This window comes from Mytilus edulis, chromosome 3, assembly GCF_963676685.1.
Source record: "Mytilus edulis chromosome 3, xbMytEdul2.2, whole genome shotgun sequence".
Classification (NCBI taxonomy): Eukaryota; Metazoa; Mollusca; class Bivalvia; order Mytilida; family Mytilidae; genus Mytilus; species Mytilus edulis.
The window spans coordinates 85,121,531-85,193,619 of NC_092346.1; the positions used below are offsets into that span (position 1 = coordinate 85,121,531).

At 32.7% G+C, this 72,089-nt stretch overlaps 1 protein-coding gene and 1 long non-coding RNA gene across 4 annotated transcripts; one reads left to right on the forward strand and one right to left on the reverse strand.

Annotated features, from left to right (window-relative positions):
• Nucleotides 1-13,092: 13,092 nt before the first annotated feature.
• LOC139514593 (carbohydrate sulfotransferase 11-like) lies at nucleotides 13,093-58,405 on the forward strand. Of its 2 annotated transcripts, XM_071303998.1 has the most exons (4): nucleotides 43,044-43,123; nucleotides 44,079-44,547; nucleotides 55,401-55,462; nucleotides 56,429-58,405. In XM_071303998.1, the coding sequence occupies exons 2-4, from the start codon at nucleotides 44,445-44,447 to the stop codon at nucleotides 57,557-57,559; spliced, it is 1,296 nt and encodes a 431-aa protein (XP_071160099.1). In that variant the 5' UTR covers nucleotides 43,044-43,123; nucleotides 44,079-44,444; the 3' UTR covers nucleotides 57,560-58,405. The 2 variants fall into 2 exon arrangements, with proteins under 2 accessions (XP_071160100.1, XP_071160099.1); XM_071303999.1 differs by lacking the exons at nucleotides 43,044-43,123; nucleotides 44,079-44,547 and adding an exon at nucleotides 13,093-13,169.
• Nucleotides 15,755-21,153, reverse strand: LOC139517655 (uncharacterized). 2 transcript variants are annotated; one of them, XR_011663178.1, is made up of 3 exons: nucleotides 21,056-21,153; nucleotides 16,811-17,210; nucleotides 15,755-16,144 (listed from the first exon to the last, which is right to left on the reverse strand). It is a non-coding gene; the product is annotated as an uncharacterized lncRNA (long non-coding RNA). The 2 variants fall into 2 exon arrangements; XR_011663177.1 differs by having other exon boundaries at nucleotides 21,018-21,100.
• Nucleotides 58,406-72,089: the final 13,684 nt, after the last annotated feature.

Here is a 72,089-nt window from a genome sequence, read left to right on the forward strand (position 1 = left end):
TTTTCTTTTAATTTTAAGTAGAAAATGACCTTCATTTTGTTTTAGAGTGCTCTATATATAGCTCATCAAAGTATATGAATCCATTCTACCACTTTAAGTCAGTAAGAAAAGTTGCGCCATGACGCAGACACACTTTCGTTTGTCAGAAATCAGGTGTAAAATCAATAGAGTTTTCCGTGTCGACAGAACACTTGAGTCCAGGTATATTTCATGGCTATGTACTGTAAAGGGTTGCAAAGACATGATTAAAACTGATTCGCAACAGTCGTTCCAACTTTTAATGGAGAATCGTGTCCTATTCCAGAAAACTTAAGAGGCAATTTATACTTGCGGTTGGAAAAGAAAAGCTTACGCCGAAATAAGTACTAGATCTATGAAATTATCATTTACCTATATAACTAGCTATATTTACCCATATATGAATGCCATAAACGAATATGATATCGTATTGTTTTCAATATACGGATTCCTAACAGTGTAAAGTCAGTAACAAATGAGGCACAAGCCCTTTACTCATAGTAAAGTGGTAAATATGAGTGAAGATGAACGATTATTTAATTATGTATTTTAAAACATGTAAATAAATAGTTACTTTGTTCTTCCTCTGGTTTAAAAGTTCCACCGGAACAAAGTGACTAGTTCAAAAGTTCCAGCGGAACATATCAACTAGTTAGAAAGTTCCTTTTTGCCAAATTAGTCAAAACCGGAACTTACAAACTAGCCCAAAAGTTCCAACGGAACTTATCAACCAGTCACAAAGTTCCATTTAGAGAATTGATGCAAAGTAAAAGTGTAACATATTATATTTGAACCTTTCAAAGGGGAACCAAGATACTGATTACAAAAGTCAAAAGGAACTTATCAACTAGTCACAAAGTTCCTTTGGCAAATTAGTCAAAACCGGAACTAACAAACTAGCCCAAAAGTTTCTCCTCATGTGGGTACTTTTAAAAATATCAATTTCAGATTAATGTATACCAATGAATTACAACTTATTCCGTTATGAAGGCAACATTCGGACCGAATTTACTAGTTGTTCTGTTCCGCCAGAACTATTCAACAAGATACATTGTTACGGGACTTTTCAACTACCTATTTTTATCCGGCACTTTTCGACTGCACTCGGAATAAAACAACTAGTTGGAAAGTTCCATGGGAACGAAATAACTAGTTGAAAAGTTCCGCCGGAACAAAGTAACTGACGGAACATACTGGCTGTTACATTAAACACCATGATTACTGCAAAACACGGCATACTTTACAGAATTGTAACCGAAAAAAGTTCAGTGACAAATGAAGGTTGTCTAATGCATCTTTACCGTTAACGTTGTCAAGAAACATGCATGACAGAGTAATCTCAGATTTGTACTTATTGTCTTTATGTTGTTGGGATGTACAAGTACCCTGCCACGTCCACTTGTATTTGTATTTTTATCCATCTGATGACTTAAGCCTTTTTAAACTGTATTTTATAGTTCGTTCTTATGTTGTACTGTTACACTACTGTCCCGGGTTAAGGGGAGGGTTGGGATCCCTCTAATGTGTTTAACAGAAGAAGAAGTATAATTGAAAGCAAAATTATTTTCCTTTACTTTTACTTTAACAATTTATGCCTTATTTTTTTTTTTATTAATTCTGTATTTACATTGTATCACAGATCAAATATATTCGTTCATTGTGTGTTTATTTGTGTCACTTCGTTTTTTGATTGAGTTAAGTCATTTTAAATTGATATCTTATAGTGTGTCTTTTTATGTTGTGATGTTATACTACTGTTTCAGAAAAAGGAGAAGGTTTGGTACCATTAAAACGTTTAATCCTGCTGCAATTGTTTGCGCATGTCCTAAGTCAGGATTCTGAGGTTCAGTGGTTGTTGTCTGTTTCTGTGGTTCATAAGTGTTTCTCGTTTCTCGTTTTGCATATAGATTCGATCGTTGGTTTTCCCTTTTGAATAGTTTTACACTAGTAATTTGTGGGGCCCATTATAGCTTGCTGTTCGGTGTTAGCCTAGGCTCCGTATTGAAGACAATACCTTAACCTATAAAGGTTTACTTTTATAAATTGCGACTTGGATGGAGAGTTGTCTCATTGGCACTCATACCACATCTTCTTATATCTATTAACCCCGCCACATTCTGTATGTAAGTGCCTGTCCCAAGTCAGGAGCCTTTAATTCGGTGTTTATCTTTGTTTTTGTGTTACATATTTGTTTTTCGATCATTTTTTGTACATAAATTAGTCCGTTAGTTTTCTCGTTTGAATTGTTTTACATTGTCATTTCGGGGCCTTTTAGTTTAAACATATTTATTTATAGTGGATAGGGAAACAAGTTATTGCGACTTATATTAATCCCTTTCCACTTTGCGGGTGCGAGTGCTGCCTTGTAGCGGAATTAGCCTGCTCTTTTTCGAAATCTACAAGGGTGCCTTTTACGTGCAAGAGATATGACTCTCTCTTTACACGGGTCAGCCATTTTTTGTCTCCTTCCGACGGACTATAATCGTTTCCTCAAGACCATACTCGCAAATGGGTGTCAAGGGAGAGACGAAAATTAAGTCCTTGAAATTTTCTCTACGGAACAGGGTCGAACCAGGAACTTTTGTGTATGTAGTCCGATGCATCAAAGATTGAAATAAATCTCCCTCCTGTGGTTATATCAGGACCGTTAATAGAGGCTTCATATTTCAATTTATCTTACCTCCTATACATTTCCAGGAATATGATTGGTTAAAAGCGTCCGCGTGGAAACCGTGTATATTTGATATTAGGTTAGTAGGGAGGCGGGGCTTATCTCATACACGGTTAGTAGTGGAGTTACGTCCCTTTATATTCCATATTAGGTAAAAAGGAGGCGGGGCTTATTTCATACACGGTTAGTAATGGTGTTATGTCCCTTTATGAAAACAAAACGGTACTGAGAAAAAATCTTAAAAGTTCCAACAGACGAAGAAATTGATGATTAAGATTGAAATAAATTCATAAAACACATTTAAACCTTACAAATCGTTATTGTTGGTATCTGTTTTTGTAGGATCAATGGAAGTATTTTCTTAATGCTAACAGTATTGAAGACTTGCTCATTTTGAGAATCACTAGTCTTAATTTCACACGTTCAGATAGTCGGTAAGATAAATTCGTAACATAGTGTGCTAGTGACGTAATACGGTATATATGGGGTCAGTAAATTCCATATGGGGATTCGAGCTTCGCTCTCACCCCATATGAAATTTACTGACCCCATATATACCGTATTAGGTCACTAGCACACTATGTAACTAATAATATCCACTCCATTATTCAAAATTGGCTATTTCCTATTTTTCACGCGTATTTTGGCATTTAGATCCTCCGTAACCCTTCTAATGGTCATTGCGGCACATATTATTTACAACCATTGTATTCCTCTTTCTATAAGCTTTCGAATGGTGTATAAAGTTTTCTGTAATTAGGGGCTGACGGGTTGCAGCAGTCCATTCCATTATTCAAAATATCCATTTCATTATTTAAAATTGACTATTTCTTAATTTTCACATGCATTTTGGCATTCAGGTCCTCTGTAACTCCTCGAATGGTCATTACGGCACATATTATTTATAACCATTTTATTCCGCTATCTATAATCTTTCAAATGGTGTAGAAAGTTTTCTGTAATTAAGGACTGACGGGTCGCAGCAGTCCATACCATAATTCAAAATATCCATTTCATTATTCAAAATTGACTATTTCTTAATTTTCACGCGTGTTTTGGCATTTAGGTCCTTCGTAACCACTCTAATGTCATTGCGGCACAAATTATGTATAACCATTTTGTTCCTCCATCTATAAGCTAACAAATGGTGTAGAAAGTTTTCTGTAATTAGGAGTTGACGGGTCGCAGCAGTCCATTCCATAATTTAAAATATCCATTTCATTATTCAAAATTGACTATTTCTTAATTTTAACGCGTATTTTGGCATTTAGGTCCTTCGTAACCACTCTAATGTCATCGCAGCACAAATTATGTATAACCATTTTATTCCTCTATCTATAAGCTAACAAATGGTGTAGAAAGTTTTCTGTAACTAGGAGTTGACGGGTCGCAGCAGTCCATTCCATTATTCAAAATATCCATTTCATTTTACAAAATTTATTATTTCTTAATTTTGGCAGTTATATAGGTCCTCCGTAACCCCTCTAATTGTCATTGCAGCACAAGGCTCCAGTAAAAATTATTATAAAAGACAACATTGCATGAGTATTTTAATTTTGATATAATTATATGCTTTGATATCCAGGTCGTCTACACATTGAACCAAGGAATTTCTGTTCCGAAACTAGATAAATAAATAAAGTTAAAAACTTGAAAGAGTGTTTTGACTTTTTTCTTATATTGATTTGAAAAATTGTTAGATAACACCAACATTTACGTCGACGAATTCAGAAATACGTGATATAGTTTCACTTTCAAATTTTTTTTTTTTATTTCATTATTCACTTTTCAACGTGAATACTGAAATATAATCTGTTTCATTATTCACTTTTCATCACTTAATGTTGAATAGTGATTACTGAACTATTTCATTATTCATTAATTGAACGGACAGACAGACGGGGAGACGGACGGGGTTAATACAATGTGCCCCCAAATTTCAGTAACGTCGAACAAATTCCTACATAGAAAACTAAAGCCATAAAACTGGATCTATTGAAGAAGCAATGTACACCGATGTAGACTTCATGTATAGTTCAAATTGAATGGATATAGTTTTTCCTAAACGTCACCAACTTAACCTTTTGACCTGAGTCGGGTACTACCTACCTCGATGGCGGGTTTAGTCGAGTCGAGTAAGAAAACAAGATGGAAGAACAAGTGAAGTAAGTAAAAACTGAAAACAAAAGATCTTCAAATTTAAGCTACTACTATCTTACATTGGGTAACAATTGGTTAAAAAAAGTTTATAAAAACAAAATATGAAAAAAGCAGCTCAGTAATTAATACAATGCAAAAAGGCATATGCTATAATAGCAATGTCCATTTTTCCGGCGCTGGAAATATCATAAACTGCTAGTATTACATTGCCGCTTTCTTTGTAAAGAGATAATTTTGATGTTTACTTTTGAAAAGTACTATGAAAATGTACATTTGATTTATGAACACCAACAAATCATATCATTACTCTTATGGCTTAATAAGATATAACACGTTTAAGTCAAAGTACTTAAGTACTGAACATCGAATGACCGAAAGTTCTTGTGGATGGTGAAAACCACTTGTCACAGAAAAAAATCACATCTCTATTCCTGAAACTGAGGTTAATGTACAAAGATACACTTTTTTCTGAGACGAGTTCTTGTGTGGACAGTGAATAAATGACATGAAATTCAACCTCACCGGCGTAATAACTATTATATTATAGTGATACAAATCATTATAAAATTGAGAATGGAAATGGGGAATGTGTCAAAGAGACAACAACCCGACCAAATAAAAAACAACAGCAGAGGGTCACCAACAGGTCTCCAATGTAGAGAGAAATTCCCGCACCCGGAGGCGTCCTTCAGCTGGCCCCTAAACAAATATATACTAGTCCAGTGATAATGAACGCCATACTAATTTCCAAATTGTACACAAGAAACTAAAATTAAAATAATACAAGACTAACAAAGGCCAGAGGCTCCTGACTTGGGACAGGCGCAAAAATGCGGCGGGGTTAAACATGTTTGTGAGATCTCAATCCTCCCCCTATACCTCTAACCAATGTAGAAAGTAAACGCATATATATAACAATACGCACATTAAAATTCAGTTCAAGAGAAGTCCGAGTCTGATGTCAGAAGATGTAACCAAAGAAAATAAACAAAATGACAATAATACATAAATAACAACAGACTACTAGCAGTTAACTGACATGCCAGCTCCAGACTTCAATTAAACTGACTGAAAGATTATGATTTCATCATATGAACATCAGGCACAATCCTTCCCGTTAGGGGTTTAGTATCATACCATCATAACATATATGAGAAGAACATAACCCGTGTCATGCCAACAACTGTTTTTAGAATAAATGTGTTTAGTTCCGATGCAAAGACCTTATCAGTGACTCAATATTAACGCCAACATATGCAATCTTTAATGACTTGACAACAGTATCGTAATTATATCCCTTCTTAATAAGTCTATTCAAAGGTTTTGTAAGTTTCTGAGGTGAATACTGACACCTTTGTGCTTTATAAAGAATATTTCCATAAAAAAATTGGATGTGAAATACCTGAACGTATTAGAAGTCTGCATGTTGAGCTATATTTACGAATGATGTCTTTATACCGATGATAAAATTTAGTAAATGTTTTGACTAGTTTGTGATATCGAAAACCCTGGTGTAATAATTTATCAGTAATACATAAATTTCTCTCGTTAAAATCGATAACATTGTTACATACACGAGCGAATCGTACAAGTTGAGATATATAAACACCGTAAGATGGTGACAAGGGAACGTCACCATCTAAAAACGGATAATTAACAATAGGAAATGAAAAATCATCCCTTTTATCATAAATTTTAGTATTCAGCTTCCCATTAGTGATATAGATATCAAGATCGAGAAAAGGGCAGTGGTCATTGTTAGTATTAGCTTTATTTAAAGTAAGTTCGACAGGATAAATTTCATTAATATACATACTGAAGTCGTCATTATTGAGAGCCAAAATATCATCCAAATATCTAAAAGTATTATTAAATTTGTTTATCAGATGTTGTTTCGATGGGTCTTTGCTTATTTTTGACATAAATTGTAACTCATAACAATACAAAAAAAGGTCCGCAATAAGTGGTGCACAGTTAGTCCCCATTGGAATTCCGATAATCTGACGATATACGGAATCCCCAAAGCGAACAAAAATGTTATCTAGTAAAAATTCAAGGGCATATATAGTATCAAAGCATGTCCAATTAACATAGTTTTTTTGTTTATTGCTACTAAAAAATGACCTAAAAGAGTTTGAACATATATATTCACATTCTGATTTTTTGAATGCCCATTTAATTAGGTGTGTGAATTTTTTCTTAATGAGAATGTGAGGCAATGTGGTATACAGGGTAGAAAAATCAAAACTTTGAACAGATTCAAAATCACCAATATAAGCATGCAATTGATCAAGTACTTCCAACGAGTTCTTGACACTCCAAAAGTAATTTATTCCACTATTTTCGAAGGCCTTATTTGAACAATTTATTATCAGGTTTTTCATTGTACCAAGTGTGCTGGTAAGAAGAATAGACAATTTAGTAGTTGAACAATGGCTTGAAGACGAAATAAATCTATATTTGTAAGGGGTTTTGCGTAGCTTCGGAAGCCAATACATAGTTGGGACTTTCATTGTATTTGGCTCTGCTTGTAAAGCGGTGGCTAAAAGTTTATGTTTGTTACAGATTTCGTTTTCTGAAAATGGAGTCAGTTGGAATGTTGGTGAATTGGTGATTTCCTTTTTCAGAACCTCAATGTAAAATTTACGTCAAACAATAATAATATTATTAGCAGCTTTATCGGCCGGGACAAAAACAAATTCCTTGGCTAGTTCTTTTAGTTTATGTTTGATACGAGAAAAAGGTTTATTGTGGTTATTGTTAATAGTAAAATGTTCTTTAAAATGTTGAAAACGTATATCAACTATCTTCATTACTGAATTAAAAAAAGAGTCCAAAGATTTTTTGTCAGCTTTTTCCCGTTTTATCCATTTCATACAGTAAGTATGGAGTGAGTCGTGGATGATATTACGACACTCATTCCAATTAATAATAGACGGGGGACGATATTTAGGTCCTTTACTGAGGAATGATTTTAACTCTCGGTCTTGAACGATGTTAAGATCTCCTGTTATAACATGGGAAATGGGTCCATAAATATATTCGGAATTACTGCAATTACACGAAGTAGGTGTATTTTCACTGATATTAACATCTTTACACAACTGACTATAATTAAACACAAATTTCCGGGTATATTTCTTGTAAATATAACAAATAAGAGGTAGCTCAGTATTGTCAAAATATTCAGGAATTTGTTCTTTAACAGAATGGTCGTTAAATATACCGGCAATATTTACAAAATCAAAGCCTTTATTGACATACTTAATTTTAATAAAATGTTTTTCATGATCTTCAAGGCGATCAATTTTGGGAAATAATTTAGAATAACAATATGCAATAATAATTTGAACAATTTCATACTTAGGACTGCTATATGAAATTGTGTTGCAATCCTCCAAAATTTTATTTAACTTATTAACCGGTAACGAACAGAGTTTTGTTAACAGATAATGTCTGCCGTTGTTTTTTGAAATAGAAATTAGGTCCGAAATATTGGTATGATTGGCCCGAAATTTTCTTTGATTGCGATTTTTTCTACGACCGTAAGAACGTTTTTTACGAACAGTTTTAGAAACTATATCCAAAATGTTAACGGAATTGGTTCTAGAGATATTACCAATTCCCATGATATTATCATTTAGACCGAGAGGGTAAACTGTCTGTAATTTTTTAATCCAATTTAATTCAATTATTTTCCGTGATCGTACAAACTTTGAATGTGATTCACCAGGCTGCTTATTTACTACTTCTAAAGGTTGAACTGCTAAATATTTAAAAGGATGGTTGTGCCTCTTAAGGTGTTGGTAAATGATACTTTTGAATTTATTGGGTCTTTTAAAACGATACAGATGTTCTTGAGTGCGTTTAGATAAATATCGTCCGGTTTCTCCTATGTACTGAATACCACACCCCGGTTTGTTTCATGTGAGTAAATAAATAATACTGTTTGTTTTTCAAGTTATATCAGTTTCAAAATTTAAAGAAAATGTGCGACCATTAAACGTGGACCTTACCGTATTGTTGGTGGAAAGACTGGGACATGTAAGTTACACTGGTTTGTTGTTATATTTTATATTAATATAACAATTACATTTATAAATAAAATTTCATCCATTTGTATATCATTCTATTCTACTATTCTAATAATAGTACAGTGCAAGTGCATGCATGGGGGACACTCTTCTGTAAAAATTCGTTTTTTCTTAAAGATTGGATATGAGTGGGCATTCATATTTTCCCGCAAAAAGCAATCTTCCATACAGAGATACCAGTCATTGCCGGATTTGTCGCAAAACGTTCTTCCACATGCTTTTAGGTGTCAGACCACCATTTACTCCCTCCAATTTAAAACGTAGTCCTACTCTGACACAAATTAGTGCTTTTGGTGTCCTTGTTTACTTACACTAACCAACAAATTTGCAGGAATGAAACTTTAGGTGAAAGAAAAATATATCTTGACTATTTTGAGCCAAAATTTACTTGTCTATGAGTTTGCATTAAAAATTGAGGATTAATGCGCTCCAAAGTATACTAATTTAAGATTTCCAGAAAACCAGGGGTTATTTTTGGAGTGCCTCTGTTCGAAGGTCAGTTATTTTGTTAGAAGGCTTTAAAGGTATGGTGAAAGTTGGCATGTAGAAAGCTGATGCATGTACACTTCAGGATATACCTGGTTTCTATGTAATATGGTAAAATATTTAGAAAGCTGTGAAAATTGCAAAATTTGGTTGAACAGATAGGGATTTTTAATCGGTGGCCTACACCTTAACACATTTTTTCAGCACGTGTGCATTAATATAAATATTTTTATCAGTATTCATTGAAGAGATGTATTTATGACAAACTATAAGGAATGTTATTTTGCACTTGTTAATGTCCGCGTATTTATCCCTTCCTATATCTATATAGATCGGTTACAAACCCAAAACGAAAGTTACATAATGGAAATATAGGCTAAAACAATACATCAGAATGCCCTCAAGGTTATAGCGCTGTAAAAATGAATATTTTAGATAACCGTTTAAAACATTTCTTTAATTTTTTTTGAAGGGTTTGAAGAGTTTACTCGACTTGTGAGTTATTTTTTGATCGTTTAAAACATTTCTTTAATTTTTTTTAAGGGTTTGAAGAGTTTACTCGGCTTGTAAGTTATTGTTTGATTTAACTGTTTAGCTTGCTTACCCAAGTAGCCCGAGTTAATAAAACGAAGTGTACCCGGAGGGTTCGACTCGTGTAACCCATGCATGTTTATCAATACCATAGCCTTAATGCCCGCGTCACACTGTCCCGATTTTTACGCCGATTGCAACACGATTATGGAAATTTTCAAAATCGGGACTGATCGTATCCAGATCGGGCTATTCGTAGTGCCATCTTTAACCATCTTTAACCATCGGCCACTTTTTCTAGCCTTCGGGGACAACTTCGGGAAGGGTTCTAAATTTTTTAACATGTTAAAAAATCCCCGAAGGTGCGTCCGATGTTGAGGGTTCGTATTGAGTTCGTATCACCATCCTCACCATCATAATGTCACCGGGAATGCATCTTTGAACATCGTATTGCATTCGTGTTTCCATCGTTTCCATCGGGCAGTTTTGACATGACGATGTCTACACGAATGAATCACGAAGCTACCCGAAGGTCTTACGATGGCAACAGGACTTCGTGAAGACCTCGTAATCCCGTCGTGTTGGCATCGAATAAAAGTACGAAGGCGACAAGGTGGAACTACGACGGCAATTAATCCAGCTAAATGTAATTAAGTTAATTTTCGCGCTAAAATACATTTAAAGTGCCATGCGCGATATGCACTGGTCTGTCTAATACGACAGTTAAGAAAGACGTTTACAAAACATGGAGCTCATATCACATGATTCTATGAGAACAAGAAAGGCGACAGCGTTGTTTCTATTAATTAAATGGAACAAGAAGAGCAGCTATTACAGGCTCAGGATTTACTTTTACAAGTAAAATATTATTTTTTTGTCAATTTTTCATATCAAGTAACATAATGAAAATCATAAACGCGCCTCGTACACCAACACTGCAGGTACACGTATAAAGGGAAACCAACTTTTTCTTCATTATTCTGATTTTTTATTTATCGTCTGAGTTGTTGTCACACGAATGTTTACTCCATAACCATTTTGTATTCTATATGTCATATTTTGCCGCATTTGTTGCTTTCCCCACATCTTTCCTTTTGTCTATATTATTATGATATTCTCCTGGAAAGTGCTCTTTTTGAATAAAAGGGACCAACGAACCCATTACCTTACCTTTAAGATAGATCAGTAAACATGGGCATAATTATGGGTGATTATTCAGACTAGTGCACACATTTTACAGTTCAAACATGGCAATGCCGAGCGTGGCATCCCCTCGTATGTAACATATTGGGGACAAATATGGACACTATATATGTATTTGACACATGCAGACAATGGTAAATTGAATATGCATATTTGATACATAAACTATTTTTTTAGAAATCAAACATAACATTCAGTAACTGGAAATACCTTTAATATTGTCTTTAGAACCAGCATATAAAAAAATGAGCAACCAATTTCCTGTGTATTATGCTATGTCAAGGAGAAAAAACAAGTCCATCTGCATGACCTTGACCTTTGGCCTTGGACGTAAAAAATGTCAGATCATTACAAGGAGGAACAATATACCAAATGTGGTTAAAATCTCTTGAAGCATATTGGTTTTAGAGTGTCCACAAGGGTGATATTGCCTTGTATTACAACTGCCACTGTGACCTTGACCTTTGAACTTTAATGTCAATAGCGCTTAAGATATTCTCCTTCTACCTGATTCTGCTGGCATTATATGCAGAGACTCAGAGTCAAGTTTTACCCTTCAAACCCACGGTCTTCCGTCTTATGATTAAACCAGAAAGTAAATGTACAATATAATATATATTCAATATCGATCAAACAATTTAAAACGCGTGATCCCTTCGGCATATAATTTTTGAAATACTAAGGCTTTTCTACCTCAGGCATAGATTACCTTAGCTGGATTTGTACAAACTTTTAGGAATTTTGGTCCTCAATGCTCTTCAACTTTATTTGGCCATTTATCTTTTTTGGATTCGAGCGTCACTGATGAGTCTTTTGTAGACGAAACGCGCGTCTGGCGTATATACAAAATTTAGTCCTGGTATCTATGATGAGTTTATTTAAATGCATCGTAAGCTGTACACGACGTCTTTTAGACATCGTATGGTCATCGCGCCATCATCGTAATCCATCGTGTAGCCTTCGTAATCCATCGTGTAGCCTTCGTGATCCATCGTGTAGGCTTCGGCTGAGATATGAAGCTTAAATACCCGTCTTCGGTTAACCTTCGTATGTCCATCTTTTGCTATCGTATATAATTTCGGCACCATCATATAGACTTCGTAATTCATCGTAATTGCTTCGGCCACTTTTTGGTATTTTAACGAGATCGGGACCAACTTCGTACGAACTTACAATTTTCGCATTCGGGTGTCCATCGTATATAAAAATCGGGACAGTGTGACGCGGGCATAAAGAAATAACTGCATATACTCAAACTTTTCTTTAACATACCTTAAATATTTATCCCTAATAATTTTATTAACTATGTATTTGCATGCAGGTATCGCATATCAAACATTAAAACGTTAAACCCCGCTGCAAATGTTTGCACCTGTCCTAAGTCAGGAATCTGATGTACAGTAGTTGTCGTTTGTTTATGTAATTTATACGTGTTTCTCGGTTCTCGTTTTTTATATAGATTAGACCGTTGGTTTTCCCGTTTAAATGGGTTTACACTAGTAATTTTGGGCCCCTTTATAGCTTGTTGTTCGGAATAAGCTAAGACTCCGTGCTGAAGGCCGTACCCTGACCTATAATGGTTTACTTTTATAAATTGTTATTTGGATGGAGAGTTGTCTCATTTGCACTCATACCACATCTTCCTATATCTATTTGTATACACCTCCCCTGTTTTACTTGAACTATTGTCAGCTTACTCTATATATGTGCATGTTTTCTGACACGTTTCCGACACGTTTGAATAAATGCAATTCATCATAATATTTGAATATATTTAGACATCAATGTAATATAAACATTTAGCATGTTTTAAAAACAAAAGTGCAACACACGGTATTTTCGGATAAAAAATAATTAATTCTCACACTTTTAAAATTCAAATGAGGTAAAAAAAATATATAAAAGTGAAATCAATGCTGTTGACACAGCAATGACAATCTGTTACACAGAATAATAGTGGTGGATTTCTTTCCAGTGGGTCTCAATCAACATATACAGAAATCTTGGTAAGAATCTTGGTCTAGGATGCATGATTTTTTTATTAGTTATTAGTGACTTTGAACTAGTTGTCAGTAACTTAAAGTATTCTAAGATCTGCACTTATTGCCTTATGTTGTTATGAAATACATGTATCCGGCCACGGCCACTCTGTGTTTTTGTTAAATGTGTTTCTATTTGTATTCATCTAGTGAGTTAAGCCTTTTTCGACTGATTTCTATAGCTCGTTCTTATGTTATGTTATACACCACTGTCACAGATAAGGGGGATGGGGATCCCGCTAACATGTTTAACCCCACCATATTCTTTATGTATGTGTCTGGCCCAAGTCAGGAGCCTGTAATTAAGTGGTTGTTGTCGTTTGTTGATGTGTTACATATGTTTTTCACCCGTATTACAGATTCTGTGCTGCCAGCCTGAACATCTTTCACATTTAATTGACTCTTGTCTTGGCCTAACTACAGTTGTACTTTGGTACACCTAATACAGCTGTCGTCTGACATTGTGATAGTAATGAGGGGAGCTCATAGTTTCCCTTTTTTATTGGTTATAATTTTCTCATGATTTAATAACAGCTTAGGTTATGGCTTCATTGTTTTTATATTTAAATGTTTGTAGGAAAACATCAATAACTACCTGTGTAGATTTAAAACAACAAACATATAAATTATTCAATTGGTAAAAGTTTTAATATTTAATTAATTCAAAAGAAAATAATCAAAACATCAGTCATAGATTGTTTGGAAAAAAAATTGCACCTATTTTGACAGTTTTTTTAACCTACGTTTATTTATGCTTCAGACAAAAGTTTTCATTATGTGTTTATTTTGTAGATGAATCATTATTTACTATATGGTTTCACCAATTTAATTTTGAATCCATATGGAATCAAAGAAAAATTGTTCTGAACTGACCTCTAAACCATCAATGATTTTGTAATGAGGAGTACCCAAATTGCATCGATGCTTAAATTCGGGTCGTCAAAAGTCGAATAACAGAGCTTGTGTTTAATTTCTTCAAATATTTTGAACAATTGGATATTAGTCCATGTTTACTCTTCATTTAAAAAAAAAATGGATACTTGTAACATATTGTATTTGCTAATTTTAAAAAATGACGTCTTGATGACGTCGCATGGCGACGTTTCCGTTCATTTTGCTGTATCAGTAAACACTTCATCTGTTGATAAATACTGTGAACGTTTTGTGTGTATTTAAATATTTTACCTGTGTTGAAATACGTGCATTATTTGTGTTGTAGTCCTGTAATATTATGTTGTCATTTTAATGTTATATTTAACATTGCCATTAAAGTGCGAGGTTTGGCATGCCACAAAACCAGGTTCAACCCACCATTTTTTTTCTTTAAAAATGTCCTGTACCAAGTCAGGAAAATGGCCATTGTTATATCATAATTTGTTTCTGTGTGTGTAACATTTTTACGTTGTGTTTCCGTTGTGTCGCTTGTTTTCTCTTATATTTTAGTGTGAATTCACATTACTATAAGACGTGTCACGGTACTTTTCTATCCCAAATTCATGTATTTGGTTTTGATGTTATATTTGTTATTCTCATTGGATTTTGTCTAATGCTTAGTCCGTTTCTGTGTGTGTTACATTTTAATGTTGTGTCGTTGTTCTCCTCTTATATTTTTATGCCTTTCCCTCAGTTTTGGTTTGTCACCCCGATTTTGTTTTTTGTCCATAGATTTACGAGTTTTAAACAGCGGTATACTACTGTTGCCTTTATATAGCATCAAATGATAAAAATACAAATTGTTTAGTCTCCACGAAATCTTGATTTCCGCTGCTATTTTTGCTAAATAGACGCAATTTGGGTACTCGGAGCAATTTTGGTACCGTTACGTTATGTATATTAACTGCTTTAAAATAACGTAATGATTTTTACGATGTAATGAATAAAACAAATCCCACCTAGAAAGATCATTTATACTAATCAATAGTTATTTATATATATCATTTCAAATATTATCAGATGACGATTTGACCGGGTGCCGTTTTGACTTGTACCCCTATTTTTAACATTTTTACCTATCATGTCTGTTTGTTTTGTTCACACCTCGTTGTCAGTATAATGGAATGTGATGCGACCGTCATACAAGTGAGAGGTTTAGCTAGCTTTAAAACCAGGTTTAATCCACCATTTTCTACTTAAGAAAATGCACGAACCAAGTCCGGAAAAAGACTGTTGTTATCCTTTCGTTTGAGCGTTTGATTTTGCCATTTGATTAAATAAAGGACGTTCCTTTTTGGATATTCTTAGGAGTTCAATATTTTTGTGATATAAATTTTATATCTAACTTATGAGTTTTATTCATTGTTGTACACCGTACAGTGATATTTAGTTGTTGTTTCGTTTTATATTATAATTATGGTTTTTGTTGGAGATTTTTCTCATTGGCAATCATACCACATATTTTGCTTTTCACATTTATCGCTTTTCAACAGTGATCCCTACAGGTGGAACGGTAGTATTTTTCTCGGCAAAAGAGATAATGATAACATTGTCATTACTTTCTTATTCTGACCCATAATAAACATATAAGTTAATTTGCCAACAAACAAAATTCATGCTGTAGCTGAATCAAAATATATATTAAAAATGTAACACAATGATAAATAGCAGAAAACTACACATATGATACAATGTTAAGTAATATGACATCTCATCTTCCATGTCCTTCTAATGTTCTACAATTCATAATGTAACGATGTTCGTCTACAATAACACAGAGACGACAGACTCTTCTATTCTTGGTTCACAATAATCATGAATCAATTAACCCTGCAGAATTCATGTTTATGGCGTCGAGGGTGGAGTGTAGTCCGGGATTGGATCTATGTTATTTGTCAGCCTTAAATGTTGTAATTGGGGATGTAAGTCGTTCATCTGGTTAATCCTCGGTATTTGAAAATTATTTACTGCCGATGTAGTTGTAGCTGAATAAGTTTCATCGCTTTCTTCTGAAAATATACAATAATATAATCATTTTAATTCATCTCGGATCGATTAAATTCCTCTTAAGATTCTGATACTGGAGCGATTCTCCTCTGATTTGGCCTCACAATTTCATCTATCTTACCTCGAACTGGTGCATTTTCCAGCATAATTTCGTACACCAAAAGCAAGTACGAATTGGAGATATATTAATCTTTTAGAAACATTTAAATTATGTTTTCGCTTCAGTAACAGCCATACTGTATTGTTTTTTTTTTCTCTCTCTCTCTGAATTTTAATTGTTCTCTAATTTGAATACGACAACCTCACGAAATTCAGTTTGTTGTAAAACTGACAGAAAAGTTCTGTCCTTCCTAAAAACTCATCAAAGTTACCAGGCTAATAATTTTGTACTTCAGACGTGCATTTTGATACGCTTAAAATGTCGATAAACTCTTATTTGCTACATTCGGAGTTTATCCGATTCACTTAGGCGAATTGTTTCTATTCTATAAATAGGTTTACGAATAAATCTGTTGCTTTATATTTAGTAACAACGATCGTAAATATAATTTATTGCTTGTTTACACTAAGTGTAATGATTTTTATTATTTTCAACATTAACTTTTATTTAGACTTAAAACATTAAAATACACTCGCATTTTCTTTCTTTTATAGTATAGCCTTAATACCTGGTATACTTGTCTGTCTGATATTGTGCTTTTCCCTATCAACAGGACATTTAATGGACTTATATCTACGTTTGTGTGCCATAATTCTGACACATGCAGTACAAAGTATGTGTCCGCAAGGCAAAATGACCGGCTTGTGTTCTCCGTCGTCATATTGTTCTAAGCATATCAAACACACGTCACTGTCAATATATACAGTATCGTTCTCATTTTCGTTTTTAAACGACAGTACTGATGGAGGTTGCCCTACAGAGTGTCCACTTCTTATAGTACTTTCTGTATAACTTGAATCATTGCTGATCTGTTCACGATCAAAAATGTCAGACACAGCATATATAGAATCATTGTCATAATGACGACATTTCCTTATACAATTTCCCATAAACGGATTTCAAACAATCTGTAAAAATAAATATTTTGTATTAATTTTCTTGAAAGATTATGTAATATGAATTGAACAATCTTATTCAACACAAGTTGCATGAGTAATGCTAGATTGAAAAAGGTTATTAAACAGGAAAGGAAGGTCTCTTGGTGTGCTAGGAAATCGGTTTCATTCAAACATTTCTCCAAAGTTCCTGTACCAAGTCAAGATAAGGACAGTCAATGGGTAATTCAATGATAATCTTCAAAATAAATTTTCAAAATGCGGTCAGTACAATACAGATGCATGTGATACAAGTGATTAGCAACTCGAGTTAATTTAAGAAACGGCTAATGAAATATTTTGGCCATCGGAAACCGATTTGGATGAAGATGGGTTTGTGACGAAAAAATTGGCCATTGTGGTGAATAAGACACTACGCATGACAATTATTAATATTGTTTACCTCCGGTTTAGTTTGTAACCCGGATTGTTTTCTCTCAATCGATTTATTACTTTCGAACAGCGGTATACTACTGTTGTTAAGTCATCAAATATAATAGAATTGAGAGTAGACGCGGTTTCGTAAAATTTAACCAGGTGTTGTTTGCGTGACCCCTGAGGGTTCACGCATATTTATTAGTTAGAAATATGGTCTATGGAGAAATATCCGGAAACTCTCTTTTTGTTCATTCGGAACATTTGTTCTTCTTATCTGTATTAGCTTCCTGCAATTAAGAGCACCTCCATACGGGGTATTCCATATATTAAAAGCATGGCAATAAAGAACTTTACACTGATCGTTAACTCACTTATTTGCTATATGATAATAAAATATATATATAGTAATATAAAAATCTATATAGAAAAAAACGAAACAGCTTTCCATACGTATAATTTTTTTTATAATGATTCAAAACATGGACACATGTACTTCAGTCTTCCAAAAATTCATAAAATTAATTTAGAAATAACTAATGATGCATTGCGACCTGGTCAACTAGTATGATACAATGTACATTAATTAAGGTTTCTTACGACCGATCATCAATAGGTGTAACTCTCCCACGAGATGGATCGAAATTGAGAAATTAATTGACCTAATATAAAACCATTATTGAAGAGGCATAACTTTTTAAATCTAGATACAACAGATTTCATTAATAAAATAGTCACACAAGATAAAAATGGAATTGCATTCTTATTGCCTATGATGCACAAATATGATTATTGTTAACTTAAAAGAAACAGTTATCAATGTAGTAGAATTAATTGATACCCAAGAATATCCCTTAAAGATTACCAACAAAAAAGGTTTAACTGCATTTGTTAAATTATTTCTAAGAAACAATGAATTTCGGTTTAATGGACAGTTATCATGACAAACAAGTTATAAGACTGCACATGGGTGGTATATTTTCACCATTATACACATATTTTCATCAAATGAATGGCAATGTTTTGTACTAAACAACGAAAATCAGACGATAAAATGCAAAAACAAACAACAACAAAAAACAGGCTCCTGATTTAGGACAGGTATATTAACTATATATATACATGTATAAGCAGCAAATTGATTGTATCAGTTGGATCCAAACCCATTTCTAATGTGGAACAGGGTTTTACGGCATGCACAAAACAAATGATTAGCAAGAAGCTTAAATTTTGTCTTATTGGTAGGAATAAACATTCCACATTCTATGAAACAAAATAATCGTACAACAACGTTTAATCCCGCTGCAAATGTTTGCACCTGTCCTTAGTCAGGAATCTGATGTACAGTAGTTGTCGTCTGTTTATGTAGTTCATACGTGTTTCTCGTTTCTCGTTTTTATCTGGTTTTAGATAGATTAGACCGTTAGCTTTCCTCGGGCCCTTTTTAGCTTGCTGTTCGGTGTGAGTCAATGCTCTGTGTAAAAAGCCGTACCTTGACCTATAATGGTTTACTTTTATAAATTGTTACTTGGATGGAGAGTTGTCTCATTGACACTCATACCACATCTTCCTATATCTATTTAATATGTCTTTGCCAGAAAAGTAAATAAAATGACTGAGGGAATTAGGTAAAAGAGTACCTCTACCAATAAAAACCATAGAAGTGTCGTCCATTGGTAGTAGTTTGACCTTTCACGTTGGTAAAAATTAATATCGAAATAAAAACATTATTTATATCCTCACTTTATATTTAACACCACTCTCAACATACCCAAATTGTCCTGATTTACAATAAAAAGAAAATAATATTCTCCACACACATGATAATGAAAACACTGAGATATAATTTACAATTTAGTTGAAAGAAGAATTAGCTTTAAAAAAAAGTTCTAAGGTTCACGTATTGATATTTTTTTTTAAAGCAACTTGTTCTAAATATCAACAAAGTTTTCTATTATTTTCATGCCTCGTTCACACGTACATTTAATTCGAATTGAATTCGAATCATTTAATTCGAAATTGTGTGTAAACTTTCTTAATTGTAATTTTACATTTTAACTTTTAATTGGCTTTGTCAATTAATTTATCATAATTTAATTCAAATTACAAAATAGTGTTTAGTATCATACATGTAGTAAAGTGAGAACAATTTTTGTCATGAGAACAACAAAAAACCATGACCTCAGCCACAGGTTTAAAATTGAGAATGGAAATGGGGAATATGTCAAAGAGACATCAACCCGACCAAAGAGCAGCCAACATCTGTCTTCAACGCAGCGAGAAAATCACGCACCCGTGGGACTCAACTGGCCCCTATATAAAAATGTTTAGTTGTTCAGTGAAAATGGACGTCTCTTTAGCATTGCTAAAAAATAACGGAAACCATTTTGAATTCTCCTTTAAAAATTCCAATAAGTATGACTGAAAATGTTTGTATATGATCTTTGGGGGATGTTCTGAATGGATATTCATTTTCACCTGAAGTGGTTTTTTTTTGCGTGGCAAAATTAATTAATTTTTTGTTCGTTTTTACATCCAGCATCTCGTTGGGGCAATATATTCATTTTCATACTGAATATTTGTGAGATTTGGGGAAAAAAATCATGATTTAAAAGCAAAATAACAAAATCACCGAACTCCGGTAAAATTTCAAAATCTAATCAAATGGCATAACCAATTGCTCAAAAACACATCAAACGAATGCAAAAGAACTGTCATATTCCTGACTGGCATCTCCTTATGTAGAAAATGGTGTATTAAACCTGGTTTTATAGTTTTCTAACCTCCCACTTCTATGACAGTCGCATACAATTCAATTATATTGCCAACGATGTGTGAACAAAACTAAAATAGGGATACAGCAGTCAATCTTGTGTTATAATCTTAATCACTATATGTATAAAAAGTAAAATCACAAAAATACTGAACTCCGGAGAAAAATTCAAAACAGAAACTTCCTAATCCAATGGCAAAGTCAAAAGCTAAAACAGATCAAACGAATGGATAACAACTGTACTATTCCTGACTTGGAACCGGCATTTTCTTGTGTAGAAAATGGTTAATTAAACATGATTTTAAAGCTACCTAAATCCTCTCACTTGTATGACAGTCCCATCAAAGTCCATTGTATTGACAACAATGTGTGAACATAACAAACAGACACAATAAGTAAAAATATCACAAAAAAGCATTGTACAATAAATAGTGTACATGTACCTGTGTAATTTAATATATTACATTGGTTTATCTCTGTATGATAGTTTTTGGTCCATACAGAGACATATGTATTATACGTCTCTGGTTCATACATGTTTGAAAATTGATGTTTTGATTTGAATTTTTGAACTACCAAATCTTACAATTTTCAATTATTAATACAGACTAGCACATATAATATATACTTACTATTTAATGCAAAATACGTATCATACAGGTATACTTACACAGAGTATCCGTACAAACACCTGTGTTATGGTTATACGTTTGAGGTATTTAAAGGTTTGGTAATTGAAGTACATATGTAATTAGAGAATGATTTCATCTAAACAAGGAAGTGTTTTTGATCATTTAGCGGTAATCTTGTTGAAAATCTTCTTGCAAAAATATGTATTATTCTAAATGATTTCTTCTATCAACATCATTGGCTTAGTTCCGCCTGGTGCAAGCTTGAATTAAGGCATGTGAAAGTTGTATTTGAAGTTTAATTACAGATGCAGTTAATGATTTAATAAGTTTGATTTTGAGATAGCTTATTTTCCGTTGTTTTTTGTGTATTTTTTGTTGTGCATTTTCTGATTTTGTGTCATCGGTGGATAATCCATATCCGTTTGACAGGGCTCCTAACAATACGACAAAAAAAGTATTTGATATTCTATCTGGAGTGATTGAAAATGCCTTTAACTTTTTCTCAATATTTGCTCTTGACATTGATAGAACAATAAAGCATTTGACCATATGTTAGTCCTAGTACTACATATGTCTTGTAATTTTAGTTTGAGGTTGCAGGGTTGTGTCCTTTTGTACCTTATACATCAAACCCAATCAGTGCATACTTTGTTCTTCTAACTGGATTCTTTGCAGTTTTTTTAAGCCCATCTGTTCTCGTTATGCTGAGTTCACTAGTTGAAGTGGGTTTTCTGTTTTGGTCTATAATTATTCATTTCAGGTTCTGTTGAATGAATTTTATAATGATGTTCTTTAGCATACTTATCTTTTACATTCAACATTTTTTGTAACTCATATTCATTGTTTGAAATAATTGCTATATCATTTGCACAATTTGGTACCTACTAATATATCCCTTAAATAACATTATAATGAGTTCTGCTGAAGTTATATCAATAGGTATTGTACAAATATGTTATATATGTGTGTGGATAGTATTCCTTCTTGTCATACACCTCGCTTAATTTTGAATGGTAAACTTAACCCATCCATTCATTTACCTTTGAGCTCAGTCAATCATATACCTCTGTAATAATTTTCCAATGAATTGGATGCATATTTGATGCACATCCATTACAATGACATATTGTACAACATCAATTGCTGATTGTACATCAAGAACATATGTGAAACAAATTTCATATGTTTATTTCTTTTATTGCAGGTTTGTGATATTAGCAGGTGACATTATTGGTAACACACTATAAATCCAAATTGTATTAATGTTTTATATGTAATATGAAGGTTTTCCGCAAATGGATATGCAAATTAATTTCCGATGGTAGAACGTAAAATCACAAAAATACTGAACTCCGAGGAAAATTCAAAACAAAAAGTCCCTAATCAAATGGCAAAATAAAATGATAAAACACATCAGACGAATGGCCAACAACTGTCATATTCCTGACTTCGTACAGGCATTTTCAAATGTAGTTGTAACTGTTATACCACAGTAAATCCCCCTAATAGTTGGATATTTATGCTTTTTGAGTACAGAAGTGAGCCATTTACATTGCAATGATGTTAGGTCTGTTTATTCAGTAGTATATTGATGTAAGCACAAGAACGACGGTTGATTTTGAGGTTTTTTTTAATGGTCAGATGTTATTCCCGATTAACGTTTCTTAATATTGAGTTCACCATTGCTTTCAAAACGTGTCCCTGTTTTCTTCAGGTTTTTGATTTATTTGTCGATGGCTTGAACAAATAGTTGTTTTCTGATTTTACCAAGATTTAGATATGTATTGTCATATATATCTTACTTTGATACATTTAGATCTGCATTATATGCTACTAAGCTTCTTCTCTGATCTCCTATTACAAAATTATATTTTTAATTTTTAAACAATTTGTAGAGGTTTATTGGGTCATACATATTATCCTGTACAATGTCGAGAAATTGAGCTGTCCACAATCTGTTGATACATTCTCAATTTACTATGTAGTTTTCTTTTCCACAATCTAAGTACTGTTGCTAAAGGATTATCTTTCTTTTAACCAACATATTTCCATTGGTAACGTATATTTCTGCACCATTTAAATAGTATTTGAACCTTTGATGATCCTTTCCATTTTGGACCCTCCAGTTTCAAAAGTTGATTTTGAGAATTGTACTATTTCCTGCACTTATGGGGCTATTTATAAACATATCGATCTGTCAATCGACTTTGCTTTCATCAGTAATTGAAGCAGCGTCATATTTAATGCGACTGTTATATTGCTTTTTGCCCAAATGGTCCCATTGGACTTTGTACTTTGTCCTCTTTTTTTTTTTTTTTTTTTGGTGTTTGCAGGTTTGGTTATTGTAACTATATCAATTGTTGTTCTTATATTACTGTTACGGAAGTATGCGTTACATGAAATAGATTGATGCTTGATTTTTTGTCCTTTTTATAATTTAAGACTAGATTTTCGTCTTTGACCAATATATAGTCAATCTGTCATCACGATGACCGAGCATATTGATAAATGTGTGTTTTTCTCTTTCATCTTGAACGGTTGATATACCATTTCAGACACTAAATACCTGTAGATATAGGATGATTTCAGACACTAAGTTCTTAAGTAACTTATCATGTTAAGTGTTCCTTGAATTAAGAAGTGTTCCATTCAAATCTTTTCAAAGTTTAATTTTATGACTTTTCTGATATTTGTGTATAATATATATTATATCTGCATTCAAATTGGGAATATGTGCTACAAGTTGGCATGTATGAAAAAGTAAATAAATAAAAATACCGAGGAAAATTAAAAACGGAAGTCCGTATTCAAAAGATAAAATCTAAAGTTCAACGACATCAATCGAATGGATAACAACTGTCGTGGCGTGGTACAGGCATTTTCTTATGTAGAAATGGTGAATTAAACCTGGTCTTATAGCTAGCTAAACCTCTTACTTGTATGACAGTTGTGTTGATTGATAATACAAATATTTAGCGAAGTTGTTATCAGTATGGCTATTACTTTTCATTACCGTCTTTTATTTTAACACTATTCGTCCATGCATTTGGCTACACTATTGAGACATCTTTTGGAAGTTTAAAATTATATCTTGGCTCATTTGTGTCCGAACATCTTGTATGATTGTCCATTAAAGGTTTCAAATCTCGCCTTTTTTTGAATAGTGCTATTGTAAACATACTATTGATTTTGAAAGATCTAATGAGTGAAAAAATGCAATATTTGTTTTTTATCTATCAATGTTGTTGGTAATACTTTCTGGTCTTTTTTTACTCTTCACCTGATTGTAGCATTGTTTATCCTCCATACTGAATAAACTCATTTGATTTATGGAAAGCCAACGGGGTCAAAATTCCTAATTCGTAACTTGTTAATTCGTTACTTGTAACTGTGCAATTTCAAAATTCTTAATGCGTAAATTGTCAGTTTGTAACTTGTATATTTGTAATTTCAAAATTGTTAATTCGTAAATTGTCAATTTGTAACTTCTAACTGTGTGATTTCAAAATTCTTTATCGGTAAATTGTCAATTTGTATATTGATGTTTTGTAACATGTAACTTTTCGATTCGTGAAATGTTGATTTGTGAAATGTCAACGTGTTAAATGTTGTCGTTGTATTATGCTAACAATCATTATGACGACAGATGGCGCTCGGTTTCTTCTTCTATAAGTAGGAGCACCTCCATGTGGAATATATACCTAACTAATTTAAATCAATTATATACAGCACATACACATAATAGAAAACAAATAGACATACAATACATTGTTTGTTTTATATGGTATGACTACCAGGGACTCAGTTTTATATAGACCTCGAATAAACATGTATGTTTACTGTACTCGTCACCAAACCTAGGAGGCTACGTCACTTCCTGTATTAAGGTATACAGATGTGTCACTGGAATGGGCTTCCTTATCAACTTCGCAAATATATTACTGTCACTTGGCAGGACATTTCTTATAATATATTACCAGGTTGAAATTAGACTAAATACATGAAATATAAGACGGAGCTTGAAAATTCATACTAATATCAGTGTTATGGGGGGGGGGGGGGGGGGGGGGGCTGTTATGGGTAGCAAATTTCTTACTAAATGTATGATGGAGAAATGGTTGGACACCCATTATTCCTTAATATTATAATTTCAAAATTAAAATTTCAGAAAATAATGTAATTATATAATGATTTATTAATACAAGACGCAAATGGACGAACATTCTTTATTTATTTGGCTCTTGAGTAATGAAGATAACAAATGTTTTATATCATATTTGTACTTTGCATAACAAATTGAATGAAGTATTATTTTAAATGAGTGACTTAGATAATGTATATTTTATATCAAAACTGTATTAAATATGCAATATTTTGTAATATAATCTTAAAGAACCAGAAAACTAAACGAGGACCTAAAATTGCCTTTCATATTTCTAACGTAGCCAAGAAGGCCAACTTAACACTAGCCTAAGAAATTTGAGATACTGCCCATGCATCAGAATGCAAGAAACCTCATATATTTCACTGGTCAGGTCAATAATGGGTTATGGTCAATAGTATGGGACCTTACACATCTACGAACATCAACAAGCTTGACAGAATACAACGACAATCTGCAATACTTATAAAAGGAGACTACAAATCCAGAGAAGATGGTTGCGTCTCAAACACGCTAACCAAACTGAAACTACACGAGATACAGACAAGACGCTTAAGCCATCAGCTAATATTTCTGTACAAATTGGTTGAAGGAGGGGGGAGTTCTGCTATAGAACCAGATGATTTTAAAAAAAAGTTCGTTCAAAGAGAACAATTGCTGCCAATGGAGTTAACAATTATCAGTTAAGAAATGTTATGGTCAAGAACTACACAAAATGTTTTGAGATCTCAACAAGCAAAATACCACAATATTCGACCTCATTTTTCATTTAAAAAAAACAGTACTAGTAATCGAGTGGAACCACCTTGCAAATTATTTTTAATTTCATATGAAATGCTAATTTAAAAAAAAATAGCTTAACTGATTAACATCGTGACCGGTAACATCATGAATCAACTCAGTTAATTAACGATCATATCGACGTAATATTAGATTTGATCAGGTTGCCGGGCTATAAGGAGGGGTTGCACCGGTTGGGGTTGTTACCGAGAGTACTGGGCGTCAAGCATCAGTTGAGAGGGATAGGGGATCATTTTGATCTTTTTGGTTGTAAATTTTTATAGAACGAATAATCAAGTGGCGGGAATTCTTTTAAATTCGCGACAAGAATTATAGTTCAGTTGGCATCTATATTAATATATATTTATATCTGTCAGCCCTATCACCTCCTGTCAAGAATAAAATGGTCCGATAGTAGCATTTAAGTATTAATAGAAATCGTTTATTACTAGAACCTGGGTTTTCAAGTAATGATGTAGCCTTTTAAAGACGAATATTTGGTATTGGGTTTTCTCATTGTAAAAGTTGCCTATACTTGCTTAAATCGACTTTATTTTAAACTTTGGTTTTATATTGGCCTCATTGGCAATCATACGGTTTATTAACACATCTCCTAATTTCATTTACCCGAGTTATTCAGTCGTTTTATTCCGCTGACAAACGACTATTTTATTAACCTCGCAATTAAGAAAGATCGATTACGTGGAGGGACTGAACTATTCGGGATGTATTTTTATATAGTTTCCACTTGAACGAAACGCAACCTGTGGTCTTCTGTAAACAAAATAAAACAGAGATCCTGTAATAATGCATTTTTTTTTGTTTTAATTTCTTTTAATGTCATTTGCTGAACATAATTGATTTAAATTACTAGGTATATACTCCATATGAAGGTGCTCATACTTGTAGATGGCTTATACGTGAAGAAGAAACCGAGCGCCATCTGTCGTCATAATGATCGTTAGCATAATCACAGGAGTTTGAAATCCTATCAATAAGGGGGTAAAAATATACCAAAGTCGACTATCACAGTAGAGCTTCTCTCGAAGAGAGAAGCGACAGGAATGCAACGCATTTTCCTACTTTTTTTAAAACGGACGTTTTGGGTCGGAATAAACGCTATCCGTCAATTACAAAACATATTTTTACTTCAATTTACCTTTTAAACTTCTTTGCAGGTCACTTATTATTCATTTACAGCTTATTTTGTCGTCCAGACAGGACTCCAGATTTTCTGTGACTCCATGACAGGAAGTCCTAATACAATGAGGATCGCACTGAATATATGCAAATGAGGTATTCTTATTAATTAAACAAACAGCCGAAATAAATTATACAGATTTATTAGACACTTGCTAGTAATTTATCCTAAATTATTATGATGGTAAACTATTTATAAACCCGGTCCTTTTATTAATTTTGATTGTTATATTTGTCAAGGGAAATAACTCATCTAAATAAAAGGTTTAAAAAGGCGGGAAATTTATACTACTCTTTCTCAATGAAGGGATCATTTATATGTTGAAAGTATTTGTAGAAATGGGGAGTATGAATTAAATTGTTATTAATGAGAAAACATAGATACATTTAAAATACAAATAAATAAGCACAGAAATTAAATATTGAAAAAATTATGAAAAAGAACCTTTGATTTATGTTTCTAGAAAAAAACAAATATATAATATTAAAAGTTGGTGCAATGATAAGCAATCGTTTTGGTTATTTCATTGGCTCATAAAGTCTAATAAAATATGTCTGTTAACTCTTAAAACAAGATTTCAAGGTTTTATAGGCATATATACTTTGATTCTACTTTCTTATTTTTATGCCAAAAGAGTTATGATGAATCGCATATATGTATTTTCACCTTACATAAAATTGAGAATGAAAATGGGGAATTTGCTTTTTATGGATAAATTTAGAATTCAGAAGGAAAAAAAACGTGGACAAATTGCAGAAGTTATTCGTTTCAATCTTATAGAAAAAGTATATAAAATTAATTTTGTACATCGGAAATATGTTGAAGAGCAGACAATAGCCGAAGTCCACAAAGGTGTCTTCAAATTCCTGTACCAAGAGGTTGTCCTCAACTGGCTCCTAAATAAAAGTGTGTACTACTTCAGTGAAAATTAACGTAACTCTAGACTCCAACATATTAATCAGTGGCGGGTCCAGAAATTTTTATAAGATGGTGCCCACTGACAGCATAAGAGGGGTCCGCTCCAGTCATGCTTCAGTGATTCTTTGTACAAAGAACCAATTTTCCCTCACTAAATGGGAGGCCCCATCCCCCTGGGACCTCTATATCTGTCTCTGTAAATGATCAATAAAAAAAATATCAAGACAAACAAAGCACCGAGGTTCCGAACTTTTAGGACAGGCGCAAAAATGCGATGGGATTAAACATGTGAGATCTTAACCCTCCCCTATATACCGGTAACTCTAGCCTATGTAGAATAAAGAAACGCATACGATGGAAAAATGACGTTCATCCTCAACTGTATCAGCTTTTTTATTTAAAAAAAAAGAAAAATATATATATACCAGCTGTATAATATAAACAGTAGTGCTAAGATCTTGCAATACGATATTTTTTTAATAACTGTCTCTTTCAATTCCTTATCTAATGGGTGAGCACTGATTCTTGAATTCGTATGAAGTGCCTTTCTTAAAATCAATGATATCTTAATATTGTTATTTTTGAAAGCAATCTTTAAATGATAAATAGAGTTGTCAGTGTTCATCGATCTGATGAGTTCAACCCTTTTCAACTATTTTTTTTTATTAAAACTCATGATAGATACGAGGGGTAGTAAATGTTGGGACCGAAGAGGGCGGGTAGTGTTATCCAACTCTAATATATTTATTTATGTAGTTCATAGTAGTGAAACCTCACTCCCTAAATATGCCAAATGGGGAAACTGAAGATGTATAGTGATAGATCAAGACACAGTGTTTATGATGATGAACTTTTCATCGTTAACTATACATAAATTTACTTCCGAAATTTCTTTGTCAATGGAAACTAAACTGGTCGGATTAAATGTGTGTGTGTATGTTTAATTTTTTTTCATCAATATTACTTTTTGTGAGGGATGTGGACATACCTTTTTTAGTAGAATATCTTTTATTATTTAGAATTTTCTGAATCTTCTCTACTGTTCAGTTGGTTTCTCACTCCGTTTTAAATAAATAACAAAAAAAGCTGTGCCATGGACGCATGATACGTCCGTCGCGTTTTCAAATATGAGAGTGTTGACCCTAAGACATTTAGGTTTAACAACTTTTGAGAATTGGATATCTAGCTCCTTATTTAATTCAATTAAGAATTGAATGCTTCTTTTTGTAAATTTATTGGGTGGTAAAAGCGTTGACCGAAGTACATTTTGTATGAAACGCGGAAGCGCTTCATTCTGAAAATGTACGCACGGTCAACGCTTTTACAACCCTATATAGTTTCAAAAAGAAGCATTCAATACTTATAATTACATTTTTCAGCTAGGATCATGAAAACACGAATTTTATTCAGTTTTATTCAATTCACCTGTGTACTTTATTGTGGGACCTCGTGTCATCATACATGATAAATGTTATTGTCTGATGCAATTGTTTACGGAATAACATGTGATGTGCAGTTAGCCAATCAGAATAACGTATTATAATGAAACTTACATCTTATGTAATTATTTAGTAATAACAACTCGGCGAAGGCTTGTTTATTATTATATTGAAATTAAATAACTCGAGTTGATATCAAGCTATATCCATTATCACTCGTTATGAAATCTATAAATAATTTCTCAATGTCATATAAAAAAATGTATGAAAAACTAAAGGGAGGATACCTTAATCTATATAAACCAGTCACCGTAGTTTTATGAAAACTCCTCAAAGCACTTTAAGAAATATTTAAAAATCACCCCTTTTTAGTTCACCTGGACCAAAAGGGTCGAGTAAACTTTTCTCACTTGACGTCCGTCGTCGTCGTCCATTTAATTTTACAAAAATCTTCTTCTCTGAAACTACTTGACCATGTTCATTATAGACAGAAATAACTTCAAACAGCAAGAATGTAATATGTAAAATAAGATCCACAAACACTCCACCATCACCAAAACAGAGACTTTTGTAATGAATTCTATTTTTTTCTTCTTTAATGTTGAAGAATGTCCTTTGTTTTATATGCACTGCAGCACATAGACCAAGGTGAGCGACACAGGATATTTAGAGCTTCTAGTTTGTTTAATAAAACCCCATAAATTGAGGTTACATCTTTTTGGGGTTATTATCCGACATGCTGACAACGGACGGACGGACAGATAATAATATACCATAATCCATCCCGTATAAAAACTCCAGGGTTCACCACGAAAAATATTATAAACTGAGACAAACAAAGAACCATGAAATGAAGTTAAAATGATTCCCCTTCACTATGTTCTAACGACCATGTTTTATAAAGGACCCAATTCTTTGAATTTAATACTAGAAAGGTTATGATAGAACGGTTGCCGAAAAAAATGTGCATTAATTTAAAAAAAAGTTTAATATTTTATCAACGTGAGGTTTTGGTGATTTATTGGCAATATGGAACATTTTCATTCATTTAATTACGGTTATAAACTAAAAAAAAAGGTCATTTTTAAAGTCAAGAATACCTTTTTAGCTCACCTGGCCCGAGGGGCCAAGAGAGTTTTTCTCATCACCTGGCGTCGTCGCCGTTGTAAATTTTTTACATTTTAAACTTCTTGTAGAGAACCACTGAATGGAATGAAACAAAACATAGGGAATGTTCCTTACGAGGTGCTGACCAAGTGTTGTTACTTTGTAGCCGATCCAATTTTGCAAGATGGCCGCAAGCGGGGGACTTAGTTTAACATAGGACCCTATGGGGAATGCGTACACCTGACTTCTTTTAGAGCACCACTAAATGGAATGAAACCAAACATAGCATGAATGTTCCTTATGAGGTGCTGACCAAATGTTTTTACATTGTAACCTATCTATCATCCAAGATGGCTGCCAATGGGGAACTTAGTTTAACATAGGACCCTACGGAAAATACATACAAATTTCTTCTTTTAGAGAACCACTGAATTGAATGAAACCAAACATGTGTGTTCCTTGTTTGTTCCTTTCCCTTTGAGGTGCTGGCCAAGTGTTAATACTTTGAAGCCAATTTTAATTTTTTTTATATATATAATTTCAAAAACTCATTAGAAAAGTCAGGTGAGCGATACAGGCTCTTGAGAGCCTTTAGTTCTATATAATGACAGGCACAAATGCTTGGTTATGCTTGCATATTAACAATTTTAAAATATCTTTTGAGAGCTTGCTTTGACTTATCTCTGTAAAGTCTGTAATTGTGAAATAAAGATGGGCCCGTCTAGGAACCTTGAATACTTTTTTTACAAAAGTGCACACGCTGAAATGTTTCGCCTTCTTTACTTATCATTGATATCATGTTGATAGTTCTGAATATGGAGCTTTATACAACTTTCACTTAAACTAAACATTAACCAAGAAAACTAAACATTGACCAATGAACCATGAAAATGAGGTCAAGGTCAGATGAACAAATGCCAGGAAGGGATGTACAGCTAACAATTCTTCCTTACAACAAATATTGTCGACCTATTGCTTATAGTTAAAGAAAAACAGTCCAAAACACAAAAACTTAACACTAAGAAATGAACCGTGAAAATGAGATCAAGGTCAAATAAAGCCTGCGCGGTTGACATATAGATCATAAAATATTTTCATGCACCAAATTTAGTTGACTATTGCATATAGTATTAGAAAAAAAGACCAAAACTCAAAAACTTAACTTTGAACACTAAACCATGAAAATGAGGTCAAGATCAGATGCCATGTCAGCTAGACATGTACACCTTATAATCATCCCATACACCAAATATTGTTGACCTATTGCATATAGTATTAGAAAAAAAGACCAATACGCAAATACTTAACTTTGAACACTAAACCATGAAAATGAGGTCAAGGTCAGATGACATCTGCCAGCTAGACATGTACAACTTACAATCATGCCATACAACAAATATAGTAGACCTATTGCATACAGTATAAGAAAAACAGACCAAAACGCAAAAAAACTTAGCTATAACCACTGAACCATAACAATCAGGTCAAGGTCAGATAACAACTGCAAGTTGGACATGTCCACCTTACAGTCCTTCCATACACCTAATTTACAAGACCTATTTAGTCTAAGATGCATTAGTTTTTTTATTAGTTGTTAGTGGCTTTGAACTAGCTGTCACATAACTGTGAGTACTCTAAGATTTGTTTATTGTGTCTTTTTTGTGTCGGGATGTATAAGTACCCGGCCACGTCCATTTGTATTTTTGTCCATCTGATGAGTTTAATAAGCCTTTTTCATCTGATTTTTATAGTTCGTTCTTGTGTTGTACTATTATACCACTTTCCCAGGTTAGGGGAGGGTTGGGATCCCGCTATCATGTTTAACCCCGCCACATTATTTATGTATGTGCCTATCCCAATTTAGGAGCCTGTAAATTCAGTGGTTGTCGTTTGTTTATGTGTTACATATTTGTTTTTCGTTAATTTTTTTTACATAAATAAGGCCGTTAGTTTTCTCGTTTTAATTGTTTTACATTGTCTACTAACTTGGGGCCTTTTATAGCTGACTATGCGGTATGGGCTTTGCTCACTGTTGAAGGCCGTACGGTGACTTATAGTTCTTAATATCTGTGTCATTTTGGTCTTTTGTGGATAGTTGTCTCATTGGCAATCATACCACATCTTCTTTTTAATAAACTACAGCTTATAGTATCTGAGATATGGACTTGACCACCAAAACTTAACCTTGTTCACTGATCCATGACATGAGGTCAAGGTGAACAGTGAAAACTGTCTGACGGCCATGAGGACCTTGCAAGATACGCATATATAAAATATAGTTATCCTATTACTTATAGTAAGAGAGAATTTAACATTTCAAAAAATCTTAACTTTTTTTCAAGTAGTCACTGAACCATAAAAATGAGGTCAAGGACATTGGACATGTGACTGACGGAAACCTTTTACATTAGGCACCCATATACAAAGTATGAAGCATCCAGGTCTTCCACCTTCTAAAATTAAAGCTTTTAAGAAGTTAGCTAACGCCGCCCTATCACTATCCCTATATCGAGCTTTCTGCGACAAAAGTCGCAGGCTCGACAAAAAGCACCAAGTTTAGAATTTTATTCGGTATTACGTTTACTGGTTTATATACCCAATTTATTTAACAGCTGCATGTATACAAGATATAGTTCTGGTAAATCCAACCCAAACCAATGATTAAAATTAAATGGTATGCCTTGGACTTCAACTGAAGCATATTGTTGGTACAAATTTATGTAGTACAATGTATATAATAATTCTATTGGTCTATACAAATATACGAAACATATATTTCTCGTTTTAATTTATGAACTTGTCGGTAGACCAAACTTTTAAAGCAACATATATAATATATTTACACTAGATGTGAAGCATAATATGAATGAAATTATCAGGCTTTCTCATGTTACCATTATCAAATTAGAATATATGCCTATAATACAGAATAAGAGCATACATGCAAATTAGCTACATGGATTTCATTCAGAATTCATACCACAACGATGATCTTGAGAGGATAATCTTTTGTATTTTTATACAAAAACTAATATATATATAAAATCTACTTCCTATCTGTTATCGTTAAGACCTGGAAAGACCACCTTTGTAAATATAGTTCAAATTGATCAGAAATTTTGTAGTCTCAACATTGAAAATTGGTAAAAGGCATACTGACAACGATAATCCTAGTCAACCTAATAATAAAATTGAACTCTTGGATTCCACTGCTCTATTTCCTGATGACTTGAAATGATTTTAAAATCAGCTTGCACAATGTAATAACCACAGACCCTGTTTAAATCTTAATGAATGGCTCAATATTATTCATATTATTCTAATTGGTGAACTGTTATGATCTGTTACTGTTGTATTTTGTTATAAACAAAGGTGTTAATGCCATGCATATCAAATAAAATTATAAACTGACATCATACTTAACACTGCATAAGACAGATAATCCTAAATTATGATACCAAGGATTTATATAGCTAACTATACAAATCCTTGATGATACAGATTGACCAAAAAGAAAAAAAAAACATTGCGACCCAAAAAATGTATTACTGAATGAGCAAAAATCAACACATTGTTTATTAAAATCAAACCATGAATGCCGTCAAAGATATTGTTGAAAAAAAACCTTTTCTATGATGAAATATACAGAAAAAAATGAACAGGGAAGTTCCGATTTTTCTCATGTAATTATACAAATGTAGGTTGATTCATAAAACAAAATGATATACGGACATATGCATTAAAAAAAGGTTGGAACAAATTGTTAGGTCTGATTAATAATAGTTGGAACGATTGGACCATTGATTAGGTACGAATAGACCTCATCTGGGACGAGCTGGATAGGGACGAGTCTGACTGAACGAATGTACCTCATTTGCATATATTCAGTGCGATCCTCATTGTATTAGGACTTCCTGTCATGGAGTCACAGAAAATCTGGAGTCCTGTCTGGACGACAAAATAAGCTGTAAATGAATAATAAGTGACCTGCAAAGAAGTTTAAAAGGTAAATTGAAGTAAAAATATGTTTTGTAATTGACGGATAGCGTTTATTCCGACCCAAAACGTCCGTTTTAAAAAAAGTAGGAAAATGCGTTGCATTCCTGTCGCTTCTCTCTTCGAGAGAAGCTCTACTGTGATAGTCGACTTTGGTATATTTTACTCCCCGTCTCCCTTATTGATAGGATTTCAAACTCCTGTGGCATAATACAACGACAACAGTTACAAAACATCAATACAAATAGACAATTTACCGATAAAGAATTTTGAAATAACACAGTAACAAGTAACAAATTGACAATTTACGAATTATAAATTTTCAAGTTACAAATATACAAGTTACAAACTGACAATTTACGCATTAAGAATTTTGAAATTACACAGTTAAAGTTAGGAATTGACAAGTTACGAATTACGAATTTCGACCCCTTTGGCTTTCCATATTGATTGGCCGGATGTTTTCATGTTTTATATTTTTGTATGATAGCTTTTGGCGACCGCACTGACTTTACTAATGTTTCTTCTTCTGATGCTTCCACTGCTTATTTACCTTTCATTTGGTCTCTATGGTCCCTATCTAAGTTTTTATCTTAATTTTTCTGTACGTTTTTAGCATTTTGGTTTATACCCATTCCACATGGTTTCTTCTTTCATACAGTATATTATCGTTGTAAAATCTGAATTTACTCTGTTCAACCGAAATATAAATCAATTATGTACTCTTGGCTTCTAATTTTATCACAACACCTCAAGAAACAACATAGCAAAGTAAGTATGTAGGTCTCAAATATTTGCGATGAAATTATGTCTGTATTAATAAAAAACAAAACCATTATAGAGACTGTCAGGGCGTTGATCATATTTAAAATTTTATTATACAAATAAAACACCAGACACATTTCGCCAATAGTACTCACCACACATGGCGTCAGTTAATCCAAATAACATAGTGGTAATAACTTGCTGTTTCTGTATTTGCCCTGTTATAGATTCGAGGTTAGCTGTATTGGACCCGAGACTCAAAGAGTCGAGGGCCAATACAGCTGATCGAGAATCTATAACAGTGCCAATACAGAAACAGCAAGTTCATAACACTTTTATTAAATGATTGATTTATATTCTTTTACAAGAATAAAATAAGAAACTTACCGTGAAGATACAGAAATCATTTCATATCTGAACTTGTCTTTTTTTTTCTTTTACGTCCATTGAGTTTTTGTCAACATTCAACTTCTCAGATGTAATTTCTGATTTTTCGTCAAAGTACAAAATAAAATGCTATTACAATTAGTTTTATCTAGCAAATGTAAAATAGCTGGGAATTATTCATTGATTAACGAAAATGCATCAGAGTCAATAATCGAAAGTCGTACTTGAAAAGGCTGTGAATTATTTCCGTTTTAAGACTTCAAGACGTTAGGAATTGGCCTGTTTCTTTATTTTATCCATAAATATTGAATCTGTCGTGGGGTGCCAACTTTAGATGATGGCAAAAATCAAATCGTAAAGCACGATCGAATAATTATATTAACCATGAAATTATATTTTTCTAAATAGTCACATGGCGGCTTCGTCGAGGGAAAAACAACAATAAAAAAAATTGAAAAATGGTGGTCAATATGAAAAAGTTAAATTTTAATTTTGAGTAATTCCAGAATATGAATAATAAAGGTAGGTTTTGTTTGTATTATAAGACATTATTACCAAATAAAGTTTCTAGTTTTAAGAATTTACCAGCTAACTTTAGACAGTGACTTTCTATACTAACGTTAGTATAGAAAGTCCCTGCTTTAGACTACCATTTATAATGTCGGTTAGCAAGTTTGCAACTCCCTTAGCCCTAACATATTTTGTTTTATCGCTTATGATTATTTTTTTTTAAAGTTTAACCAAATATTCCTATATCATCAGAATACAGGGTAGTATAATTTTCTTCGGAAAGCTGTTGTCCAACCTGGTCATTGCTTACAACGACCTTCTCTGTCTCAATGTTAACAATATGGTTTTTTCCTAGTTGGCACCTGTGTTAAGCATTTACCAGCTAACTATCCTTTAACTATCATTTGTTACCTAAGTTGCATTTTCTGTCGCTATATTCTACTTTTCAACCTGATTACAACTTGGCGGAATTCTGGAGGTAAACGCATGTGACCGTTTATCAAAATCATCAATTTCTTTATTATCTTGTAGTTATAGACGTAGATAATTAAAAGCTTGATTTATTAATAAAATTAACGGTATCAATTTTCTTGCACCAGATGCGCATTTCGACAATACATGTCTCTTCAGTGATGCTCGTGGCCAAAATATTTGAAATCCAAAGCTTATATAAAAGATGAAGAGCTATAATCCAAAAGGTCCAAAAAGTATAGCCAAATCCGTGAAAGGAATCAGAGCTTTGCATGAGGGAGATACATTCCTTAATTTATAATAATTTCTATCATTTTGTAACAGCAAATTTTAATAACACAAAAAAAATCCGTATTTTCATGCCAGTATTAAATTATATTTGATTTTTTTTATGTGGACGAGTGAATCACTCTCATGTGATTATCTTAACATATCACAAAGTAAAGTTTCATTTGTTGTCAGTTTAATTATTTTATACTTTATTTGCTCTGATGTATCTGCGTTATTCCTTTCTTTTTGTCTGCCATGTTATTATTTTTCAAATTTTTAATACGCAATTTCAATTCGGCAACATCACATAATTGCCTCTCTTTTTTAAATCATTTATCGTTTTCTTTCATTTTCAAATTTTCCCTTAACTGCATATTCTCCTTTAAATGTAATTTATTAGCCAAGGAACGCTAAGGTTTTAAAATCATCAGATTCTGTAAAAACTTTTTTTCGGGGTTTTGGTTCCCATATCAGTCCACGCTGGCGGAATATTTTAAGCATTTAGCAATGGTAAGAAATGTAGATTTGTAACAATCAAAACGTTACAAGTTTATTAAGCAGTCCTTTTTGTATTGTTCTGCAATTTTTTGGTGTCAAGTTCTAACTAGGAGGAAACGTGGACGAATTCCGTCTGAACGAAAGGGGCAATTTATTGGGGTTTTTTTTCGCTGACTTTCTACGTTTTCCCTTTATAACTATGTCATTGTATACTAAGTATGTGCCGAAAGATCGGCAGTGGAGTTCAACATGCTCAATTATCCTCTTTATTTATTGGTTTCGTAGATAGACTTGTCTTTATATCTATGTGTCTTCATCAGAAATTCTTTGGAATAGGGTGACCTTTGTGATATATGTTTTTCCAGAATTGAAGATCGGCGTCTCTATAATAAAGTTACTTTACATCATAGGTATTGTTTGACGAGGTTAATAATCTGATTAAAATATTAAAAAATGTGGTCTATGGTCTAAAAACCAGTTTGTGTGGACAATGTAAAGCTTAGGTCACACCTTACCGGATAAGACGAACGGACGCCTAACGGATGAAAATAGAAGTTGTCCGTTGACAAAATTGTTATCCGTTGGGAGTCCGTTGATGTACTGACCGAATAAAACGGACGTGCAACGGATGCATAACGGACACATAACGGATATGCAACGTACGAGAAACGGACACGTACCGCACAGAACGGATGTCGAACGTACATCCAACGGACGAGTAACGCATAAAACGGACACCTAACGGAAGCGTACCGGATAAAACGGATGAACAAGAATTACGGAAAAATCAAAGACGACAATAATAATACATGTAAATCGCATAAATATTCAAATATTCAAAATGTTTCTGTGTAACTGGTTTTGGTTTGTTCTTCAAAATTCCGCCAAAGGTCAGTGTCTGGCCTGAATAAGAACTGCTTGCCTATACTCTAAGATCGATTATGAATAATAAGAATTCATGAACCTTAAGAAACCTGACATACCAATAATTGGCATTTCTGACGCGAAATTTTCAATTGGCATTTATTCGTTATACGTCCGGTAGAAGTCCGTTTCTCATCCGTTCAACATCCGATTTATCCGTTAAACGTCGTGTAGAAGTCCGTTGGTGAATTTATCTTCCAGACCTCCAACGGATGTATGACGGACACGTAACGGATACAAAACGGAAACGAAACGGACGACTACCGTACAAAACGGACGCCTAACGGACGTTCAACGGACATTTTATCCGTTAGACGTCCGTTCAAAGTTTTGAACATGCTCAAAATTTTCCACCGGACAGAACGGACGTCGACGGACATGCAACGGATATGGACGGACGTCTAACGGATAAGAACGGACGTCTAACGGACATGAACGGATTGAAAAAAAGTTATCCGTTAGGTGTCCGTTCGAGCTATCCGGTAAGGTGTGACCGAGGCTTAATGGTTATGCATTTCCCTTGCTTAGATGTGAGTTCACAAGTGCCCATCAATACAAAAAGCCATAAATTATCAAGGGTTTTCTCTTTTTCTTCAACAATATAATAACATTTTCGAGCAATTGACCGTTTGTGTACCTTTTCTAAAGATTTACTCCACAAGATGATTTCCTTTTCTGATTGGTGAGTTCCTTTACTCTACAGCCAACGCCTATTACCATCTGTTAGAACTACCGGGTTATGGGTTTCTATATCACCATAAGACATCATTGCGTACTACGAGCTTCTCTGTCATAACGTTATTGGCATATTTTCCTAGTTGGCACCTGTTTTAAGCATTTACCAGCCAACTTTCATGTTTCGTTCATTTTCAAATTTTCGCTAAAACTACATTATTGGATTTTTTTTTCTCTTGATTTCCTATGTTTTCCATTTTTTTTTAACTATTGTATTGCAGACTTAATCTGTGCTGAAAGATGGGGAGTGGCGGTTTACTTGCTCCCTCAGCCTCCTTATTTCCAGATCAAGTTGTTAGACGTATCTGTTTTGCTGGATGATGGTGACCTTTGAGTTAATTACATTCTAGGATTCAATGGATATGTGTCCCTAGAAAAGTTACTTTTCATCCTGTATATTGTTTGGCGAGGTTTATAGTCTGATTAAAAGATACTAAAATGTGGTATATTGCATCGTCACCTGTGTTTGTTGTAATGGATATGTAATTTCCTTGCTTACATGTGAGGTCACACAAGCACTGAGCCATACATAAAGCCATGTGGTTTTCACATTTTCTGCAATATTATCATATTTTCTAAAATTTTGTTGGTACCCTTTTAGGAGCTAGACTCAACCAGATATGTCCTTTTCTAATTGGCGAGTGTCCTTACCTTGGAGCTAACGCTATTTACTATCTGTGATAACTACCGCGATATTGTTTTTTTTCATCACCATAATGCAGCCTGTATTTTGCAAGGATTTTGTTTACATTTCTTGGACGGTTTATTATAATCCTAAGCTGGGGGAAAAAAAATTAAAATTAAACTCAATTTCCGGATTAAAGAAATGGAACTATACGGAAAAAATCAAATGTGTCCCATAAAGTTAAGAATTTTGCAACAAAATATCGATTCAGCGATACAGGCCTTATTTAAATGTATGATTTTGTGTTTCGAGTCAACCCCTATAACAAATCAAGTTTACAAATAAAACACTTCCGTCCGCCATGAGCCAGTAAATATTCTTTTTTTTTTTTTTTATATAAGTGTAGTTTATAATAATAATGCGACACATTACCTCATTGGATGAATTACTAGGCTAGCGAAACTTTTGAAATTTTCAAAGTTGCTGCCTTCAATTAAAATTTGATGTTGAACGTTATTACTTGGATTCTAAACCTAATTCAACATGAAAATCTCCGAAAAGTGATTTCTCATTGTCCCAAGTTGAGAGAACACATCAATTGGAACCATAACTTCAAAATAATTATGAATTTCATTGAGAACTATGCCATAACATGGGCTTAGCGAGAAGAATTCGAACTGAACTCTTTGTCAAAATGGGTCAAACAGTCAGGTCTCTGACAAAACGTAGCATTCATAAGTTGAAAAACTGTATGCATGAATGATCGACTTGTTGATAAATATTCCGTATCAACTTCACAAAATGGTCTTGTCGTATAGATTCTGGGTATTGACGTTGTTTATCATCTTAATAACGTTTTATAGTATTCTTTTATTTGTCTTTATGCATATTACTTTTATTGCTTAATCTGTTTTTGGTGATATCCATTTGACGTGACTATGTACTTATACATCCCGTTATTGGTCTGTTATAGTTTTTATATTCTTGTCTTTCATTTTTGCTAAGGTGCTTTGTCTATATGCCTTTTTGTATTTCTTTGATACGTTTGACGTGGCTCTGTACTTATACATACCGTCAGTGTGATCTGGTGCTATTGTAATATTTTGTATTCTTCTTCTTTTATTTTTGCAAATGGACTTTGTCTATATGCCTTTTTGTGCTTCTTTTTCACATTTTTGTTTGTAATTATAGCGATTAAGATTATAACACAATGTTGACAGCTGGGCTGCAGTCCTTTTGCGCCAATTACTGTTTTTTGGGGGTATCATTTCCGCCAAATTTTGTTTTTCAAATGTATCAATTGCGCCAATATTCGGAACTCATTTGCGCCAATTTACCTGTACACATATCTATCATAAATATTAATGATTAATATATATTTATTCTTATTTTTGGCTTATAAGGTACCATTCATGTAATAATTGTTACACGAATGTCTATACTGAAGGAATGTATTCAAACCAACAAATGAACACTTATATTATTAAAAGTGTTCAGTAAGGAATATAAAAAATCAGTTTGAGATTACCGATAATGGAGCAGAGGCATTCCAAAGAAAATTTATGCATCCCATCCTTCAACGCATGTGTTTTTGACAAAATAGTGAAGCTACAAGCTACTACATAATAAAATACAGTACCCATGCAGCAGCAGTTAAAAGAGAAGGTTTCAGTAAAGGAAATATTTGCCGTTCAAAAGTGTCAAAATATGCAGGAGAACTAGGCCACAGAGACGTTGTGTGTACAATGAGTTACAAATTCCAGCCTTTAATGTATATGTTGTCCGACTGTAGATTAAAAAAATTAAGTATTCTATTAAATGACTTAGAATGAAGGAAGAGGGAAGTCATTTTCCTATTAATTGGTGCAATCGTATATTATATTTTTGCCGCAAATGATACTATGTAATTTTAAAACAAGTGGCGCAAACGTAGCATTAGAGAAAAAAAGTTGTGGCGCAAAAGGACGCATTTTTGGCGCAAACGGATTTCTCCCGACAGCTGTACTCCTAATTTTGACATTTTTACCTATTATGTCCGTTTGTTTTCTTCACACACGTCGTTGTCGATATAATTGATTTTACTGCGACTCATACAAGTGAAGAGGTTTAGCAAGGTTTAATCCATCATTTTCTACGTAACAAAATGACTGTACCAATTCATGAATTTTATCATTTGATTAAGGGCTTTTCGTTTTGAATTTTCCTCAGAGTTCATTATTTTTATGATTTTACTTTTGTCTACAAACGTTTCAGAAGGCTGTAAGTGTAGGATTAAATATGCTGTCTTTCTTTTTCTTTTTATTGTGTTGAAAGGCTGTATAAACTATTGTTGTCAGATGGAGTAATGAACCGAAAGGTATTACAACTTGCTAACATTTAAATTTGAGGATGAAAACGGGCAATGTGTCAAAGAGACAACAACCCGACCGAAGGACAGTCTACAGCCGAAGTCCACCAATGGGTCTACACAGCAGGAAAACCTCGCATCCGCGCTTCATACAAAATGTACCTCGATCAACGCTTTTACACCCCCAATGAATTTACATATAGAAGCATTCAATTCTTAAAAGAAGTCTACCGCAGAAAATCTCAACGTTTGTTGTAGGAAATATTTGTCTCACCTGTTTAAAGTATGTGAAGAATATTTCACTTTAACATTAAGATACATTGTATATAGTAGTATGAATGTCATAAGGACAAAAGCAACATGCCGCTTGGAATATTATAAACATATCTAAATTAAGCAAAATAAAAACTACTATGTATGCATTTATTGAAATTTCCTTCAATAAATATACATATATATATATCAATTAATTTTAATTGCAGACGTAAACATTTATTTAATTTGATGTTTCAGTGACGTTTTATTTCAATGTCAGTCAAAACAATGTTATTAATAAAGTATACGCGTGACTGTTTGTAGTTAAAACAACACAATAGCTCAAACCAACAAAACAAACCAAAATTTATTTAATCCTTTGGTCTCTGATGTAGAGTTGTGTCTTTGACAATCATACCACATCTTCTTATTTTTATATTGCACGACTGTTCTTATTCTTTCCTTTTTTCAGACTTATCGTTAAATTGTGGATTTTATTTGAAAATGTAAACACGTCACTCGGAGCGCCATCAAAAGATTTTCTGATATATAAATATATTCCTCGATCGAATGTAACAGAATATAACATTAATTTACAATTTGATATGTGTACATCCGTATTCGAGTTCTTATTTTAATAGCTCACTCTGTTTCTTTGTACACTTATATCGTACATTTCAGGAAGGACCAAATAAAATTCAACCCGACATCAAGTGGTAAGTTTATTTTTTTCGGGGAAAGATTATAGGGACGCACTTAAGTTTTCTCATAATTATATTTTGATATAAATATGTTCAACAGTTTATGAAGTGTATATAAAAACAAATTTATGTCTGACCTTTCAATATTTTACTATTGTTTGTTGTATAATATTTTTTAGCTGAGCATCATAAATAAATTGATTGATTATTGGTTGCTTATTGGTTGCCTCATGTCCAGTGGCAAATATTTCATGCATTTTCAGGACGAGATCATCATCATAAATATAACATACTGCCCCTGTTGGGTTGCAGGGGAAATGTTGCGTTTTAATGAGCCACCAGACCTACGGATTCCTCAATTGTTCTTTAAGGATGTACTTACGTGAAATTAAAAAAATCTTGAATTTAAAGTTGATACTATCAGTCAGAAAATCATTAGTAATAAGGATCAAAATAATCTAAAACTATATTGATAGGTTATGGAGCGCTTCTTTTCGATATATTTTTTAAATGAAGGGAAAAGGCTGACTCGGATTTTACCCTATATTTGCATTTGTATTAGTGATGTCTCAAATCGAAAGAAAAGAAATCTAGAATATGCTTTAGTAAATGAGGTTTAATGAGCTTCTGGTTTCACTGGGGGCAAAATTTTACCCTCTATTTAAGGAAAAAACTAAGTAGTCCGAACATCTGACACAAGTTCATCAACATCACCTAAGTACATCCTTTATGCATATTTTAATAATAACTCATTTATATAGTTATAAAATTATTGTTTCCATGCAAAAATGTGTTCATTTTTTTTTTTTAATTACTTCCTCATCAAAACATTACTCTGCAAACACGAATAATTATCATATGCATTGTCTCTGTCATAATAACATACAAATGCAAGTAACCTTATGCGCTACATATTCCTTACAAGCGCTATACATTGTTTTTTCTTAGTTATTTAATATGTTCTCGTTAGATGTTCTTTAGCGGAATATATAGCCGTGGGGGTAAAGTCAAGTCCATCTTTAACATTGACTGTCAGAAAAACAACCACCAGATAATAAATAACATCGTGTCGTCCATCTGACAAAAATAGTAGTCACACTGTGTTTTCTTACTACAATAAAGACACAAAAGGTTACAAATACATACGGAAAATAATCAATTCCATAATAAAAAAAAAGGTTATAGTGGGTGACTTGTGAGTTACAGTAATTACTATGTTACAATGCTGTAGACGTGCGGAATCAACTCTCTATTGCGTGTATGTGGACCGTTTTTTGTTTGGAAGACGGTGAAAGGAAGATGTGTTTTAACTAAATGACTGTGGATATATTGTAACATGGTACGAATAAGTGGAGTGACACGGCGTTTGTCTAAGAACATTCGATGGATTGTCATATTTGTATTAACCTGTGTACCTTTTATAATTCTTATAACCTCTGGTGAGTATATCATCTTAACCTTTATCTTATAATGACCTTATTTATCATCATCTGTGTAAAACATTATTATACTGAGAAAAGCGGATTAACTTATTCTAGCTAAAAAGATTTATTGTTAAACTTTAATGAGTCAAATTCCATAGAGTTTCAACAAATTAAAATCCGTAGAGTTCAATGAATCAAATTCCATAGAGTTATATGAATCAAATGCCGCTGAGTTCACTCGTTATATATGTTTTTAGTGGAAACACTCCTTTTGAAGACAAGTTATCTTATGATGTAGGAAATGTCTGTATGCAACCTGAGCATAAATAGTAAAATATAACATATTGTCGTTAATGTTGGAAGGGATTTAATTTCTTATCGAAAATTTATTTTGACTATACATTCAGCAATCAACTTTTTACCAAACTTGTCCTGAATCAGGAGAAAAATCCTTTGTTTTGATTTAATATAAAATGCATAGATTGGACAATTTACTTTTGACAGTTAAACACTTTGTGGTAATTAAATTTAGAAATCGTCCAGTGACCTAAAATAATATGGGTGTTTTCACTATAAAGTAAATAATCGGGTTTTTTTTTCAAGCAGTTCATTGTTGTATAAGTATGCTAATATATACAGTACTGTCACATTAGCCCTACAACACATAATTATATGTTTATTAGAAGAGACAATAATTGTACATGTTATATGATGCATACATGTACATTTATGTACCGTTTTATTCGTCCTGCAGATGTAGTGTTGACTTTCGAATGAATGATTTATATATTGACCTACTTTAAATTAGCTACGACAATTTACTCCGTAAACGTTCATGAAAATGACAGATTATTGTTCTCTGTACATTCCTTTCTATAATGGCTTTGCTAAGGTCAGCGTAAATGCGAATTTTTCTTTTTTTTCTAAAAAGTTGTTTCAAAAAGGTTTATTTTTGTTCTTGTTGTGGTTGTTGTTGGTTGTCTTAGTTGTGTATAGGCCTACCAGAAATATCTTTTTATCAAAACATTAATATCGTTTAGGTTGTGCTGTATATTGTTAACATTATTATATATAAAAACCAGAAGAGGATTTTGTATTTTTCAAAAGATTACCCACCTGCAAGTATAATACAAAATAATTAACGTAAACTACCAAATAATTAATGTAAAATACCAAATAATTAACGTAAAAATGTACTGCAGCGTTCTTTTCATTGGGACCAAAGAGTTGTCTAAATTAGTTTTATGAAAGCTATTACTAGTATATCTATGGTAACAAAACAAAAGTTTGAATTTTTTCAAAGACATATCTGTAGTTACTGATCTTCATAACATGACCCTTTGTGATAGAAAGCGGACATGTTAAGAGCATATATAGAATAATAATAAAAAAAGCTTCGTAGTATTAAAAGTGGGTGGAACAAACAAAGTAATAACATTCTTGATTGTTACCATACAAAGATGCCATAAAAAAGACAAGATTTTTTTGACAAAAAACAGATAATTTGGCATCGAGATAATTTTTTATAATACGCATAGAATCAAAAAGAAAAATGGGAAAAAAAATGGACCGTGTTTATTTATAAAGTCACACGCATTATTCCGGTTCCGATTTTCAACTTATAAATCTAAGCTTCATTCCTTTAACTTGTTCTTTTAAGGTAAATCTGTTTACAAACATAAAAATAGACGCATTTTTAAGTGAAGCAAATACATTTTTTGTTCATGAAAATATAATCGATTAATTATACATGTCAAACTGTCATCAAGTTTTATATAATTATTATTTAATAAAGATATATCTCCTGTGAAGAGACAAACGACAATATAATAAATCAGTACACAGAACACTTATTACAATAATTGGCATTCTTTTATAGCTCGAGAAAAGTACAAAATAACAAAAAAAAAATTTAAAAATTCTAAATTTTTTAGTTGCACTTAAGATGTATCGTAAGAAATGCAAGAAAGGCATTCTTTATTTTGGCAAATAAACCTTATAAATTAATTGTAATCATTATAAATAATTTTATTTTTCCCTTTCAAATCAACTCATTAATTAGAAAGAACGAATGAACGACGAATCGAAAAAAAATATGACAACCAAGGTTTGTTTTTCTAATTCATGTTTAAACTTCAAAATATAACTTATCGTCGATATTTGAGATTTTAGATTTACAATCCGACAAAGCCAGCCAGTTGTGAGCCTGTATGCTTAAATTTTTTCATCTAAAGACCAAACTTACATCAACTGATATGTAATGTTACTTAGCTACTAACGTGTTTAGCTTAGTTTCAAAGCAGAATACATGCTGATATGATATTTATTGTAAGCCGCCTTGTCGAATTTTTAACCTTTTAAGGATTTTCTTTTATTAACTTTGTTTTATTTAAAAGGGCCTTGGTGGCCGAGTGGTCTAAGTAGTTACTACTGTAATCACTAGACAGTCAACACTGAGGATGTGAGTTCGAACCCCGCTCGTGCTGGTGTAATCGACTAGGATTGTCAGTTTTTCTATCGAAGGTCGGTGGTTTTTTTTATCATGGAGCTCCGACTCCCTTCACCAATAAAAACTGAACACCATAAAATAGCCCAAAAGAAGTACTTAAAGTGGCGTTTAAACACAAAAAATCAATAAAATCGTTTCACTTTTTTTTTTCATTTTTCCATCGCATATGACCTTACGAGGCCATTCCGGTGTAAATGTTGCCGCAGAAATTTCCTTGCGCTTTGACTGCATGATAACCACACATATTACGTATAAATACTCGGATATTATCAAGAGTAAAATAACAATCCTTATCGCTTGTTGTACATTCATTTCTTCAATGAATACTCATGAAATTGTTAAAAACATAGATAATTATAGATTATCATTGTTCATCTGAACGAGATTGATTTTCTCGCTTGAGCCGGGACGGTTCATCGGGACATCGAGTTGAGATGACCAATGATAATCTTATTATCGCTACTTTACCTATGACGACGTTGTCAATTTTATGTCAATTCCATGTCAATTTCGTTAGCAACGCCACGTGCATGCATAGTTTTAGCGATAATTTTCCATCTCAAGCGAGTAGCATGATATGAAAATTATCACAAAAAAGATCAAAGGAAAAATGCACAAAATAGCGATAAATGATTATCGCTATTTTGTGCATTTATCATTTATCGCTATTTTGTGCATTTTTCTTTGAATCTTTTTTTTGTAATAATTTTCATATCGTTGTCAATTTCATGTCAATTTCGTTAGCAACGCCACGTGGCCTCCTACTTTCTAGCGATAATTTTTCATTCTCAAGCGAGAAGAATGATATGAAAATTATCACAAAAAAAAGATCAAAGGAAAAATGCACAAAATAGCGACAAATGATTATCGCTATTTTGTGCATTTTTGATTTCTCGCTTGAGATGGAAAAATTATCGCTAGAAACTAGGAGGCCACGTGGCGTTGCTAACGAAATTGACATGAAATTGAGAACGTCGTCATAGGTAAAAAAAAGCGATAATAAGATTATCATTGGTCATCTCAACTCGATTGCTTTTCTCACTTTCGCTGTACCAGCTCAAGCGAGAAAATCAATCTAGTTAAGATGATCAACGATAATCTCTAATGACAAGAAATATACATATATCAGTAAAAAATCATCCATATACCGAAAATTTGTGTGAACGCATGCGGAGGAATATCTCGAAAAGATGATCTTCTATATTTTTAACTGATATACAAAAGTTAATATAATATTTAACACCAAACCAAATTATACTGATAACGGACCATCCACTAGAACTTGCGATCATCCGATGTTCAGTTCTTCAGCACTTTTTTCTAGTATGATGTCTTCACTTTCGCTCTTGTACGACGGTGCAGTTATTTGACGCACGTTTGTCGTAGAGTTAAAGGTTTAATCCGAATTTTACGACTGGGTCTCTGTGAAAACTGTTAAAATATGGAAAAATAAAGGTTGGCAGGTAGGTGAAACTTACATAAATGAAGAGATAAATGAAAAATGAACAGATTGATGCCCGATTTATATAATTCCAAGGCCCTCAATCGGCACCAGAAGCGACGAAGCAGCGCATCTATTTTGGGTGGGCAAATATCCACTTTTTGATATGGGACGAGCTCTGACGTCCCACGGCCCCAGCTTGTCTGGAAAAACAGCCGTTGGACGTCAGAGTAATCTCTGACTAAGTTATGCGTAAATAGTTGGTTGAAGTTCCTATGAATATGTAGATGTACAGTAACGAGTCAGCAACCAACTACACAAACATCACAACACATCAGAGAGTGATATACGATGTATATAACATGGGTTGTAGGCGCTAAGAAGATGACCATTTTATATTCCAGGGGTGGGACTGAGAGACCTTTGTCTCTGAAGGGATTGTCACGGCATTTACATTTACTTTTGTACACATACTATCATTCATTTTGACTCTGTTAGGACTAGGTAATTTATTGTCAGTTTTCACCAACAGGATAGACTATTTATTTCCAACCACCAAGATTTTAATAGATATTTTGTGTGTTACACTTCTCGTTCCCAGATCTACGTGCAATCTCATAGAGACACTGCTTGGGAATTTTACCGCATCAATACAGTTGGATAGCGGTTAAGTTAAATTCTCACCAAGACTCAAAGTAAAGGGAGAGACAGTATAGAATTTTATTCTAAGCTTACAAACTATAGGTTCGAGCTAATTAAATGTCGGAAAAAATGCCACTCAATCCATGTTTTGGACTTCTATATTCAAGTGGTACAATTTTAGGTATTATAAGAGAAGATCCTAGGGGAAAATGCATGTCTATATTCACAGAAGTGCACCTGCCTATATTGTCTTGTTTATCAAAATTTCGATCTGTAGTGCAAAATTGCGCAACATGAATTTTATTTAAAATACCACTAAATGCATGCTTATAAACGGAAGCATTTTATCAAAACAATAAAAATTAAATAATTTAAACTGACACGAATAACATGTGTCATTAAGAAATAACATAATTTTTTAGCGATAAATGATGTTTTTGCTGTACTATGATAATGCATCTTAAAATGACAATTTCTGCACCTGCTAGACAGTTAAACAATGTTTGTGCATCGTGCTATTCAGTGTAAGGCGACAACTTAACACAAATTACATTTCCCTGTAATTAGCTAAAACACTCCAATTGAAGTCAAATTTCTTCATAGGAAAACATTTATTTTAAGAGCTACAACATTATATATCTTTGTTAGTTTTAATGACAATTTTACGGCTTGAAAACAGGGAAAAAATATCAAGAGGAAACAATAGTTTACCGATGTTCAAATTTCATAAAATTATTTTCAATATACAAATACAGAGGGAATGAGAGGGAATCACATGAAAACTAAATAGGACAAGACCGGTTTTCTTGTTCAGCATGCATCGTCCGCAAGTCGAATACAGACTACTATGTCAACATAGAAATTTGGACCTAAGACTTCTAATTATGTTAAAGAAGAGTGTTTGAAGCACATTGTCGTTTTATTAGGGTATAGCAGAGTATTCGAAGCACATTGTCGTTTTATTAGGGTATAGCAGAGTATTCGAAGCACATTGTCGTTTTATTAGGGTATAGCAGAGTATTCGAAGCACATTGTCGTTTTATTAGGGTATAGCAGAGTATTCGAAGCACATTGTCGTTTTAATAAATATAAAAAATGTGAGGAGGAAGCCACCCGAGCCACCTTAATTTCGTTACACCGTTACTTATGCATCTGTTGTTACATTGTCACGAAGAGCATGTCCAGTATTTCCTTCCTATTTTTACATAATTTTGGATTGCCTTTTGACTTCTGTTTGCCAACCAAATTTGAGAAATATAAATAATGTAATTAAAGAGCAATAAACGGGAACGTGTATCTTCAAGAAAATTAATATATGAAACAATAGGAAAACATATACCTCTTTGATTGGTGAAAATAATGTAGGGATGACAAATTACTAACGAACAATGCATCACACTGACTGCTTAAAAAGTTTTTAGAAAAAAAACATGAAACTTTACTTTGATTAATTGTTCAATGATTGTCAAAGGTCTTTTAACAGACATCAGTTTCATTTCTAATAAACTTAAATCGTGTGATAGACCATAAAAGAAGCATTGTAAATCTAAGTAATAAATAAAGGATGCGTAAGTAAGAAAGTGGAAAGATTGCATAATGAAGAAACATAGGACAAATGTTTTTTTTTTCTATATACGAGGTGTTGAAATAGATGTTTTGAACCTTTTTTATATATCATTTTCATAGCGGACATAAAATAAAATGAGCGTTGCCGTATTATAAGAAAAGAGGTAGTTATTGGTTTTTTTTTGTTAGATTAAGCTTCGATTATAAACTTTGAAACCTGTTACAGTCATGAATCCATCCTTAACAAAATGATACGTTTATACCAAAATTTGTTGTTTTCTTTCACGTAATAAAGTCTTTGTTTTCAGAAAATATTTTGTCATACACGTAATTATGAAATGGAGATGTATTTCCATTAATTCCATATCTGAATTTCTGTAAATTTTTTTGTCCTTATCAATACTTCGTGTTCTCAAAATGTTCACCATAACAATGTACAGCCAAATAAACAAATTTTCTGGTATACCATAGTACCACTACAAGGTGAAGATTAAGCCAAATAAAACAACTATATCAAAGGGAAAAAAAAAGAAAATAAACACTCAATCTGTACACATTCGCAGAACCACATAGTGTAGATAAAACCAAATAAATTACACACGACCCCATACACCTTAGCAATACCATGAGGTGGAGGAATAACTCAAATAAAACATCATAGCAACGCTAAAGCTAAATAAAACGCATACCAATGTTTACCATATCAAAACCATAGTGTGAAGTGAAGATTAAATTTAATACAAAACTCAAACCGATACATCACGCAATAACATAAGACGGAGATAAAGTCTTAATGCTTAATAGCTAAACAAACAAACCCATACAATATGATGGAATTTGATGCGACTGTCATACAAGTGAGAGGTTTAGCTAGCTATAAAACCAGGTTCAATCCACCATTTTCTACATTTGAAAATGCCTGTACCAAGTCAGGAATATGACAGTTCTTGTCCATTCGTTTTTGATGCGTTTTGTTATTTGATTTTGCCATGTGATTATGGACTTTCCGAATTGATTTTCCTCTGAGTTCAGTATTTTTGTGATTTTACTTTATACACTATAGCAATATCATAAGGTGAAGCAAAAAAAAAAATAAAAAGCACAAACCCCCAACACCAGCCTGTCATATGATGTTTTATTAGATTACCATGATTACTTTTATTATTGAATTTCGACATTGAGAAAATTAGAAAAATCAATGACAGTTTAATATGTAAAGCAAATGACACGTTTTAACATTGATCTCATGAGATAGAATTATTTAACTAGTTTCTACAAAATCACCGATTAGTAGAAATAATGTACTTATATTGTCATTTTGTTGTACTGAATACAGATTCTTGATAAGCTTAAATGCTAATCTTACATTGATTAAGCAGGTTTTATTTGATTTTAATGACATAATAGACAGAAGAATTTTCTCAGTTTTCAAACTAGGGAAATGTAACATTTCAAAGTTAAAACTTTTCTGAGGGCCGAATTGTTATTAATTTTCTACAAGAAAATTCACATTCCTAGAACAAAATACAGATATTAAATTTCTCGCCATTGGTATCCAGTGACTGAACTCTTGAATAAAGCCATGTCATGATGAACAATATTGGTATTTTGCTTCATTTTCCTTCCATTCGATGTTCTTAGTTGGCTAAATAGAATGTTGAAAATGCTGTGTCTTCACCGAGGACCACGAAGTGCCCTCCATTAGTTTCACTATTGTAAACCAGGCATTAAATAGTTAGAAAATTTGATAAGAAAATTATAATGATTTAATAATAACTGGCTTTTTTCTTGAATTGACTGTCGTTTTTCTGTTTGTTATTATTTACATATGGCTGCCGGATATATTATGATTATTGATTAACATATATGTATTTGCCCATTCTTTATGCCCTAGTGATTGATAATTATTATAATTATTGGTGACTTTTGTTTGTGTATATCGTATCGTTTTTATCAATCAGAATGTTTATATCTGTTATATTATTATATTGTGGTAGTCTCTTCCGGTTCGTGATACATAAACAACAACGGAAACACGTATATTCTACATTCAACCATCTTCGCTAGCCAAGGGTTACGATCCACTGAAGAGAGCGGGAGTGGATCGTAACCTTTGGCTAGCGAAGATGACATTCAACGAAATGTTACATTAGTTTTTGTCTGCAATTGTATTACATAAAATAAGAAAAAGTTCATTAATTTATCTTAAAAATAAAATTAATTCAGCAAGGTAACAGTTTGCTATCAGTGTTAATCGCTAGATTGCATAACTTAATAGCAAGTCATTGGGGTTCTCTTTCTTTTTGTCTCTACATACAGAATGTCAAATATACGTACGTAAGCTATAAAATGTGTTCTCAACTACTGGCTTTGAACAACAATGTGGGTTTTTGGCCAAACAATAAAAACATAGGTCCATGCGGCAATTTTGGGCATTCACATGGCCTTGTTTACCAACACTGTAGATTCGCACTTACTAACTTTACTGACCCCATTATACATTCCAACTTTGTAGTAAATAAAATTAAAAAAAAATAAAAAGTGCATTCAGCATTCACTTATTATTTATTAGTTTTGATTACAAAAATGTTTATGACAAACATTATCTACTAATCACATAAGCAACCCGACGGGTGCCACATGTGGAGCAGGATCTGCTTACCCTTCCGGAGCACCTGAGATCACCCCTAGTTTTTGGTGGGGTTCGTGTTGTTTATTCTTTAGTTTTCTATGTTATGTCATATGTACTATTGTTTTTCTGTTTGTCTTTTTCATTTTTAGCCATGACGTTGTCAGTTTGTTTTAGATTTATGAGTTTGACTGTCCCTTTGGTATCTTTCGTCCCTCTTTTTCTTCTACTAATTAGAAGACTCCCCCAAATGAGCGGTCCCTGGCCTTTAATTATTTAATATACCTGCCCGTTATTTTTTGGAAATTTTACAATCTGTTAAGATATAATTCAGCCACATACGTATGAATGTAGCTGAGTTTGCTAGATTAATTATAATTTAACTTGATAGATGAAACTATTTAGAAGAGCCTGTTCCAAGTCCGGAGCCTGTAAATCAGTGTTTTTCGTCTGTTGCTGTGTTACATACTTTTTTTACGTTAATTTATTATCTATGAGGCTGTTAGTTTTCTCGTTTGAATTGTTTTACATTATGATTTTGCTCATTTTTGAAAGGCCGTACGGTGACTTATAGCTGTAGATGTCTGTATCATTTGGTCTCTTGTGGAAAGATGTCTCATTGGCAATCATACCACATCTTCTTTTTTATATTAAGATAGACTAATAAATGATGATGTTTCTGGTTATTGAAATTGATACCTATTCCGTGTGAACGTTTCTCTCTAGACGATATCCGGTATATTTTTATACTAAATTCTAAAATATCTTTCCAATCAGACCGACATGATATTCAGTTTGAAGACTTGTTTATCAAGAGAAGTTCACATAAAAAGATCAACGCTTTTATCTTTATTTCTGAGTACAAAATCTCATGCTAGACAATGCATGCTATATTAAAACCATGGGAAAATATACATAGTACACGGAAACATGGAATGAAACAAAGGATTTTATTTTAATGCTGCAATATCATGGGATTGATTAACGAGATTTCCGATATTCTCTCACAAAACGAACATGACAAAATGTACATTTATGGAGCAATAGAATATATGTGTTTAGGTATTAACATAATGTCATTTTGTCGTACATGGATACATCACTGTCCGTTAAATTTAAGAAACTTAAAATAATGTGTTTTGGTAAAAAATTGGGAATAATGATAAACTATCTGTTTATAAGGAAGTTCGAAATGAACTGATCACTACGCTGAAAATCTTATACAATATCAGAAGTTAAACAACATGCGTTTTGATGTATGAATTATTTAAGAACTGGATATTAATGTCAATCAGACATTAACAAAAAACGATGTGTAAGCTTCAAAACTTCATTGTTAAGTCTTCAGTGACGGACAAGTGTTTAATTATATATCATTTAATGTCTTGAATAAATTATATTCCACTTGTCGTAACCACACCCGTTCTCCTTTTCTTCTATTGTGGCATTAACGAATGCAACGTATCACCTTTGTTTGCAACGAGTTTTAAGACGGTTGTCATAGGGTAGTAACAACTGCTCACTTATCCAAAGCACCTGTGTTGACTCCAAGTTTTTGGTGGATTCCTGGTGATTGCTCAATATTTAGGTTTTTTTTTTTTGAAGACCCATACGTTGGACAGGCACATAAAGATAATCAACATGTGGTTCTGTTGTTCTCAGCTCCTCGATGATTTAAATTCAACACCACACTCCTCTCATTCGGCCTTTATCAAATGTATTGTATATTGGTTAATAGTTGCTCGCAATTTTTCCATTTATGAAGGTGCATAAATCTAGAACAGTATAAGTGACGCCACCCACATTCCGTCTTGATCTTTTTTTGTGGAAATAATCTTTGTATATAAGTTTCATAACATTTGTTTGAGGTAAACTTAAGTTTGAGAACTGAAACTTATTTTTGGACATAGTGACATACGTACGGACGAACGGAATGACAAAGTTACACTAAATGCTCCTTCCGCTGCCACTTAATTGGAAAAAGCATCTACAAACAGAATACAATGTATGAAGATAATAATTCAGTTTCTCTATATTAACAATAGGTTTGAAATATATGATGTATTCATTGTCTTTTCTAGGTAGCCTAACTATGTATGATTCTTCAAACAAAACAGTACTTCAACCTGGATTTCATTCTGATGTAAGTTTTAATTTTTTAAAAGGTGTGTTTTTGAATTAACCCATTAATACTTGACTTTTTTAGTATCCCGAAATTGTTGTTGGTTTATTCTTTGAATCATTGATTGTATTCTTAGCTATTGTGTTTAAAAAGTCAATTGTGACACAGTTACGTTATGCACATGTCATTATCTCTATATAAGACCAACATATCTAATGAGTAGACTTGTGGGCGACCTATATTTGCGCGAATTTAAATATGCCTGACAAGCATTACGTTTTCGCGAATTTACCTTTAATTTACCCAGTATTTACCTGTGATTAAATCCTGATGTTAATGTAAATTGTCGCCTGAACTTGCAATATAATCTCAACGAAGGTGTAGATGACTTAAATAAGTAGAAAGCACTGACAACTGGTCATTGAAAGGCTGTGTGAAGACTCTGTCCCAATTTTTGGTTGAAATTTAGACATACTCATTTTGTAATTTTCATTAAAGAATTCGGTAAATTGGAATTTTATGAATTTGTTAAATAATCAACCCGTGCAATCGTAGTGAGTTTTCAACAGATAAATTTCGCGCAAACGAAATGTATTTTTTTGTATTATGAGCCAGTGTCGTGTAAACCAAAAACATTTAAGCCTAAAAGGAAAACATTTGCAATAATAAAACACAATTTGACGCTACAGAAAATGCAAAACGAAAATAAGAATAGCAGACTTAAATACAAATTGTGAACTGTGACCATATAAAATCAAAAATCGATTTGCAGAATTTCATTGAAATATATCAGAGAAAAAGAAGTATCATTAATACACATACATAGAAACAATTCCAGTAATTTGTTTTATTATTAATTATTCCAATGATAATGCTATTTATTTTTTTTTTAAGTAAGGAAATAGATATGTTTTCATAACATTGAGATACAATTTTGAAATACACCTATAACATTTAACATACTGCAAAGTTCTTTCTTCGTTTCAGGAATCATCATCTAATATAAAATCCCGATTCACCGAACGTAATCACATAGTCAGGGAAGGATGTCGAACGCTCAAACAATACTATATTGCTCAGAACTCAGAAGCGGCAGTCAAAGAGCATTTAGTTGTTGATAGGAAAAAAAATATTGTTTATTGTGCCATAGAAAAAATCGGCTGTACTTTTTGGAAACGTATATTTCAGATTTTGAGTGGTTGGCGTAATGTGAGTGACCCCTTTAGCATCAAAGGTATTCATGCATATGAAGGTTATCAGACAGCCAAACGTTTGCCGTTTGACAAAATCCATCAAATTTTACGACAATCTAAAAAGTTCATGTTTGTTCGGGAACCGTTTGAAAGACTAGTCTCAGGATATGCAGATAAACTGTATTCTCCAAATGCAGCTTATTGGAATTTTATCGGTAGGTATATCGTAGCTAACTTTCGAGATAAACCGTCAAATCTGAGTTTAGAGTGTGGCCATGACATAACGTTTGAAGAATTTGTAAAATATTTCATTTATTCGCAAAATACGAATGAACACAGGGATGCACATTTTGTGCCAAGTTTTGAACACTGCAGGCCATGTGAAATTGAATATGATTATATAGGAAAGATGGAGACTTTCAAAGATGATACGTTTCAAATAATTCAAGAACTCAACTTACAAAATGTGGTAAAATTTACAGATTTTCAAAACGAAACTGACGTTGATGCTATAATTGACACAGTCGATTATGTTTATTCTATGAAGAGAGCTATTGAAAAATGCATGCCTTTACCGATGGCATTATTCCGGTCATTCAGAAAACTTCAAATACGAGGAATTTTAAGTAAAAACATCAAATTCCCTTATGACACTAGTAAACAAATGGAGATTCCTCCTTTGGAATACAAACGATTTTTGTTAAAAGCACACGAGAAATCTGGTGACGCTAAAGTTAGAAAAAAGAACAGAGAGGAGGCATTTCTTGAGGCTTACAGTAAAATATCTCCTACACTATTAAATAGATTGAAGAAAACATTATTGATAGATACTGTTTTATTTGGATATGAAGAATTGCCAAAGAAAATAACAGATTTAGAAAATAAGACGCCATACAATGAAAATTTTAGATTTTTTACCATGTAGTTTATAAATAATTTAACAGTTGTTACTCATTTTTTATCATTGAATAAATAATAATTGCTGAAAATCATATCAGCAGGTATAACTTACTTTGAGCTTTTTCTCAGGAAATGTGTCTATTCTTTAATGAGATTTAGAACTGTTCTTTATTATTATTGTACTCGTGTTTTTTTTTTTAAATATTTATTATACCGTTATTTGAGAGTCTCGTGTTTTTCCTTTACTTATCGTTATTATTTGTATTTTAAAACGCATATTAATTTTATTGAGTTTATGCAGAGAAAACACAATATTCTACAACTAATCCAAATAAGGTGAAAAACTGAACGAAATAAAATCAAAATACATATTAAAACGAACCCATTTATCATAATATTTATCATAAGAACACAATCACTTAATGATAATAGAGTTCGTTTTAACAAACACTGCATATCAAGAATAGTCCGAAGAAAAGGTTACAAAATACTATAAATAAAATAATGTTGTTAAAATTACTCAAACTGTTGTTAACCCCAAATTGTGTACAGAAGACGTCTTCTATATCAGCGATTTCTCTTCGCAAAATCAATCTATCAGAGAAGGTAAAGAAAAAATGAATAGATCTTTTTTTATATTTCCGGTGAGCTTTAGATATGATTCTAAAATATATGAACTCATCGTAAAAAACGTTTAAATATGTGAAGTAACCTCGTACATTAACTAATGTGTGAAGAACTACCATTGATTGATTGGAGTAACATCCATCCTGTAGCAGTGCTTCGTTATAAGCCTTATATATATATATATATATGATTTGAACTTAAAATCCTGTTAACAACTTGTAGTTTTAATAAAACTCAAACTTTAGGTTGTTCTTATGTTTGGTTTTTAATTCACTGTTTTAGCCCATTTGGATATGGTCCTATACCGTAATACACTTTAATGTTTTTAGACTTTTTAATGGTATCGACTGTATCTGATGAATGACAGACCAGTACCATATGATGTGCATTGAACTGTTATTATTATATTTTATTAATGTGTATCTTGTCTTTATGTAAGATATTGATAACTTATCAAGTATAGGGACTACTTAAAGATTTAAATATGATATTTTATGTATGATTGATGCACTTGTCAATGTGTAAAGACCGCGCTTATTGCCTTTTTAAATGCATGTTTTGACTTAATAGTGCTCAAGGGTGGATGTCCTGTTAAGGTGCCACGTATCACTTATTATTCATACAATTTATGTATGTATAAAATGTTAATGTAAAAAGTGACAAAACGTATTAATTTTTCCGACAAGTGGATTTTTAAACACAAAAACAAAAAGTTTTTTCCAGTAAAACATATAATACTACCTGTCTTCTCGCATTTGACACAACACATTTGATTTGAAATGCACATGTAGGCATGCGTTTGGCTTATGTACTTAAACGGAACTCCATGTATTACACTCTCAGGGTCACACGTACATCTTCAAGTCGTAAGTAATTTAAGGACCTCGTCAGTACTATACTCGCATTACATTTCAATTTTTACTAGAATATTAATTCAGGAAAAGTCGCAGAAATAATTCAGTTTGGTTCAAAACCCCAAATAAGCAAACCTTAACCAATCCTAAAATGCCAGATACAATGATCCAGCATAAAACGTTAAGTAGTCAATACGACTACGAAGCCGGAAAGAAAATTTTCCTCTTGCTGATATTCCTGGAACAAATAACGTGATCTGAAAAAAGATTCTTAATAAATGGAATTGATAAATGTATTGCATCCAGTACAGTACTGTTGATGATCAACATCAATTCAGAGTACCATCCACGTATCCAGGAACCAGTAATTTTGTATTGTCATGATCAAATTTGGCGATACCTGTTGAATTATCTACCATATTAACAACTTTTTTCTAAAATTTGTGACGAATAAGAGATTTAATTGTTACAATTTCCATAAGTCAGATACACTTGTTAATATATGAAGACCATCTGTTGTCTAATAAAAAAAAATGTTGGTTCTGATTTTAGTGTTTTTACCAGTTACTGTCTTATTAATGTAATAGAATGCAAATTATCTCTTATAACTTATACATTTATGTCCGTAAAAACTATTTATGTAAATAGTGACAAATATAATTAATTTGTCCGACCTGTCAATTTGTAGAATATGAAAGAAAAAGTGTTAACCAGTTTATATATTAATATATAGTTAAACTTGTCTTAAAGCATTTGACACACCTCAATGGTGTATAAATTCACGCAGATTATAATGTCTAAAATAAACCGAATCAAAATAGACACAAACACCGAATGTTAGCTTTACCGTGCGAGACATTCATGGGTACTCAATGTATTTTAAGATAACTCGTCGTAGCTTTATCTAAGAGAAACAACCATAGAATTTGAAAAAAGACAAACTTTATCACCTAAAATTGATAGTATTGACAGTAGAATAATGAAAGATACTAAGGCTTTTCTACCTCAGGCATAGAGCTTACCTTAGCTGGATTTGGCAAAACTTTTAGGACTTATTTGGCCTTTTTTTTTTACTTTTTTGGATTCGAGCGTCACTGACGAGTCTTTTGTAGACGAAACGCGCATCTGGCGTATATACAAAATTCAGTCCTGGTATCTATGATGAGTTTATATACATAGAAGTTTAAGAATACGTAGTGAATTTACTTCAGAAAAAGAGTTCAACTCTCTAATACATGAACCGATATAATAGATATAATAACAGATACTTGTATCCTAGCAAATAGTGATAAGAGTAGCCATGGCGTTGTCAGTTTGTTTTCGATCTATGATTTTGAATGTCCCGCTTGTATCTTTCTCCCTCTTTTACCGAATGCAAACTTCTATTAATGTAACCTACTGGCAGAAACGTTGCCGTCATACAGACTAACCACGGAAAAGTACCAACGAGTAAATATAATATATAGATTAAATCAGCACTGATTAAAACCATGACTATTTACAATACCTACATCATTCTTTCTAAAATATGAATACAAAAAGGGGTAAAAGAAATTCTTTATTCTGGTTTCCAACCAAAAAGCACAAATAAGCGAACCACACACTAACCCCCAAAAGGCCAAACAAAATGATAACGAAGTTAAGACTAATTTTAACTCCTATAAAAAAAAGATTCACCAAGTACAAGATTTTTAAGACAGAAGACATGTTGATCTATATTAAAATACATAAATATGTCATAAATTATTGACCAATAATTTTTTACCCATTTACATTCAAAGGAAAAATTATTATAGTTATCACATTTGGAACAAATCACACAATTTGGATTATCAGATATTTTCCAACGATGCAAATTATGATTAATTGCTGTAATATTATGCAGTAATTTTCATTCTATTATCTTTTAAAAAATGGAATGTAAAAGTAAGGTTCTTCTTTATAAAATAAGTAACGTTATCAAAAGTGAAATGTTTTTTCCATAAATAGAATCCTACTGGGAGCTCTTATTTAGATTTAATTAAAATATTATATATTTCTTTGAATGGAATTTTGTCCAGATTGTTATACAATCCATGGCTATTCATCTTTATATCTTGTTGAAAATGAATTTTAGTATTTGTAGATGTTTTACTCTTTAATTTTTCTTTCCAAGATTTGGGTATAGCTTTACGTAAAATACATATTTCTGCTATTCAATTTTGTTTCCTTTTAAGTTTGTCTAAAAATAATTGAGAAATTTCTCCTTTTATGTCGTTAATAAAAATTATATATTCTTCTATCCAATGTTTAAAATACAAACTTTTGCCTTGATTCTTAATATATTGATTTCCCCATATAACTTGTTTCCTTATATCTTAAAAGTTTTCAGGTTTTTTGTAGAAAAGGGTGGAATAAACCTGGTGTTATAACTAGCCAAACCTCTCAATTGTATGATAGTCGCATATATTTCATTATATTTACAACATTGTGTGTGCAAAACTAAAAAACATTATAGGTAAAAATGTCAAAAATATGGGAACAGCAGTCAACATTGTGTCACTATAAAAACAAATAACTGTGTCAACAAAGAAAAAACTAAATTATAAATTAACACTATATAGACAAAGCATGCATGCAAAAAATGAACGAAAATAATAACACAAAAATTGCCAGCACAATGCCACAATGATGGGATGTATAATTACTGAGCCATTTCAAAAGGATATTACCAAAAATGTACTAAACAGTAAATGCTAAAAACATACAAAGACAAAAAAGAAAATGAACAATGTCAGTACCTAGAATATAACTTCAAAACCATCATAAAAAAAGACGTGTTTCTATATCAAGAGGAATCATAATTCTGTAACAAATACACAGATCGTAAATATGTTTAAATAAACGGTATTGATACATTTATTGAATCTAGTACTGAGTAGTTTTGTTCAACTACTAGTGATTGAGCGTACCATGCACACATGGACCAGTGATTTGGTAGAACAGGGATTGCAATGATAAATGTTTACCTACCTGTTAAATTGTCTAAAAATATTAACAACTTGGGACGATTAAGAGATTAAATGTAAATTTCAAAGTATTTCTTCTATTATACATTTATGTCTGTATAAAATATTTATGCAAATAGTGACAAAAGTAATTAATTGTTTTGACATGTAAATTTGTAAATATGTAAGACAAGAGTGCACACACTGAAATGTCTCGCCTTCTTTACTAAACATTGATATTATGTTGCTACTCCTAAATATAAAGCTTTATTACGACTGTCACATAAACTTAACATGAACCATGAAAATGAGGTCAAGGTCAGTTGAACCATATGCCAGGCAGACATGTACAGCTAACAATGCTTCCATACAACAAATATAGTTGACCTATTGCTTATAGTTTAAGAAAATAGACCAAAACACAAAAACTTAAAGGGAAACTTCGCAAAAAAATCAAAAATTGATATTATGTTCATTCTGTATAAAAATACTCAAATTCATAGATATTAAAGTTTTATTCCGCTAGATAAGCGATCACCATCGATTTTAAATTTAGAGTATCAATTCTCTGCGATCCGCCATTTTGTCTTCTTTCCCGATTAATAAAAACGATATGTCTATAAACCACAAAGAAACAAAACTACAGTAACCGATGCAGTCGTAATTGCGTGTCGATATCTTGTCAATCGTACGGTTGTTTTATCCGACTAACTAACTTGATACGAAAAATATTCTTACTTTTTTTAAATTACCATGTTCTGTTGTTTTTAAACTGTTGATATTGGAATTAGGTGAAAAGTCAAAGTTGAAATCATAAATAAGTGTTCCGTGAAAATTGTTTTCGAAAAATCTAATTTGTTCATAATTCTTTAAAGTAATAAACAAATATATTTTGATCTTCCCTCATCTGATCACCAGCATGGCTAAAGGTATTACTTCCAAAGGTATTGTGAGGGGTGTGAGGTGACATGTCCAGGTATTCAAGCGATTTCCTGTCGGGCTTGCAAGTTCATGCATCGTTTCACTTCTGCAGGTATTGATCAGTGTACACGGCTGATAACTTATAACTTATAACTTTCCATTTTGAACTATCAGATGAATAATATACAACTCTGTCTTACTTGTCATTACTAAACTCATACGCTTGTTTATAAATAACATTTCTGGTGTAAAGAATATAATTCATAAACATATAAATAATACCCAAAAAATAAGATTTGATGAAATTAAAATCTATTTAAATATTTTTTCCAAGGGTGAATTTGGGAAAATGTAATATATAGTCATTGTCAATAGTGAAGGACAGATTGGAACAGACCAGAAATATTGATTTAAAAAAATGTACGCACTTGCCGACGATTCGTTTATACGACTGGATAGAAAGTTACGGAACTATAGCGCAATTTAAAATATATACATGTATACATTGAACATAAGAAAAAAACATATATTTTGAATAAATAGGGGTAAAAGTGTTGTAAATAGACTAGTCCACGTATGCCAACAGTATGTAATCATCGAATGTCGATAGACTATTGTATACCAGAAGAAGAAGAGAACCAATTTGATTTAAATACAGGTCGATGTATAACTTTTGCTTTGGTTCATTGAAGCTGTGGACCTAGTAAAATCACAGATTTATATTTCAATAAGATTGTTCTCGAACAAAGGAAGTAATTCGTCATCACAATTGTTATATATGCCACTGGACGAACACTAATTATCCCCAGGGAATGTGAATATTTTGCTGGGAAACTTTTGAGTATCAAAGTTTCAAATTAATTTCGGGATTTATTTTCTTTCTTGGTATTCAATAACAGAAAAAAGAATAAATTACTTGTTCGCTAAAATAGGGGTATTCTTGTCAGATAAAAGACTTTTAGTTATATTTAAAAAATAGGGAAATATGACATTAAATTGGTTCTGTCTTTTTTTTAAACATCGTTACAAAGATGGGTGTCTAAGGTGAACGCCACAAGAACCCTGTGTATTGGAAATCTTTTCATACAGATTGACAACTCATTGTCCGATATGCATGTAATATTTGCCACATGACGCCCATAGTTCTATCATCATCTTATTCTGTGATATTGCTGTAAACATCGATGGTTCACACCCAAACAAAATGGGAGTAATGGACCTTCAGAGCTTCTCCGTGTTATACACTTGTGAAATATATAGACGAAATTTCTGTATTGAAATGAATCTACATCTCACAAACAGGATTTTCAAATAACGATTGTGAGTAATCACCTTACAAACCAATATAAACGTATGGCAAGATATAACCATGAAGGAATTTAGTTTTTGTCAGACGCAAGAACTCATCACTATATATATCATAAACGTATACGTATATATATGCATACAGTTTCAAATATTAAGAACAAGCGGTTGATGTCGATAGTCTGTTTTCTAACTGTTCAGAGTTAGACATGTCACTTGTTCATTCTTGGAAGGCTTCATATTCCCCGTCTAACGATGGGAACTCTTTCTGATTGTGTTGACTATAAATGCTTGTATGGTAATTCTGTCGTTTATCTGTACAAGCGGTTGCATTTCCTCTCCTTTCCCAACAAACAAACGAACGAAACGCCACTAGTCTGATTTCTCTGGAGGTCATCCTCAATGGCTCTTATACGTCAGGAAACTTACATGTATACTAATAATGATTGTTTCAAGAACAACGATGTATGGACTATTATAAATTCGTCAATATCAGTTATGCATGACTAAAATATAACTTTTATTACAACTACTGTATTACTTATTTGGATTAATGACGGCTATCATGTTCAACATTGCACAAATATTATCATAGAATTTTTAAAAAAAATCCTCAAAAATCCTCAAAAGAAATAATGCCTTAGCTTAGATAATTGATATTCTTTTCACAAAAAGTTTGTGTAAATGATTGTCAAATGAATTTAATTATATAAGAATAAAATGTTAAAAAGAAACTAAAAAAAAATCATGCATGTTGTATGTTGTATTTTTTTGTCAATTAAAAACTTTAAAATTGCAATAGTTTTATTAGCATTTAAACACAGCCAGATTTGAATACAAGTTAAGAAATTCCGGTAAAGTCAATGATATCAAACAGATGTACAATGGTATATCAAATTGGGTAACATTGCATTTAGTTTTTATAAAAGATTAAAACTACTATTTTTTGCTTCATATTTGAATCTTTACGCCAATTGCCGCTAAGAAAGTAATCAAAAATTGTTTCCTTTTATTTTTATACACTTTCGGAATTACGAATCTGAATTTTATTTTCAATTAATTTACACAATTTAATTATTGTATCTTTATTCTCATCGTGTATTAAATCTTAGTGTATTAACATCGTGACAGCATACTCTTTCTAATCCTTTCTGTTTATCCTTTCCAAATAACAACATTTATACCTGTGTACGCTTGAACTCACACCTGCGGCTAAATAGCTACAAGGTAAACTAATTGACCTCAAGCCGAGAAATATAGTGACCTTTACAAAATAATATACACACTCTGCTCACACATTAGTTGCATTGAAATGATTATCAAAACAATAACGGTAAATAGAACTGAAATATTTTCAGTTCAATAATCAGTAAAAATGTTCAATAAATATTTTATGAAAAAAATCTCAACAATAATTAATTAAATTTATTCAAAAACATTTACTAGAGATAATTTTATAGGAGTTTAATTCAATCAATACAAAACGGTATATGCATATTCATTTTCGTTCATTCTTATATTGTGGTTAATAACTTCGACCATTCGTCAGCTGTGCGCTTTTAATTACGTATATTGTGGATAAGCTATAAGAGTTAAACAGATTTTATTTTTTCCCAGAATTCAATAAATCGGGCTAATACGTCACGACCCACTCGAGAATTCAACCAAAAAAGTTACAAATACTTGATTTTCTCCGTTATTAGAAGGAATATAAATTTAAAACTTTGCAAATGTGTTTTTTATGTTAAGATGAACATAATTAGATGATAAGTAAAAAATCGCGGAATTTCCCTTTAACACAGAGCAATGAACCGTGAAAACCAGGTCAAGGTCAAATAAAACCTGCACGACTGACATATAGATCATAAAATATTTGCATACACCAAATATAGTTGACCTATGACATATAGTATAAGATAAAAAGACCAAAACTCAAAAACTTAACTTTGACAACTGAACCATGAAAATGAGGTCAAGGTCAGATGACATCTGCCCGCTAGACATGTACACCTTACAATCATTCCATACAACAAATATAGTAAACCTATTGCATAAAGTATGAGAAAAACAGACCAAAATACAAAAACTTAACTATAACCACTGAACCATGAAAATGAGGTCAAGGTCAGATGACACCTGCCAGTTGGACATGTACACCTTACAGTCCTTCCATACACAAAATATACTAGACCTATTGCTTATAGTATCTGAGATATGGACTTGACCACCAAAACTTAACCTTGTTCACTGATCCATGAAATGAGGTCGAGGTCAAGTGAAAACTGTCTGACGGGCATGAGGACCTTGCATGGTACGCACATACTAAATATAGTTATCATATTACTTACAGTAAGAGAGAATTTAACATTACAAAAAATCTGAACTTTTTTTTCAAGTGGTCACTGAACCATGAAAATGAGGTCAAGGACAATGGACATGTGACTGACGGAAACTTCGTAACATGAGGCATCTATATACAATATATGAAGCATCCATGTCTTCCATCTTCTAAAATATATAGCTTTTAAGAAGTGAGCTAACACCGTCGCCGCCGCGTGAACATTTCAAAGTCAACGAACCATGAAGACGGGTTGGAGCTTTATAATCTCCATGGAAACGTAATGAGATATGCCAATGCTTATACATACAACTGCAAATATCATTGACCTAATACTAGTAGTTCCCCATAAACTGACCTAATCACCAATTAATACATTTAAAACAAGAGGCTGTCACAACGACAGCAAACCGGATTTATTAATATTAATATTTGTGTCCTGGCAATATCACAAGAACCATTACTGATGAATGCGCGCAGGTGAAAGTGAAAATCGTCAATATCAAATTTGACCTCCATTTTGTCATCAGTATCAACATATTAAAATTTGAAAAGCTTAGATTGAATGGTTCATGAGTAAATTTGCAACAACGTGAATGGAAACGCCATTTTACAATCTTTCAAGAACCATAATGCCTGAACGGTAAAAGTCAAAATCGTCATTATTGAACTTGACCTCTATTTTGTCATCAGTAACATCATATAAAAATTTCAAAAGCTTTGGTTGAATGGTTCATGAGAAAATGCACGGACACGACTGGAAACACCATTTTTCAATCTTTTAAGAACCATAACTCCTGAACGGTAAAAGTCAAAATCGTCATTATTGAACTTGACCTCCATTTTGTCATCAGTTACAACATATTAAAATTTGGGAAGCTTTGGTAGAACAGTTCATGCGTAAATGCACGGACACGACTGAAAACTCCATTTTTCAATCTTTCAAGAACCATAACTCCTGAACGGTAAAAGTCAAAATCGCCATTATTGAACTTGACCTTCATTTAGTTGCCAGTAACAACATATTAAAATTTTAAAACCCTTGGCTGAACGGTTCATGAGTTAATGCACGGACAACATTTGATTGCCGCCCGCCGTACATCCCCAAATCAATAACCGACATTTTTGTCACAAAAATCCGGTTAATAAGCAAAGGCAGTGTCTGCGCGTACCCGCATGTGGGTACGAATAGTCAAATTGCCGGTCTTAGCTGCACGTACCCACATCCGGTTTTCTATTAAAATGTCGTCGCATCGGGAATGAAACGTGAAATATATACGGAATTTGTTGCAATTAGTGACATTAGTGAATAAATTGATTAAAACTACTCAGAATTTTTATAAATATACACATATATAGGTAAGGCAGCAACCATTTGATTTAGGGGGGGGGGGGGGGGTTATGTTTTTTTTGGAAAAAAAAGTTTGTTTCCTGTTTTTGGAGAAAAAAATCATTTGTTTTTGATTTTGAGAAAAAACAATTGTTTGTTTCACCCTCAGCTGCCACTATATGTAATGCTAAAATTGAAAGAAAAAAATTGTTTTCGACTTGTCGCGAAAAAAATAGATTGTTTTTCGCCGCGTGCGAAAAAAAAAACATAGCCCCCCCCCCCCCCCCCCCCCCATAAAATCGAATGGTTGCTGCCTAAGTGAACAGTTTTTTCTCAGTTAGTAAATATTCTTAAAAAGGAAGAGAGTGATATTATAACTGTGGGGAAGACATTTCAGACTTATCATGAATTAGAAAAAGTTGTACAGAAGTATCAGACGTTAAATTTCATACAATTGTATAAAAGAAATTCGTGATTGCTTGTTTAGACTGGCAACATTTGAAATGTGCAGGGTTGAAATTTATGTTCCAAATCTTAATTAGTTACATGAATCTTTTATAATTGGTTTAAATTGATATTATTACTTGCTTTTTTAATTTTTATAAACTCAAGCTTTAATTTTAGTAGTTTTACATTGTTTTATATATATTTTAAAATTTCAGTTTCTGTTTTATATTTTACTAAAATATTATTTTAAAATATCAAATGGGTATATTTTTAAATTATTAAAATTTTATTCTTTAAATTTTCATTTAAATTTTATAATATAGTGTGTGATAACATTGCGTGAGGGAATTCGACGTTTGATGTACCACTGTTCACTCCAGTGCAATTTATGACAATACCACTGCATCAATCAGAATTATTTTTTTTGCAGTGTTTTAAGAAATGATTTTGCTTTGTTGTCGCGTATTATTTGTGAAACATTCAATGTTTTAAAAAGGCGAATTTTCTTTATAAAGTCAATGATTATGTTGACTTTTGAAGGCCAAACTTTCTACAGCCTTAAATACGCTAATGAAAGATCCAAAAACTATACCAATACATAACGACATGTTTATGAAATTATAACAAATCTATTGGTTAACAAATTTTTACTCGTTATTGCAAAATAACGAACTTAATATATCTGACATTTTCTCCCTACCCAGTTTACCCCTATACATTTTTATGATGTGGACTGGTCATTGTTATTGAATCGTAGGCAATTTGATTGGATTAAGTTGTTATTAGTTTACCTTCAAACTTGTTTATGCTTTTCATACATGACTATTGATTAATTAGAACGTGCATGAATGTGTACAATAACTAAAATGACCTTCAAACTGGACACTGGACGAGTCAATATTATGTTTTATCAATGAAAGTTAAGGTAGGAAAGCTAAGAATTGCCACTTATTCGATTTTCACAAAATTTTCGGAATATACAGTTGAAAGGTTATTTTTTAAAAGCCTATTGTGAAGAGTTAAGAGAAAGTTTACAAATAATACGTTTTGTTCCATTAAACAAGTCATTATCGTAAGAGAAATACCGAAATATATTTTACGCACGACTACGGCAGGTAAAATTATTATTTATCATAATAAAAAAAAGCATTTTTCAGTCTCATTGGAATATGTTGATTACAATTAATCCCAAACTTAAGAAGTAAGTAACTAAAGTCAAAATATGTCCGATCTGCCTATTTCTGCACATCAAAAGTCAATACGATCGTTTTAAAGTCAATTTCGTCTACCTCACAAAATCTTGTTAGGCACTATAGTATTAATTTCTATTATGTTTTTCTTTTACAGGGACTGTACAGTTTAATTTTCCATCAGTATGCATTTAATTTTGCAATGTTTATTATGTATCATTATTTAATAAATACAATTTGAAAATATTATTTTTCATCCTCTTCACTCGTTCTATGTACGAAATCCCCATATTATCGATAATTTCCGTATATATTTCACTTTTCATTCCCGATCCGATGGCATTTTAATAGAAAACCGGATGTGGGTACGTGCAGCCAAGACCGGCAATCTGACTATTCGTACCCACATGCGGGTACGCGCAGACACTGCCATAAGCAAAAGCTTCAAAGTAAATAGTTTATAACCGAAGGGACAGGGACAAAGAGAAATAAGATGTATAAATGCTAATACATCTGCATATCAAATATGAATGACCTACCACTTATGGTTCACCCAAAACTAGACCTAATCACAAACTAATAAATTCACGGCCGACACTCGGCTAACCGAGAGTTTGGTCGGTTAATCTATATTGAGTATGCGGCTATATCGGCGGTTGGTCTGTTAATCGGGTTGGCTATACGTCTGTTAAGAGTAAAACACACAATTTAATGTTAAACTCTGTTAAATATACAGATTTTTGGCATATTATAAGAACCAAATCAAAAAAAGAAAAGTGTCTGACAAAATGATATCTATCATAGAACATTTTCCACCAGTAAAAAAAAATGCATAGCCTGCCCAGTTTTAAGTAAAACGAAAAGGCGTCTCGCAAGTATGTGGTTTTTATGCTTGTACGCATAGCAATATTTTGGATAAAAGGCTAAAAGACATTTTTATATATGATTTAAAGTACACAAAATAGTACTTTGGTTCTAAAAAAATAATTGTCATAGTTAAAATATTTCATAATTGTTATATAAGTTGAGTAATACCACATTTTAATGAATATTAGGGGAATACAGTCTGTTAATGGGTTGGACAATTTAAATCGTGTCAGTTAAGAGTTATTTAGCCACGACAATAGTCTTACTACCTTTAGTTTATATTTTCACATTGAAAAAAATGAGATGTACTTGTGACGAAAAAATTACAATACGGTGCAACAGTATCCTTATAGAAAGAGAACTTTTATTTTAATTTTATTTCTTTGCATTTCATTGAAGGGTGTGTCACTTCAATATAGCGTTATATGGACTGATTGGCCGCTCGAATTAAAATAAAATTGACAAAGTCGGTATACGTTAGTTGCACGCCATAGGAACGCTAAAGCAATCGTTCAAAGCGCGTTGCATAAGTTTGTAGTACGTCGAAATACAAAGGTAAAATTGAGAAAGGAAATGGGGAATGTGTCAAAGCGACAACAACCCGACCATAGAGCAGACAAAGGCCACCAATGGGTCTTCAATGTAGAGAGAAACTCCCGCACCCGTAGGCGTCCTTCAGCTGGCCCCTTAAAAAATATGTATACTAGACCACACAAGACTAACAAAGGCCATAGGCTCCTGACTTGGGACAGGCGCAAAATTGCGGTGGGGATAAACATGTTTATGAGATATCAACCCTCCCCCTATTCCTCTAGCCAATGAAGGAAAGTAAATACGCTTGATGAACTCTACAATCCCAGGAAATTTGTATGCAGCATAAAAGACATACAACATACGCCAACATACGTTTCTAGTACGCCCAATACACGCTTAAAGCTCGTTTTGCACACGTTACAAATATGATTGACAGGTTAAATGCATCCAAAATTACTAGCGTATTGGCAGCGTAAATGATTTTGAACACGTCAGTGCTATACGCTGATGTGTGACGCCGGTATTAGTTGTGTTTCCTCAATGCTTTTTCAACTTCGTATTTTATTTGGCATTTTAAACATTTTTTTCGTCACTGATGAGTTTTTCGTAGACGAAACGCGTGTCTGGCATAAATATAAGGAGTAAAAATAAAATTTCAATCCTGGTATCTATGAGGACTTTATTTCCGGTATGTATTGTGTTTTGTACCAAGTCATCATTCTCATTTTCTGTCGCCTAAATGTATCAAGGACGGAATGACCGTTGTTTTCTAATCGTTGGTAAGACGTGGTTCTAAACAAGAAATTGACCTTAGTAAGATTTTTTTTATATTTGTGTTGATGGTGATTTAATGTGTAACATAAAGAAAATTTTCGGAACGGCGTTGCTCTGTTGGCGCTGGTTTCTCTTTCTGGTTGTTTATGTATTGAAATGTTTCCTTTTGAGATTTAAGTCCATCAATACCTAATGCATTATATGCTGTACTACCGGTTACCTTGACAGTCTTCCGTAGGTTAAACCATTCGTCTGATTTTTGTTTCAACAAATGATGTGGCATATGTTCTGTTTCCGGTAAACGTAATGATGAATGTACTTGCCGTGGTTCTTTCAGTGTAACAAAGGATTTTGTCTTCGACAAGTTCACCATTTTGTCAG

Coding starts and splice junctions, on each gene's coding strand:
- LOC139514593 (XM_071303998.1), top strand. CDS start 44,445: ATGGTACGAATAAGTGGAGTGACACGGCGTTTGTCTAAGAACATTCGA. Junction 44,548..55,400: donor TATAATTCTTATAACCTCTG/GTGAGTATATCA, acceptor TGTCTTTTCTAG/GTAGCCTAACTATGTATGAT. Junction 55,463..56,428: donor AACCTGGATTTCATTCTGAT/GTAAGTTTTAAT, acceptor TCTTCGTTTCAG/GAATCATCATCTAATATAAA.